Source organism: Vespula vulgaris, chromosome 1, assembly GCF_905475345.1.
Source record: "Vespula vulgaris chromosome 1, iyVesVulg1.1, whole genome shotgun sequence".
NCBI classification, from domain to species: Eukaryota; Metazoa; Arthropoda; class Insecta; order Hymenoptera; family Vespidae; genus Vespula; species Vespula vulgaris.
Genome location: NC_066586.1, coordinates 3,848,601 through 3,920,689, shown reverse-complemented (window position 1 = coordinate 3,920,689; position 72,089 = coordinate 3,848,601). Strand labels below are relative to the sequence as shown.

The 72,089-nt window shown below is 36.3% G+C and overlaps 1 long non-coding RNA gene across 1 annotated transcript; it reads right to left on the bottom strand.

Moving 5' to 3' along the window:
* Positions 1-18,601: 18,601 nt before the first annotated feature.
* Positions 18,602-25,388, bottom strand: LOC127071245 (uncharacterized). The gene is made up of 3 exons (XR_007784952.1): positions 24,755-25,388; positions 24,539-24,626; positions 18,602-20,547 (listed from the first exon to the last, which is right to left on the bottom strand). It is a non-coding gene; the product is annotated as an uncharacterized LOC127071245 (long non-coding RNA).
* Between the last annotated feature and the right edge of the window lie 46,701 nt (positions 25,389-72,089).

Genomic DNA, 72,089 nt, shown 5'->3' with positions numbered 1-72,089 from the left:
AAATTTGCGAAGAATAGCATGACGAGAACAACGACGACTATGACTACGACTACGACTACGACTACGAAGACGATGAGGGAATGGACGAAGAAAGATCGAGCGTCGATCGCTATTAAGTCGCATTGTTCTCTCTAGCGCGCAACCGTGCAACGGTGCATCCATAATCTTCCATGGTATCCAGAGGGATACAGTTATGGCTCGGAGGGATCGACGTAGGGTTTTTCCCTCCGTCCTCCAACGCGATGTAGGTATGTATTCTACGCCATTGATCATAGAGATGATCTCTACTTTTATGTGTCCGGGACAGTTCGTGCGACCGATACTCGCACGATTCTGAAAGATCTAGCAAAGGAGGCCGCGGGCTGTATCTGTAGGAGGAAGCTCCTACAGAGAGAATTTAAAGAAAAGTGAGATAAGGGTGGTTAGACAGGTACCTGTTCCTATAAAATTTTACGATCGAACCTTCCTGACAATAAGAAGAATATAACCATAAGAATATATGAAAAGTATCTCAAAACTTTCTCTTTTAAATATCATCATATAACATGATACATTAATTAATCTAAAGAAAATTATCCGTTCCCTTTTTATCATTTATCTTATTAATTATTTATGAAAGAAAAAAGATTTACGCGTATATCTATGTACATACACATATTTAATTAGACTCATTAATTAAAAATCATGAAAATTAAATTGCAATATTAATCACGTCTCTTAAGTTCGTCCTTTGTAATAAAAAGAAAAAGAAAAAAATAAATAAATAAATGAATGAATGAACGAACGAATAAAATAAAACGAAGAAAGAGAAAACGAAAAAGAAAAGAAAAAGAAACAGAGAAATTTATATTTGCAGAACCTTAGCCTACCACAATAAATTTCCTTACGTCCTTCTTCTCTCTCCACCGTTTCTGTCTCTTTCCCTTTCATTCTCGCGAGTCCACAGCATGGTGTTAATTTCCATGACCTTGAAGACAGGTCTCAGCGAGCATTTATAGTCTGTTCTTCCCGATGGATGAGTCGCACGAGTTCTCTCTGTCGGCGATATACGGACGGTAAAATTCAATAAAGCGAGGAAGAGTAGAAGGAAGATAAAATTTCCCAATGGATAAAAATAATAAAAGTCATAGGGGAGAAGGATAAGGTAGGGTGGAGTGGAGGTAAGGAGGGTGGAAGAGGGAGGGAGGGAGGTAGAAACGAACGGCAGGAGCAATTACGGCCGATCCTGAGGACTCGCGCACATGCCCCTCCCTTTTTCTCGGATAATTCCAGTTCCTCAGCGGACATTGAAGAATCATCGATTCGCGCGGGCATCATTAACCAAGAAACGGCTACCTATGGGCGCGCGCGAGCGCACGGACCCTCGACGAGGAGTCGGGTTATTGCCCAAGCATCTCTCTCTCTCTTTTCTTGTCCTTTCGTCGTTTCTCACTGTGCCATTCTAACGTAAGCAGGAACGCAAGCTAATGCGCGTACCTTTGTATCCGCATCCAACTAAAAATAGGGAATACGAAAAAATGAATTTTATTCGTTACGATTAAAAAGAAAACAAAGTTTCCCTTTGAAATTAATCTAGAAACGAACCTAATATTTCCGATCTGCATAAAACTTGGATTATGCGGTTGAAAAAAAAAGAAAGAAAAAAAGAAACAGAAAAAAGAAATAGAAGAGAAAAAGAAGGGTCAAAAATATAAAATTACTTGAATGAAATGATATTTTGTTCCTTCCAACGAAAAGGTACGTTTCTAACGTACTTTCGACGATACGAAAGATTTTAATGAACGATGCTTTTCAAGAGAGACGGGGATCAGTTTAGCTTCGATCATCTCGCGAAATAGAAACGAAAGGATGTGGCCCGCGAATCGAATGACGTCATTTAGAAGCGAGGCGCAGTCTCTCGCTCGTAGGCCGACACGTTCGAAGCATCGCGAAGAGGAAGAAGACGAAGGAGAGAGATGAGAAGAGGAGGAAGAGGAAGGAGGAAGAAGGGGAAGGAGGGATCGACGCAGAAGTGAATGAATGTGGCTGAGCGTGGGCGAGCAGTGACTCTCAATCCACTCTTTCTAACTCTTTCTCTCTCTTTCTCTTTCTCTCTCTGTCTCTGTCTCTTTCTCTTTCTCTCTGTCTCTTTCTTTCTTTCTCTTTCTCTCTCTCTCTCTCTCTCTCTCTTTCTCTCTCTCTGGCACCTAGGATTACTCCCGAGACGCAAGACAGGACCGCGATTAACGGCATCGCCAGAACGGACCGTGGCAGGCCGCGTGCTCGTCGCCTTCGGCGAGCCGACATCGCGATGCCGACATCGCTGTGCGTTCATTCATGAAAAACATCAGAGTTTATCCCAATTAACACGAGTCTCCGCTCAATTCACTTGAACTGATCATGGACTTGGTCATTAAATATACCTACCTTGTAATTTCTACGGTTCTATATTAAACGTGTCTTTCTTTCTCTTTTTTATTATACTACGTGTGTAAATATATCATAGAATGGATTGATATATACGTAACATACAATACTTTATTATTTGGTAGTACTATTTTTCTTGTCTTCTTTTTTTTTGTGAGAAAAATTCGTCGATAGAGAGCGTCAAGGATATGATCAAGGTGCGGGATGAAGCGAGAAGGGTTGGTTAAAGGGAAGAAGGAAGGTTCTTCTTCGGCTTTCTCTCTTGATCTATGTATCTATCTCTATCCGCACCAAGCGCCGACTTATTTCCGAGAGCTTGAACGCCATAAGACCGTATGTTATATCTCCTAGCTCTTGAACTCTAGAACGTTTCGAGAGAGAGAGAGAAAGAAACAAAAGGAGAGAGAGAGAGAGAGAGAGAGAGAGAGAGATCGCCAGGACATATAGCAAGGAGATAAGGACGTAAACCTCGTTCACAGGGAGAGTAGTCCCTTCTCCACCTTCGAGAACTTCGTTCTTATTTCTTTCTTTCTTTCTCTCTTTTTTCTTTCTTTCTTTCTTTCTTTCCTTCCTTCTTTCTTTCTTTCTTACTTTCTATCTCTATTCCTCTTTTCTTCTTCCACTTCCATCTTTCAACCCTTTTTTCCCATGGTAACGGATGGCTGATTTTTCCTTTCCCTCTTTCCTTCTGGCAGATCTCCTTTTTAATTCCAGGAATCGATCTGTCGACGGGCTGCCTGGCTGCCTACGCGAACGAACCGGTCCACTTGGAATAAATAGTCGCGGCGCGCCGTGGAGAGGACCGATAGAGAAACTCTCGAGGAATACGGGAGAAAGAGGAGAGAAAGAGAGGGGAAGAGTAAGAGTAAAAGAGAGAGAGAGAGAGAGAGAGAGAGAGAGAGGAAGAAACAGAAAGAGAGTAAGAGAGTAAAAGAGAGAAAGAGAAAGAAATAGAGAGAGAGAGAGAGAGAGAGAGAGAATGTACTTTTCAGCATGAGAATCTTACGTAGCTATGTGTTTCTATATACGCGAACGGACGTCCGCCGTACTCGAGGAAGAGAAGAAAGAAAGGAAGACAGAGCAAGAGTGAAAAAGACAGACAGACAGACGGACAGACAGACAGACAGAAAGACAGACAGACATAGAAAGAAAGAGAGAGAAAGAGAGATTCCTCGTTTCTCTCTATAGGCCTACCGCCAGTGTCAGCAGCCCTTCGTGTAGGAGAGTACGCACCGCGTGTATTTGTTACGTATGATCAAACATTTGCCTTTAATTGGCTGACGTTATAACGCATCGATCCAATTAGGAGCCGGATAGAATAAATCGTTTAATCAACGACAGTGATTTACATTCTTCTTATATCTCGATTGTCCGCACTTATGTGTATATATATATATGTATATATATATATATATATATATATATATATATATGTATGTATGTATATATGTATATATTTATGTATGTATGTATTTATACAGTTCTCTACCTTGCGTAACCTCTCCTCCCTCCCTATCCTAGAATTATCGCATGGAACTAATGTGAAAACGAGCGACCAAAAGGTATTCAATCTCGTTCTTCGCCGATTGAAAATGTTAATTCTCGCGAATTAATGTCATCGACAGATTCAAACGAAACCATTTGTTCTTTCTTGTTCTCTTACGTGTTTAAATATTGAAATACCTACTTCTCCTAGTAATTTCATTACACGTAGAAATAAACTTTCTCTAATATTTTTTAAAACGATCGCTGATGGATTCGTTGTAACAAAGTTTAATTTAAATTCCCCGGATGCTATTTCAAGAAAAGTTCAAATACTCGAATCGAACGATAGACTCGATGATCGATTCGAAATACGTGTCGAATATATAAATATATGTTAAAGAAGTGTTCGAGTTTCGGCAAACAAGGTAGAGAACGACAGGGTTTCTTTTAATTTCTTTTTCTTTTTTTACAATTTTCTCAAGTATTTGTATTCTCTCGCGACAAGAAAAAGAGAGAGACAGATAGACAGACAGAGAGAGAGAGAGAGAGAGAGAGAGAGAGAATACACGCTGTCGAGAAAGAGAATCTTCTTCGTGTTTCGTTGAGAGATAGGGATATTTATTTAACGGGTGACTAGTCGAGAAGGATGGGAGATCGGCGACTCTATGCCCATGGGAAAAGCGAGCTACGAACGATCACGGAGATAAAAATCATGGTAACGGCGGCGACTGCGACGGGGGCAAGAACGTTATGACTTTCAGTTTTCTAAGCACTCTCTTATATGCGCGTGAAAGTCCGTGTCATTGAACGTGTCTCGTGGAAAGCCATGCCATTTCCGGCGCGTCGTCGAACGAGCTCCTATACCTAGAACTATGACGATGATTATGATGATTGGTTAAAGTCATAGGACAGACAGCACCATCATTCGCTATCCGATAATGAAGTAAAATCTCAAAAGGACAACGTTATCTCTTTTTCTATTTTTTCCTTCTTTTTATTCCCTTTTATATTCTTTATCTTTTTTTAATATTTCTCATTTCTCTCAATAGATCGTACATTCGTTATTCGCTGAATGATCTAATTATATTACGTTAATTATGTCATTACTTTTATCAGAATAGTTACCATCTCGAAATTTTCATAGATCTTTAATAACTTTAGTAACGAACCTATTAACGATCAACTATATTTATGCAAACGACTTTATATTTTTTTTTCTTGGATTAAACGTCAAGAAGAATGAACGAACGAACGAACGAACGAAGGAACGTAGGAAAATAGACGAGAAAGAATGTTTTCCTTTTTCCACGACATATTCTCGAACGAGGCCACGCCCATTCTTGTCAGGTCGTATATTAGATGTCATTTTTCCTTGTTAAAAGGTTTTTAATGATACCTCGGGAAATTAGTTCGAAATAGAACCTAGACAACGATTTATTAAAATTCACGAGCCTTGTGAAACCTGCGAAATTCGATATTTCAAACTTTGGCATGTTGTAAACGTTACCCAAAGTATATATATACATATATATATATATAATAATTCTAAGTTTATATTTTTATTATCCCCCAGTTAGAAAAATTGTGTTTTACGAGACGATAATTATTTGCGGTTGTCACAGTCGAACGAGTTTTTTTCTATCGATCGGAGAAAACACGTTTAACGTCTGGTGAAAATATCGTCGATTTACATGCAAATTCTATTCTTCAAACGTCAAATAGCTATCTATCAACTCATAAAAACCCCTTTGAAGTAGCGATGACGTAAGATATTCGGTTTGGTTACTCGACCGCATTGCATCCTATCGATACGATAAAAGAAATGTTTCTTCGACTTCTCCTCTGAATAAACACGTACGTAAGAAATCGATTGTCCTCATAAAAAACTATATGGCGAAGAAAGATAAAAAGAAGGAGGAGAAAGAGGAGGAGATGGAGAAGACGAGAGAAATCTCGAGGTTTCGCGAAAGCGCCCGACAGAGAGACAATGAAGGCATCGTTCATAAATTTTCATTGCTTTCTTACCGAGACCACTTGAGAACGTTACGCAAGCGCATAAAAGAATATCGTATCGACAAACCTCTCTCTCTCTTTCTCTGTCTCTCTGTCTCCTCCATTTTTTTCCTTTCATCGTTTTTATACCTACATATCGTAAGGTTCTTTGTTCTTTCAACGAACACGATTGCTGCCAAAAACGTCTTCGGATAAGATTATTAACAAATATAAAATAATAACTGACGTATCCTGCGTTTAATAAAGAATGGAGGAGTTGAAAAAAGAAGGACAGGGAAAAAAGAAGAAGAAGAAGAAGAAGAAAGAAGACAAGAAAAAAGGAAAAACGAAGAAAAAGAAAGAAAAATTTATCTGGAGACGGTTGCAGCATAAGAATATCGTTTCTATCGTTACGTCGTAAAATCCACGTTCAACTTTCGCCGAGGGAAGCAATTTGTCAGCTTGATAGACGTTATCCTATGAACACGCAAAGTCTCGACGATGGAAGAGACTCGCGTATAGTTATACTCTACGCATAATGTGTATGCGAATTACGCGGTGCAGACTTCGACACGCATATATATGTACACATTTATATATATATATTTATATATATTGTATATTGTATATACATATATATGTATATATATGTGTGTGTGTGTGTGTATATATAGAAGTCTAGATCGCATTCGCCGAGAGCGAACATAATGGAATGCACATTAGTTCTGGGTAAGTGGGTTAATTGTAAACGGCTTTCGAGATGCACGTGTCACCGTGCGTTGGCCGTAGTTAAGCGCGTTTTCGTTAGCGTGTGTATGTATCCGAGTCGTCGACGAGCAACCACGAGAAACACGTGAAAAAAATCTATTTACGTCTCTTGGCTACCGAAAGGGAAAGGTGTTGTGCACGCACGCACGCGGCCGCAAATGCACCCGGAGAATGACCCGGTGCCGCGCTGTGCATTCTAAGCGCGCACGTCGCGCCGCTCCGAGCAAAATTAGTCCTTATCTCGAAGCACCTAATTAAGAACCTGTCTGACATGCGCAACATGAAACTGCTCGCGTATGTTCGCTCGAATACGTTCGCTTACTTCGGCGATGACGACGACGACGACGACGACGACGACGACGACGATGACGACGACGACGACGTTATCGATAAGCATATACGTTACATTCCTTACTCTCCTTTCTCTCTTTATTCTCTTTTTATTCTAACAATAAAATCCATGGATAAGTATTATGTACTTGAAAGTCTTCTCGAAGTATGTAATTTGTCGAAGATTTAAAATCTCTTTTATAGTTTTAATCAATATATTAATATACGTTATAAAATATCCATTATTATATAGACATTCATTAATATATTATTAACTGCAATTTGTGTCTTATATATTATTATTTATATATAATGTTATAATAAATAAATAAATAAATTAGAATATAGCGAATTCCATTAGATATTAATGCGTTTCTGTATTTATATATATATATATATATATATATATATATATATATATGTATATCTCAATAAGTAAAAGATATAAATTTCTTTTTTTTTGGAGTAATTTCGATCATTAATTTCATCGATACTTTCGAATATGTGATCATTAATGCGTTTCTATATTAGAGCATGTATCGGACGGATCGATCCATTCATGGTAGATCAGATAAACGTTGGAGAAACCTACAGCTACGAAATGAATATCCCGAAGGAAAGGATCGCGTGCCATTTGTAAAAAGATTTACAGTTAGTTTCGCGGGTTGAGCCGAATCAAAGGAAAGCCCACGCGTCCGATGAAAATCCACTTTAATATGATCTGCCAAAAGTAACTCCTTATCTAAATTGATCTTTTAACATTTCTCCGGGAGGTCTGTTCATCGGTTGCTGAAACTTTTGCGAGAGGCGTTCGTCGACCCACGTTCGTATCTACTTTCGATTCATTTGGATCATGCTGGATTTTCAACTTGACGTTCCATTATTTATTTATTTATTGGGGATGATCATTCTTATAAATTCGTTTCGACAGAAAGATCATTCTCATTTGTCTATTTCGTATGCAATGCGTGTGTGTATATGTATATATGCACACATAATGTGTGTATATTGTGTGTATATACATACGCATATATTATGTATACATATGTGTATGTACGTGTGTGTGTTGTGTATGACGTCTAACGATGCATTCAAGCGAATTTCTATTCTCTTCGGCATTACTTCGAAGTTCTAAAAGGTATGGACTGTTACGTAAGACCGGTTGAGAGACGACACGTAAAGGATACTAGGGTGGTCGAGAGCGAGAAGACTAGGTGGACTAGCTTCGAGTCCAATTAAGGTGAGACCAGGAAGAGAACGACGATGGTAAAGAAAAAAGAAAAGAAGAAGAAGGAGAAAAAGAAATAGAAGTAGAAGGATACGAAGCTGAAGTATTAGAAGTATAAGACGAGGAAAGGATGTTCACTGAAGTTGAAGACAGGAATTTAATAAGAAAATTATATATATCGATATATGGCCGATCAAAAATTATTTTCCTTCCCATCAAATTATTTCTATTCAATTATTTTCTCCTTCCTATAATATTATCGAGATATCCACATATTTTTATTTCCCATCAAATTATTCCTATTCAATTATTTAACCCTTCCTATAAGATTATTAACAAATCTATATATATATATATATTTTTTTTCTTTCAATAAAGTTATTAAGAAATTTACGTACTTGCATACAAACGCACGCATACTTTTTTGCTTGTTACAAGATCATTAACAAATCTACGTACAATGTCTATATAAAATCTTTTCCAATACAAATACTTTACATATATTAAATATAATTCCTTTTTCTTTATATATATATATATATATATATATAAATTTTAATATTATTTAAATAACTATAGTTTAGTCTAGATTTTTTAATTCGATCAAACGTAGGTTGATCGCCCACTATCATCAGAAATAGCAACACGAGCAACGAGCAATGAGCAACAAGTAAAAGCACCACCAGCAACGAGCATCACACTATACTCAAACATTGCCTTCCCACGCATCGCTCATTCACCGATACATACTTAGTCCTCTATCGGACTAGATTGCCTTAAGGTTGGGCTAAATCGCCACGAGGTCGGCTTGGCATTAAAACGCCACCAGTGCTGCGCGACTTTATTCGCGCATACCGCTAGAGCTCATGAGAGGGAGACGAGAGAAGAAGAAGAAGAAGAAGAAGAAGAAGAAGGAGAAGAAGAAGAGTAGAAGAAGCAGAAGAAGTAGAAGAAGAGAAGGAGAGAATACACAAGCGAATCGAAAAGCGGCGCTAACACGGCGGCAGGTTAACCCACACAGCATCGCGTCATCTTCTTATATCTTCGATGACGTCACGCTTCTTCCCTTACCTCCCCTATAAAAGGTCAAGGACCTCGAAAGATTCGATAGATAAGCTGAAGTTATCCATAACTAATTACGTAAAATTTATTAAATAAGTAAATAAAGGAAAGCATGTTTCTCTTTTTTTCTCTCTCTAATCTTTCACATTTTCATGATACTTTAACATTTTTTTTGGGAAGACAAAATTGAAATAAATATATATGAAGTAATATTTAGTAAGAAAAAATTGATAATGGGAAATCGATATGATTAAATAAAATTATCTGATTCTGCACATGGAAGATATATTTTTTAATGAATTTAAAGTTATTTATTTGATTCTGTTTTAAATGAAGGTGTCAGCTGTTTGGGTTACTAAATCAGCTGATACCGTTACCTCATTGTAAGTTAAACGTCTACCAGGAATTTAGTTCGGCGTTGGTGTTTAGTGCTGTTATACCTGGTCTTATATTAGGTATTCCTCCTTTGCCACTTTCGTCGTTTCGTCCTACGATATTCTTTTTTGGTGACTCGATGCCGGCGAAATAACTGGACCCCCCCATTCTTAAAACACGTACACACCTACGACGTGAAACACTATAACAGCACGTCGTATAAGTCGTAGCAGATTTCTAGCAAATTCGATAAATAAATACGATCAAATTTAGCAACAGTATCTACTATATCCAACAAAATAAATAATAACGATCCGACGAAGTAAAAATGTTACATTTTCAACTGAATCTGTTACACGTGTAATAATCATAATCGTAAAAAAATATCATGTACCTACATAATATGAATCATTTTCTAATCACGTAATTATAATTCATGATAAGAGATGCAACAACTGATTATTAGTGATCAACGATTTAGATCATTATTTCGACCAAATGGATTAATAAGACTTCTTCGCATAGAAAGATCGATTCTCGAATGTAAATCCGATCGTCGTCGTATCGATTCTAAGGTCTTTGACGTCGCATTGGCATAGTCGACGCCGTGTGTTATGATTATAAATTATCACTTAATAAAGTTATATCGCAGTAACATCGTAAAATTAATGCAGCCTAGAATTTTACGAGATCGAAAGAAGATACCACGGTGATACATCGTCCTCTGTGTAAACCATCTTTATCATGTTCCTTTTTAATGGAATGCGAGTTTCATTAAAGCTAAACTTCCCCGATAAATTCATCCCAAGGCTTCGTGATCTAGCTAGCTACCTAGCTCGCTAGCTAGCGATCCCTCGATCGTGCTTCTTTCATTAATAGTCGACGATTAATCGTCGACACTGTTAGCTAGATCGGTCTCGATTCGAACGATTTTATCCTTTCCATTCCATTGCATCGATCTTACAATAAACGGAAGTATCGAATCGAAGAGATTTCCCGAAGAAAAAGTTGACATAGAACATTTATACGAGTTGAAACTCGATCGAAGGTTCAATTCGATCGAGAAAGATTCTACTTGGCGATACAAGAAAGAAATACGGATCTATAATGACGATATAAAAAATCCAAATATAAAATTAATATGCCCTATTAATGTAATTATATGCGTTATCGATATAAATTTAATAACGGCAACATTAGATGAGACATAAATATCATGATAAATAATAAAATTATTGGCAAAAAACCGCGACATACCTATATTGCTTGGAAATGAAATTAAAAGGGAAAAAAATTTTCCAAGTAAAAAAATGTATAAAAAAAAAGGAGAAAAAAAGAGGAAGGAAACAAAAAGTAGAATAAATTTAAGAGGACTGGTCGATAGTAGCGGGGACTATTTTACGCCTACTACTAGATGGCCACCGAGAGCTTGGGAAATAATTAATACCCTTGACGGGACGATCGGTCATCATTGATAATTATTACGATTATGCGAGAGGGAAGATCGCGTGCGTTAATGCGACTCGCCGCCGCGCCATTTGATTGGTGCGACCGTCCGATTTAATTGCGCTAAGCTTCGAAACATCGATTAACGATCGCAATAACCGGGCGCCGCGACAAGCGCTTTAAATCAAAGACGAGCGAACAACGCCGGATGCGAAGGATGCTGCCGATATGATGGACCGTTACGATCTTCTCCGGCGCATCGGTAATCGCACTTCGTTCTATAGAGGGTGTCTCTTAAAATGGATCTCACCCAAACTTTAACACCTCACTGCATTTACCTGCTTCTTAAAAAATATCTTGAAAATACTGTCATCTGTCGAAAACCTGTCCACGAATCCACGTTTCAAAATTTTCATAATTTCTTTTTGTTCCTTTTCTTCCTTTCATTTTTTTATTTCTTTACTTCTTTTTTTTTTACAAGTGGATGACAAATCTGAAAAAAGAGATTGTTAAAAAGTTGTAGGACTGGTTTCGAATGGAATAAACTTCGGACTTATTTTTGATAATTAAATTTAATATTCTTTATGGTTCACATTTAATATCGAATTTTAATGCAATTATCGATAATGATCAATTAACATGATATGTTTGATGAGATCCTTTAATTTACTCCGATCAATATGGAGATGTTATATAAGATTGATTCAAATCTACAGATCAGTGATAAATTTTATTTTCTTTAAATCTTGGATTGATCGCATCGATTTTACGATTGGAACTATCGATCTAGAATCTATAGAAAAAAGATAAAGATATAGAAAAATAGAAAGATTCTTTTTCGAAGCTTTATAGATTCATAAATAAAGTAGAAGGATCTATTCTCTGGACACCCTGTATAACGCTTTTCTAGCACCCCGGACCGGTTCGCTTTTCTCGAAAGTCTTAGTCTTCTTGTCGGACGAGTATGCGATTCGAACAAACACGATTCTCTATCTTTCTCTTTCTCTCTCCGAGGCATAGGCATAAGTTTTCGAGCTACTACCTTCCTCTATCGCATCTCGCATCTTCGACGTTTCATCGATCTCCCGTTTAATTTCTTTTCTAATTTCAAATCTTTCTTCTAACCCTATCTATAACGTGCAAATTATCATACGTCCATCAAGCCTTCGATCAATTCGATATTGTATTATAATTATTGAAAATAAATACAAGTTCAAGTATCAATTATTTTTTATCGTTTTTATAATCACGTCGATAAAATATTTACATTTATATCGATTCTTTAAATATTTCTTTTTTCTTTTTCTTTTTTTAAACTATTTCAAAATCGTTTATAGTTTCGAACATTATTGGCTGATTATATCCAAATTAGTGTGATCAATGAGACATGGAAATAAACTGATTTTAAAATTCAATTTCAATAAGTTCTACATTGAACGAGACGAAATTTAAAAGAAGGTTAACAGCACATGCGTGGGATGGTATTTCTTTCAGAGTTCTTTCATGACTCAGATATGTATTCGCGTTTAATCAAGCTGACCCCCTTTCTCTCTACAAACCGATTCAGGAAGGCAAAGAGGATTCGACTTGCTCTCGATACAATTCTACTCGATTTTTGCATTCATTACTTTAAAACGAATCCAATTTAAAAAATAAAATCAAGGAAAAAAACATAATAATAATAAAAACAACGAATGATAATGAATAATAAAAACGTTCTCTTAGTAAACGAAATAGACGAAATTAGATTGGAGAAAAAAATAATTATATATATATATATATATATATATATATATATATACACGTAATATATTCTACGATATAAATGTACGTATCTAAACATATTCGAAGATACTAATGGCTCACAAGATAGCCGTTTAATAAGTGCCGACATTTCTATGCTAACGACGTACTTAGACGTCCACGCGTTGGCAAGTATCCTCCAATGAGATTCACGTCTTTCTATTAATTCTTGCTAACGTCTGACGGCCATTTTCTATGTCTCTCTTTCTTAATCTCAATACCTAGAAACGAAACATCTTTTGCAAACTTAAAAAAAATTTCTATGAATAGATAAATATAGCGCATTCGAAAGAAGAGAGAAAAAAAGAAAGAAGAAAGAAAAAACATATCTCATATCGAGCAAAAGTGTAAACAAGAGAGAATAAGAAAGAGATAGATCCCTTGTGATCTTTGCTCCGTGAAAAGACCAAGGTCATCGCGGATCACGAACGGCTGCGTGTTCTCTCACGTTTTATAAGTATTTCGACGTCTCTCGTGTTCCCTCGCTGCGTTTCGTGGCGACTATGCTAATTTCAAGTCCCAATAAGGTGGTAAATCAAGGCGCCAAAATTTGCGCACGACAGAGAAAGAGAAAAAGCAAGAGAGAGAGAGAGAGAGAGAGAGAGAGAAAGGATCACCTCGCACGAAAGAGCGAGATAAAATTTCCGAGAGAGCTAAAAGCGTATATACCTTTTTCTTTTTCTTATCTTTCTCTTTCTCTTTCTCTCTCTCTCTCTCTGTCTTTTTCTTTTTTTTCAACGACTCCTCGTAGATTCCTCGAATTGTGTTCACCAGGACCTTATGGGTTTTAAGAAACCAGTCGTTAGATATCGTCCAACTCTCGCGAATTTTAGGCTGAATACACACAGAACATCGAAGAAAAACATCGTGGTAATTTTGAAAATCTTTAAAATCCTTGCGAGTAATAAGATCGACGCTGCTACGATACAGAAAACACATTATTTTACATACAATAACGTAATATAAAGTAATATAACGATCGCTCTAATTTTCCTTGCTTGTTATTACGTGTATCTTTGTTCATAGCTTATATGTTTCATTGGCAATTTACAAAAGATACTTATCAACACTTTAATTTATTTTTTCATCATCTTTTTCCAATGTGGCAATAATAATCTCACAAAAGAGATAAGTCTCAGCTTAACGAAGTGTATAACATGTCCTTCTTTATGTCATCGTAAAGTGTTGTATCTTTTTCTACAAGTATATACTTCTTTCTATAAGTATGCTCCTGTCTAGCTTTCTAATTTAATTTATTTTCTCATCAATGTGGAGATAAGAATCACGTAATACACATCTCAATCTAACGAAATATATTATACATATTTTCTGTCGTCGTAAATAAGCAAAAATTTCACTATGAAAATAATATGTTTTTGTGAGATTTTCTGTGTGCGTTGGGCCTTAAACGATTGACGAAAAAAATAATTTCAAGAAAAGGAAGGAGAAGAAAAATGATTATAAAAAAGCGAGATAAACAAATAAACTAGAGAAGGTTTTTGGCCAATAATACAGGTTCTCGAATCGATTCTCTCTCTTTCTCTCTCCTTCTCTCCTTTCGAGTTTCATCCAAGCTTTCCTTCTTCCCTTCCCATTGCGGTTATCTTCTTGAACGATCCAAAGGTTCGCGATAAAGAGACAGAGAGAGAAAGAGAAAAATAGAGAGAAAGAGAGAGAGAGAGAGAGAGAGAGAGAGAGAAAGACTCGAGCAAGGAAAGCATCCTCTCTTATCCTCTTTCTCCTTCTCTTTCTTCTCCTTCCTTTTCTTCCGAGCGAAATGTCAAGAAGCAGGCGGTTAATTCTCAGCATTTGCCGAGGCAGGAGTCTGACCTAACTATTCATTAGACGGGAGTGCAGGTTGTGTTCCCGTGGCATCCTCTCCTCGGTGATAGGAAGGAAAGGCAAGAGACGAAGAGAGAGAGAGAGAGAGAGAGAAACGGTTGTGCAACTCGGCTCGATTCACTTACCACGTTCCAGTTGCGCTCAGAAACGAGACTTGGATCTGGAACGGTAAGACTGAACGATCTTCGCGATACTTCGACGTCACTTGTTACAGGAAAACTTATTTTTTCTATGGATCTTTCGTATATAACTTATTCATAGTATTATATATATCGTCGTATATATAGATAAAAAATTAACTAATTTAACAAAATGAATGAGCCTTTCTGGAAACTTTTTAAACTAATTTTTACTTTTCCACAATAAACATAGTAATCTTTTTTTTTAAGATCTGAAGGAAAGAAAGATCAAACTAAAAAGTCTCGAGAAATTTATTATATTATAATATTAAAATATTTTATACCGTAGTTTATGTCTTTTTATTTCGTTAATCGATTTTAAATATGCAAATGCTATCTATAAAACGAACTATAACTTGTTTTCTAAAATTTCTCTAAAAACGACTTAAACCAAACGAACGTTTCAAATGTGTATTTTAAACTGTCAGAGTTTTTCGATCCAGAAACGATTAACACTCTTTTAACATTACTATTTATGTATACTTCATTATACTTTCACTTCCTACTTCTTCTACTTTATTATAATAACTTCCGACAGTGACACGATCGTAGTCTATGACTAGATAAATACCTACCAATAATCACCTCCTTAAAATATAAAAAGAAAGAAAGGGGGAAAAGAAAACGTAAATAAAAAACGTACAAAAAAACGAATGATAATAGTCCTGGTGAACTAATAAATGCTAATAAAGAAGAAAAAGAAAATATACAGATAGTTATTCGTTCGAGTAAATTATTACTTAGAATAACCAAGATACCGGATAATGTAAGCGTAACACGCGTTCGAGAGCACGATCATTAATACCTTTTTTCGTTATTACGTGCTAGCAATCGTTGAGTAGTACTTTCACACAGAGCGTGCCAATGTTCGATCGACGACGACGACGACGACGACGATGATGACGACGATGATGACGACGACAAAGTAAAAGGGAAAGAAAAAGATCTAAGAAATTTCGGTCGATCTTTGGACAGGACGTAATTATCGTAATTCGTTCAACGCGAATGGAGGTCCACTTTTTCTTTCGCGAGAAGTAAGTACGTTCCGGGGTATTAAATCGATGGGAAAGAAGAAGAAACAGGAGAAGTGGGGTGGATATAAGGGTGGTGGTGGGGATAGGAAGGAAAAGAGAGGAGAGAGGAGAGGGAGAAAGGTACGAGTTGAGAAGGAAGATTAAAAAGAGATGGAAAGTGTCGAAGGAGGATGGCTAAGGTACTTTCACTTGGCGAGTCTCGAGAAGTAAGAGAAGTCGTCATCTCTTAACTCGCTGATAATCGTTTTAACCTTACGTAACTTCCGCCAGAGCCCCGCGGGTTCTCTTGCGAAATCGATATGAGACCTGGTATGTTAAAAGTAATTTTTTATCTTTATAAAATAGAAACGGAAGTACCTAAGCTGAATATTTATAAGTTTATTACATGAAATAAAGGAAAATATATATGTATGTCTGTATTAATCGAATATACATATTATGATTTTTATTATTTTAAACGTCGTTTTATTCCAAGTGTCGAAATTTATTATTTCGTTAATAATATCGATCGTATACGTAAAATCTAAATGCATGTATCCTTAATAAACATACGTACGTACGTATATATGAGAGATATTATTTGAATTTTTTAATCATACGATCGTATTATTTCGATCGATCTAATTAATTCGATGATCTAATTATTTCGTCATCGAAATAATACTTTCCCTCGTAAATTTCAACAGCTATTTCTATTCAATCAATAAAGGAAACGTAGGATTTATATTATCGTCGAGTGATCGTCGATCTTAACGAAAGAGATACGTGTCATTGGTACGTGCGGCTTGGCACATGAGTTTCTAAAGTCGAGATCCACGATCGGGGGAAACCATTACGAAAGTACACCGAAAGAAGAGCGATCCGATTTCGGTGAAACTCGGATCGCTTCGAGGGGAGTTGCCTCATTGGAGAAAGACGTGACAACAAGAGAAAGAAAGAGAAAGAAGGATAAAGTGAGACAGTCTTGAGAACGAGTCTGCTCTCTAAGTGCTTTTTTGCGTATGTACGTAAGTATGTGGCATAGTACGAACTTCCTGGAAACTCTGTCCATTGTCGTTCCAACTAAAGAGGATGTCCGCGAATAGATCGTACGACTTCTTTCGAAGGAGTTAAAATCGATAAGAATAAAATTCTCACGATGACGACGACAAAAAAAAACAGAAAAGAAAAGAAAAGATAGAAATCGTGATTCATCGCAACGTCATCCCCAATTTTCTCTCTCTCTCTCTCTCTTTCTTTCTCTCTCTTTGTCTGTCTCTGTCTCTCTTCTTACATCATCGTATCAAAACATTGCACTACCTCCATGAAAAGCATCGACAGACATTTTTATTCATTATTTCTCATTGTAACAGAAGCTCTTCGAATTCGCACGGTTGAGAAAAAAATGAGACAAAATAAAAAAAAAGAAAAGGAAAAGGAAAGACAGAAAGACAAAAATAAGGACAAAAAAGTAATAAAAAGAAAGAAAGAAAGAAAAAGGAAGAAAATAAATAAATGAAGAGAACGAAGTCTTACTTCTCTTCTTCTTTCATCTTCACCGTTTCGTTTGGATGTTCTCGAAGGCCTACAATTTTGGTAGCTCACGAAAGCGACAGATCTATAATCATTTCACGCTATCCATATCCGGCCGGGGCGGTTCCGGCTTCGAGGAAAGAAGAGAATAGACCCGTCGACTTTACTGGCTTTACTAATTAGACACCTACGCGTCGACGTAGAGAAAAAAGAAAAAAAATAGAGAAAACGAAGGAAAGAGATAGAGAAAAAAAAGAGATATATATGTATATGTATGTATATATATATAGATATTGAGAAAAAGAAAGAGATAAAAGACGCCTACGCTTATAGGATCGTTCGTTAACGTTTTTGGATCAACGTCTCTGGTATCTCAACGTTAATTTTTCCTTAATGACGTCCTCCCTGCGATTCTCGATCGAAGGAATCCGGCAACGTCATAAACATTTCTTGATATGATTCTCGAGCATAGAATTAATGATAGTTAATAAAAATCCCTCGGCTGCTTACCGCCTCTTTCGCTCCGTAATTATCCTACGCTCTTCCACGCTCATCTCGGTCTCCACGCACGTCAAAAAACTATAGAAACAGGGACAGAGAGAAAGAGAGAGAGAAAGAGAGAGAGAGAGAGAGAGAGAGAGAGAGAAAGAGAGAGGGAGAGAAAGACAGAAAGAAAAAGAAAAAGATAGAGAGGATTGGGAACGTCTATGCAACGTACAAAACTGTTCGGCGACGTTGGAATGTTAATGGCACACACCGGTGGTCCAGCTTTACTTTCTTTCCAATATCACTACCAAGCTCTCTCTCTCTCTCTCTCTCTCTCTCTCTCTCTCTCTCTTTCTCTCTATCTATCTATCTATCTATCTATCTATCTATCTATCTCTTTCTTTCTATCTCTCTTTTTTTCTTTTTCTCTCTTTATCTCCGTCTACTACATGCGCACGAAAGATCGAAAGGCTCGTAAAATTAAAGCACCTTCGGCCGAGAGATCGCAAATAAATCAAACAGATTTACAGACAAGCTGGACCGATATTACTTTTTCCTATACATAAAAGGAAAAAAGAGAAAAATGAAAAGGAACAGAAGATAAAAGAAAAGTGAAAAGAATCGAATAGGAGAGAGAAAATATCGAGTAAGAGAAAAATAATTAATATATAGATATTGTATATAAATAGGTATTTATTTACGTTGGTATATGTATATGTATGTATGAATGTATAAGAACGATGTGCTACCGCCTACTATATCGTGAGCTAACTATTATTTCGAATGATCGATATTATCCTATAAAGAACGATTGAAATAGCAAGTCGAAACGATCGATCGATCGATCTAGAAGGATGAATATGTACACCTATATAGATATACATATATACACATCCCATAGAAATCATATTTTTGCTATGCGTTTAACGATGCCTCGTAATCGCATCGTATCATTGAATTTATACAACATAGGTATGTGCTAAGAGTCTCATGGTGAAATTTGCCACCGGCGAGCCACGTGAAAGACCACCGCCGTAAAACTATGACAAAGTTCGAAAATTCTAATTCTTTCTCTTTCTCTCTCTCTTTCTCTTCCTCGCTCGTTCGTTCGCTCGCTCGCTCTTGATGGTCCTCGTGTAACATATCGAATAAAAGGAAATTTATGAATGAACCTCAGGAAGCAGCTGTTCTACCCTTTTGCTTGAGAGAAAATTAATCACCGCTATAACTCGCCCACGGGGTGCAAGCAAAGCGTGTTTTCGTGCCTCTTGACCCTCCGAACGTGTCTCTCTCTCTCTCTCTCTCTTTTTCTTTCATATACACACGCGACTAGCGTCGGCTATTTCACAAGCCGACAGAAAAGTGCGCGCGCGTAAGTCTCTCTCTTCGTTGCAAGGAGAACCGACACGCAACGAACCGGCCAACGAGCTCGCGACATTGAGCCAAGGCCATCGTAGGAGAACGCCAAACGTTTATATACACACGCATACACACAATTATATATAGGTATAGCTGTGTGTAAGTATACATGTATATGCTCTCTTGCTGTGCTGTGATCTCGCCTACCGATGCTCCTCGCACCGATAATGGTCGTCGGTGGTGGCGATGGTACGCGACATGCCAAGAAAGAGCCACAGGAATCCTCTTTGAACGAGGGGAAGAACGAGTAAAGCAGGTGAATCCGTGCTGCAACTCGACTATCCGCCGTCCTCGAGATTTCCTTTCGAAAATAAATGACCATCGGCGATTATTATTAATGAGTCGAAGCCAACCAAGTACTTTCCTTATCGTTCGACGTACCATCGCTTGGAAAACTGCTACGAAGTCCAACTCCAATCGTGCTCCACTCTTGCTTCGAAATACACAGAGCAAAGATAAGATTCGAGTTTGCGAAACCTCGATATAGGATTTATTCTGCATGCTTTTCTATAAATAAATATCCCCATACCGGTATAAAGGGTGTTACAATTTTCGTGGATTTTTCTTTTCTTTTTTCTCTATCCTTTTTTCTTTCTCTCTTCTTTCATATTTTCTCTTTTTTTTTCTTTTTTTCTTCTTTTGTAATTTTCGTCAAGCAACGCGAATTAAAAGGATATTTAGCCAAATCTCACTGTTTTTCGTTCGTGATTTTGATTTTTTTTTATTCGTATCTATAAAGATAACCTGGAGAATCGACTGTCTCTTGATATCTATGTAATTGAATCGATAGATCCTTGAAAATAATTTTGTTTGTTCCTCGTTTAAACCTATGGAAGATAAAACGACACCTTTGTACCAAGTTGGACACCCTATAGATATATTTTTAAGAATCATTAGGTGGAGTAGTGAAACTTGTTCGGTATTGCATTTCCTGCAATAGTTAATCAATATTCATAAACATTACGATTTCTTTTATTTAATATAATTTACATAGAGCTGAGAGTTTCTTTTCAAAGAGGAAAAACTGGTTTAGACTCTTCGTATTTTCTCTTGGCAAAGGAAGGAACGTTCTTGGTATCAGGTGTCGCGTAAAGCGTCGTTGTCTTTCAAGTGTTCTCTCAATAGGTGTGCCTAGGTATTGTTCTCGAATACCCTCTCGTTAGATCCTAATTAACGCCTTCTAAAGATGAGTTACACGTTAGTGATGTTCCACGATCGTACAGTTAGATAAAATAATAGTATCCGACGGTAATACTTCTTATCTTACAGCAATCAGTATCAAATATCATATAATAACGTAATACAAACTTTAAATTCAAGCGGACTAAACATTTTAAATTTTCACATGATTTATAATACAACTAGCTAAATTTGATCTTTAATGTAACAAGTCTAAAATCAAAAGATACAAAATCGAAGGAACGATAATATAATTTTTTTCCTTACACCCTATACACTCATCGGCATCGGGTCAATACCTTCAACTCGAATATCGATGATCGAACTTAAAATATAGATCGAGTCTGATTCCTTTGTCTGCCAATACCGAAAAGAGTTTATTTCGCTTTTTATCCTCCTTCCAAACGCTACTTAGTATTCCTTGCTTTTGGTGGACCTTCTTACCCACTAGACGATCCACCAGTTTTACCCTTTCGTGGAAGCAAGAACAGTGTTCCTAATTGGTCAGTGTATAGTGATCTATAGCTTTGTTCAGATTCATAGTATCTGCCAGAATCATCTACCTTTCTCTCTCTCTCTCTCTCTTTCTCTCTCTTTGTTACCTCTTTTAAACTTTTCTTTTCTCGTTCCGAATATTTAACGAGCCCCACGCGCGCGTTAGCTAATTTAAAAGAAGCTCTAGTCCATTCTGAACGTTTTGCCGATTTATCGTCGGGCTAGTCGATATTGTGCTCCTCTTCCATTATACGTATCCGTACCTAATTCTTCTCCTCTTTCTCGGCCAAATGAGATACGTCGCTTTTCAAAACGAAAGATATACTGGGTGTGTCACGTTACAAGACACTAATATACAACAAACCATTTTAGATATGATTCATATGGTGGAACGAATGTCCCGCATAAATCAATATTTTACGTATTAAATATCATCCTAAATTTCGTTTGGGTCAATTTTTGACACATTTATAATAATCTCAATTCATCCTATAAGTAGGTGTTGACTAAAAGTGAAAAATTGATAAGAGTGATTCGATCGTTGGTGATTATAAAGAAATTTATTTGATCGAGTTTGGATTAGTACACATCTACCAAATTATGGTCTACTAAAAATAACAAGAAGATCTAACGCTATAACGTTTCCACATAAAATAAGATAAAGAAAAGAAAAAAAAAATAGAAAAGTAAATCGCATTCATAAACATACGTGATCTCTATTTGATACCGACCTGTCTTCGAATTCAACGCGACGTATTGAAAAGAAAAGGTAAGAGAGAAACAAAAAAAAAAGAAAGAAAAAGAAAGGGAAAAAAAGGATAAAAAAGAAACGAAAGACACACGCGTATTGAAATGATTTATAAAGAGTTCCTTCTACGAAACGTTCCCATGACAGTTTTATTGCGTCACGCATTTTACGTAGAAACGATATAAATTTACTTTTTAACACCTCCATCCAACCATCCAACCGTACCATCTGGAGCTTCTGAAGGATAAAAAAACGAAATGAGTATAAAAGTAAAAATAAAAAGAGAAATAAAAATGAAAAACAAAAAAGAAAAGAACGACCTAAGGAAGTAAGAAGGAAGACAGGAGAAGGGAAAAAAAGATCATGTAGCAATGCGGGTTTGCACGTTGGGGGATCCATGATGTACATAAATTCAACAAGAACGAGGTAATCTCGTATACGGCCGGTCGCATGTAAATAATTTGCATATTTCACCTTTCGACGAGTCGATGGAGTCGATGGTTTAGCCATAATCATCATCGTCGTCGTCACGAGACCCTTTGGGTTCACCGACGCCGGTGGAATCTCGCGATCGACAATCGAATGAATCGATCGTTTTGCGAGAGTCGAGAAGAACGAAGGAGGAGGAGAGTAAGAAAGAAAAAGGAAGATGAAGAAGAAGGGGAGGAGGAAGAAGAAGAAGAAGAAGAAGAAAAGGAGGAAAAAGAAAAGCAAAAACAAAAAGAAATAAAAAGAAAGAGTTATATACGAAGGAGAACGGAATTCGAGAGCGTTCTCCTGGAATTCACGAAGAAAACTAGAGTAGCCCGAAGGGCCAGACGCAAGGGCCCCTATTATATACACCTCTATGCCGCCACTTAAACTCTTGGGATCTTGGGTTCCCTCCAAAGGGGGGAATACAAGGGCTGAAACTAACTCTCTTGGCGAACATTCGGAGCTGCCGTTCCTATGCTCTTATACAACCTTTTTTGTCTAGGGTATATATGTATGTATGCGTGTATATGTAACGTTCGGTCGAAACGTTTTTCGGTTCCCTCGTTAGCTCGCATAACGAACGAGTAGTAACTACCAATACATACATACATGCATAAATATGTAGACACGCACATACGCACACATATATATGTGTATATATATGGGGTGAGTTTAAAAATGAAAGTGGAAAAATTCTGAAACGGTAATTATTTCAAACGAGAACATTTTAGATCATAGTGACGAGACTTATAATCCATTTTTGACTTATCTACTAGGCCTAAGAATTATTTGAAAAAATGATATATTTTTTTTTATTTCCCCTTTCTAACTGATTCATCATCCATCCCTTAGAAATCACTTTCAATCTGTTCAACTCGATCCGAGAACTTCGATACACTGTTACCGCACGGTCATAGTCAAGGTCTCGATGATCAATGTTGATCGTTTGATTGTTTAGTAGATTATAGCCTACGATATCGTGAGTCAGCTTCCCTGGAGGGATCTAGGGCTCGTTAGGCCAACCATTGAGCTAGCGCCCTAAACGCAATCATCAATCACCATTAACTTTAGGGATCCGATCGTCTTAATCATTTTCTAAGATCCTAAGCGCGGAGTCGTAAATCGAAAGGGAGACCGATTAAAGCTGTTTTATGGTCCTATACCCAGAGCGAGAGTAGCTTTTAAGAATCCATCAAAAAGAGAGAGAGAGAGAAAGAGAGAGAAATAACCATTTATAGATGCCATTCGATGGGTTAACATATACTAAAATGTTCATTGTAACTATTGCTTCTACTGTAGCAATTGCTGACCTATAAAATTAGGGCGAAATATGCATTATTATTGTCCTTCCTTTTTTCAATATATTTATATATAAAAATAACCAAGTTATATATCACGACATCAACGAAATTATTTATCATTAATATTAATTATAGTTCTAACTGTCATAATTAAATGTTGTTGTAACTCTTTATCTCTAATCCCGTAAATTTCTATATTGTAAAATCAATTTTTCTCTGTTCCTATACTTCTATTAATTAATTAATTTATTTTTTTTTTTTTTCAATTCAGAAAGAATTTCTGTCGGACTTAAGAAGGAGGAAAAAAAGAAGAAGCAAAAGAAAAAAATAAGAAAAACTCAAGAAACATTCTCTATGATTAGTAGAAATAAAATTCTTTGGCACGAAATGCACGATTCGCGGAAATGCATCATCAACCTTGAAAGGAAAAACGCGAACGTGTACGACAACGTAAAGTGTAATAGGTTGCTCGGTTAGGTCGTCGTTGCACCTAGAATTACGCTTCTCACTCGCTCGTTCGCACGCGTGCCTCTTAACCTTGAATACGAGGTCACGCGTTCTCGTTAAGAAGATCGTTTCTCTCTCGCTTATTGCATCGACCACCATCGACCTAGCTGCTAATCGCTTTTCGCTCGGAAGATTTAAATTGAAGTCAGTCGCTATCGAGAGAGAATTTTTTGTTGTAAAGGAACAGGATAATCCTTGTTATGGCGTACTAGATTTTTTTAACATGAGACGCGAGGTCTATTAAGGTTAATGACGATAGTTAAATTATCAATTATGTACGTCGCATCGAAAGATTTGTTGTAATTGAATTTTTTTTAATTGGATTTAATCGAAGGAAGGAGACACATTTGAATGTTTCATTATTTTTCATAATCGCAAAGAATTTGTTCTCTCTACTAAACTAATATAAATTCATCACGATTTCATTAACAATTTAAGATCGATAATTAAAACAATAGTATACTCACGAATTTTTATCTCGAAACTATTGTCTTGAATCCGTTAACACTGAATTACAGTATTCCATTCTTTTTTTTTGGAGCTTACCTCTTAATCCTGCAAAAAAAAAGAAACAGAATGAAGTTGTTTCGTTAATGATTAATGATTAAAGAAGGTCACTTTCTTCTTTAATAATTAAAATATTCTTATGATAACTTCCATTATTTCTACTTAACTATACTTACGTGGACAACGTCGTAGAAAGGTCATTTTACGATTGATTGTCTCTGTTAGTAACATTAACGCTCGTTCAAAAGGTGATATAACTCAGCAAATTATCGACCGCAAATTATTCGATAATGACCAGATGGTGCTCTTATAAAAATGCATGCCTCGTGTGTCAAGTTTATACGCAGGTATAAATCTTCCACAAATTTCTTTACGATAAACATCTTACGTAAATCTATCGATTTAACGTTGCGTGACTAAGCAATAACCGACTCGAAAAAAAATTGCAGATTCACATTTTTGTACACGTGTGTAAACTCCTGACCTTTAGAATTACTCTGATATGTAATGTAAATTGGATAAATGAATGACAACATGATCTTGAACAAATTAAATAACGCAGTTCCATTAACGAAAATTTTACATTCTTAATTATTTGCATAACATAATTAATTATATCATACGTATACGTATGTACAAGAAGATTATTATTATGATAATACGTATGATTGATACTTCATTGATCTTATTATCGTAAAGAGTAGATAAAAATCAATTTCGAGATCTTTTTCGAGACTTTTGACATATAGTTAGACATATAATAGTTTAGCAATGCGGAAAGAAAATCAGCCAAAAAGTTCTTACAAAAGATTAATTGATTTTTAAAATCATTTAAGAACTTTTGACCCACTTCAAAGTTCTTGTGATCCATTCTATACACATTAATAAAATATATATTAAAAATTTCCTCATATATATTAATAGTATTTTATGTATCACAAATCCGAATGAATGACATTAAAATTACGATGAAATTATAACGTGATAAATTAGCTCATCGTTAACGACACTAAAACATTTCAAACTGATCGAAGTTAATTCGTCTTCCTTCAACAAAACGATTAAATTTGCCAAGGAAAAAAAAAATGATAATAAACGGTACGTTACACAATCGAAATAGGCATTCTCGTGCAAACGGTACGGTTTCTCGTGCGAACCGTGATATTCCTACGATCTACCGAAAGAAAGGAAGCCGAGGGAAGATATTAGTCTTCGCCACGAACGCGTCCATAACCCAATTCCCGCGGTACGAGCACCCGCTTCCTTTTCGTTCGTGCGACTGAACTTATAATTCTCAAAATCTAGAAATCATTGTATTCCGAATTCAAGTTGACTTTAAGAAAAAAAAATATTCATAAATATGAGATTCATAATGTGGCAGATTTAATTAAAGAATATGTGTGTGTGTGTGTGTGCGTGTATAAAACATGAAAGAAGAAAACACTTAAATATTTAATGAAGAGAAAAATTTAATTAAAATATATTATTAAATAAATAAATAAATATGTGTAAGAAATAATTAAATAAAAATATATATGTATAAACGCTTGAACGCCTGTGTGTGTATTTTTATAAATTAATAAATTAATAAATTAATAAATTAATTGATGGTATATATCGAGAAGAATAAGAAGAATGATGAAAAGAAAAAAAGAGAGAAAGAAAGAAGGAAAGAGAAAGAGAGAGAGAGAGAGAGAGAGAGAGAGACAGAGAAAGAATTGTTGAGCATGATCGTCAAGTTACGTGCTCATGATCATTGAGAAAATGTGTAGGAGTTGGAAAGGACGTCGTGACTATTTAAAGTCGTCCTCGTCGAAGGTGCGGATACAGAAAAGGCGACGACAATGGCGAGCGTTCGAGTCTCGTGCGATCGCGTTACGTTATCCTTCGCGTCAAGTGCCGGCTCTCTTTTATGTGGGAGAATACAGAGAGAGAAAGAGAGAAAGAGAGAAAGAAAGAAAGAGAGAAAGAGAGAGAGGGAAAAGAGGACGGACGTGCTCACGCATTCTCCTGTATACTTGGAGAAAGAGAAAGAAGGAAAGAGAAAAAGAAAGAAAGAGAGAGACAACGATTGGAACGTAAGTATCTCGAGCACAGGAAAAGTAGGTGAAGGGTTTCTTCAACGAACAGGACGATTAAGCAACGCGTTAACGAGGCTCAGGTGCGTCCAGACCGATTATTGCCGATTATGTGCACCTTCAGAAGCAATAAATTGTCTTCCATTATTATGATTATACATATTATGGAATATATTGATTCTTCCAAAATAACTTAGACAAGAAAAAAGAATTATAATTTTTATGTAAAAACGAGGAAAAAGAATATCTTTAAGATTTAGAATTTTATACGGTGCCTTAAATTACTTGTGATTATACGTATTATGGAATATTGATTCTTTCGAAATAATTTGAAAAATAAAGAAAGAGTTCTAATTTTTGTATAAGAGTAAAGAGAAAAATGATATACTTGACGTTAGATTAAAATTTTATACTTGAGTGTTAATGACTGATGAATATCAGAAAATTATAGTAACGCGTAGATTAAATTGTTTTAAAATAAAAAATAAAAAAAAGATACAAACATTAATCGTCTAAAAGAATTGCTCTATTTATAATAAATCAAAAGAAAAAGAAAAAAAAAGAAAAGAAAGAACAAATAACACAAACCTTTCTTCAATTGATCACAACAAAAAATTTGTTCCGAGTAATCACCGATTATTATTTAAAAATGTAAAACATTGTCATAATTTTCTATATACCTGTACGTAGAGTGTCAATTCGAAGGAAAATAGTCTTGTCTCGTGTAGTACGTATGGCATTGGAAAAAAGAGGTGTAAAGGTATACCGAGACGTGTAAGAAAGGAAGAGTAGTAAGAGGGTACAGGGTGGTTAATATAACTGTATCGTTTATCAACGACAAGCGCAAATACGCCGAATGAAATACGGTCGCGGTAATAGCCGTCATAAAAAGGCCCGGATGGCCCGAAGGCTCGATCGATAACGCCTACGCATATACACACATAAACACACATGCACAAATAAATACATAAACATATACTCAGGAATACACCGGAGCACCTTCTCCTTCGTCCTTTAAGTCTTTTCTCTGCAAATCGACATGAATACTTCTCTCTCTTTCACTCTCTCTCTCTTTCTCTCTCTCATGATTTCGATAAGAAAAAAAAGCTTTCCTCGTAATTAATCATTTAACGTTCTGCCTGTCCAACTTGATCAAAGAACATCCGCTTGGATCTCGAACGATCAAATCGTTTATATACTCGATCATAAGCCTTCAAATTCGTCCGTCATTCTCTGCACATATCTACTTGTGTATTTGTATAAGTACAGTCATCTCTTTTGTCAAGATAACCGGACTGTCATCCGAAATTCATTGAAATTCGGTACGGCAAAAGAAAAGTAAAAAAGAAAAACAACTTGATAATGACGGCTTACATCTTCATTAACGCTCAAAACGATGTCGATTTGTCGAGGTGCAGCCTCCAAAATAAAGAATGACCGAAAGAGACAGATAGACAGATAGACAGACAGACAGAAAGAGAGAGAGAGAGAGACATTGCAATTGAACTAACAAGGCTATCAAATTTAATGTCATTTTGTGTTACGTCACTTCCTGTGTAATCTCTGCGCGAGGACAGTACATTTATACGCACAATGACAAAATAAATGAGGGAAATTATATAAGCACGCTTGCTCTTTTCAAAAAATTATATTTATCTCGACTTTTGTCTTCTTTTTTTCTTTTTTTTTTTTCTCTTCATATGCGTACGAAAAAGATTTTATGTATATATCTTATATATATATATATATATATATATATATATATATATATATATGTGTGTATGTATGTATATATGTATAATGTGTGCGTGTAAGAAAAAGTGAATTTCGAGAATTCGATTAAAAATTCGACAGAATATCCTTCTCTTCTCTCTCAGAAAAGAAGAGAAGAATTTCTCCTTCTTTTCGACGAGTAGAACGCCAAACATAGCACTTGTGGCACGTCATTGGAATCCCATGGAATACAAAGTATCTTATTTCCATCTGGTTTCAAGCGTATCCTCGTAGTACGTATTCTCTTATGGAAGAGAAACGATACTCACGAAGAACGACTTCCCTTTCTTCGTGGTATTTTAGTCGAGCAACACTTTAACACACCTTCAGCTGCCATACTAAAATTTCTAATACATATTTATCGATGCGTTCTTGTCGGATAATTTTTCTTTTTTACATCTCCTTTGTTTTTATCTTTTCGTCTTTTTCCTTTTTTTTTTTTTTATAGAAAGAATCTAATACCAACTAGGATCGTCGTTAACGAGGACAAACAAAAAAGATATTTCATCTCTTTTACCAAGAATCGATCGATCGAATGAAAGAATCATTTCCTGTTGGATCTATGTCTTTCTAATCAACGTCTTTAACGGATCATCAAGATTTCTAATTTCCTTTCTAGATCTAATACTGGTGAGACAATTTCTACAAAAGAAAAAAAAAAAGAAAAAAGGGAGAAAAAATAGATGAAAAAAAAAAGAAAAGAAAGAGATCACGAATACGAATGTTCCTGAGAGAGTTTAAATGGCTATTTCAACTTTTGTTCTCCTTTTAATTGCTTCACGTGGTAAAATGCAAACCTACGAGAGAGAAGCGGAATGAGTCGTAAGAGTTTTACGACTTGGCGTTAGAGGATTCGGTCGTGTCCGACTTTCCCGCGCGATTCTCCAGCGGTACCGTTTTAATTCGTGCTGCCGGAAGTGAAGACGTTGACTGTGACGAGACGAGAAGAGACGAGAAGAGAATAGAGAGAAAGAGAGACCAACAAACGGACAAACGGACAGACAGACAGACAGACAGAGAGTGAGGGAGAGAAAGAGAAAGAGAGAAAGATACGAAGTTATTCGATGTTTTTGAATAGCTCGTCACCAAATAACGGACGAGTCGTATAATTTCGTGTAATGACATAATATTCACGTTCTTTCTTCCTCATCTTCTTCTTACCGACGAGAATGACGTTTTTATTCGATCATTATGACTAAACTCGTTACCATTTTCGTATCAATTATTCCTTCAATTTTATTCCAACCACTTATTTTTAAATCTTTACCAAACCTATGAAGATATCGATAAAATCCAATATTACTTCTTCTTCTTTTTCGTTCACTTGACAAAACAAATCGGTAGAAAACTGTTTTATATAAAATTTCATTCCCAAGTGATACGTCTGTTCGAAAAAAAAAATAATCATATATAGAAGAAGTAAAACAGACGAATAAAAACATTAAAAACAAAAAGAGAAGAAAAAATTGTTTAATTCTATCTTTCCTTGTCCTACCGAACGATCAATTCTGTAAAACATATACATACACACACAGATATATATATATATATATATATATATATATATATATAACATATATAAATATAATTTACTATTGATAAGTAACGTTAGAAGCGGAACCTGGAAGCAAAATCGAAAAAGAAAGCAAAGTTCTCACGTTACTTGCACGTGTTGTCTGTTCGCCGATGGAAAATCTTTTCTCTGTCTCTTTCTCTCTCACACATGCACACGTATACATACTTACATACATAGAAGGACATTTAAAAGTCGCTGGATGACCGTATGAAACTCGCTCGTCCTTTTCATACAGCGGCTCGATACTTGTCTGTAATCTGCACGTTCCCAGCAGGTAACGTAACGCAATCGGTATACGTTTTTCCGCGACTCTCAATTGCGCAACTTGGCTCCGACTAGTCTCCTTTTCCTCACACGCGTACCTCAAGTATTTCTTATACGACACGACGACACGTATTTGATATACCATCTAACGTGTATATATCTCGTACATATATATATATATATATATATATATATATATACATATGTACTACATAAGTCATTGGACGAATACACCTAATCTTATCGCCTATACTTATACAGACTTTTGTCGGTTTCATAATATTATTCTAATACTATCATAATATTAAGTTTCCTTCCAATATCATACGAGTATTATGTTTCGATGAAGCATTTTGCATTTTCCTTTTTTTCCTTTTCTTTTTTCCTCTTTTTTCTATTCCTTTTTGTTTCTTTTCCTTTTAAATTCAAATAGAATATACGTGCATACAAAGCAATTATATTCTTTCTCTTCAGAACCAACACGAAATCCTATACTTTCAACGCTTCTAATCCGAGTTTACTCGTAGAGTAAAATTAGTTTTGATACCGATGATGTTGCGTTTTTAAGTGACTTTTTTTATTCGATAAAAAGAGATAAGTGCATACGGAGAATAACAAAGAGAAAACAGGGAGAGACAGAGAGACAGATAGAAAGAGAGAGAGGAAGAGGAAAAAAATACGTATCGAGTTAACCAGGAGAGAAAAAGATCGATCATAACAAGTTCTTCCTTATTGCATAGAAAGCTGTCGGTGAAGGAACACATGGAATAGAATTTGCATAGGAGCGATAAGAGATCGCTCGAGATCGTTGGGTGTAGCAAGGGCGTAGGCACTTTGAAGGTATTACGAGAAGAACGTGCCTCGCGTTTTCGTCGAGAATTTTCAAACTCCTCTATGGCCGATGATGATGCCTTTTCTTACATCGTACATACGAACAAACTAGAAAAGGAACACATGCACCTTGCATTTATCGTGTTCGAGGAACGCATAACAGTCGGACATTACGATGCAAACGCTTCGGAATATTATCCTTGGCCGTTTAGTACTGTACGTATAATTGTATCGCGATAAACATATCCTACTTGTGTTATATATTCTCAAACATAATATAAAAGGAAATCTATTTATTAATTTCCAACTAAATTTTCACCTAGAATATAACAAGTATCCCCTTAAAATTAAGAGTCGACTACATTACGATAAGTATTTATATGAATGGCATTAAGTATTTACATAAGGATAACGTATACATTATCGTGAAAAAAAAAACGAAAGAGAAAAAACAAATAAAGAAAAAAAGAAAGATATGAAAATGTTATAACTAATATGAATGATATTATAGAACGTCATTTTCAAGATACGATGGTGATTTCAGGCGACGTGAAATTGTACGAAGTTAAAGAATAATTAATTTCAAATTATTAGAGATAATAGATTGATTCCAAGCAACGAACGAATCTCTCTGATCTCCTGAAATTAATTTCATTCGAGAAAAATAACTATCTTTATCTTTAGACACACGTCTGAACTATTTGAAACTACGACGAGTTGATACAGTTATGTTGGGATCTTCTTTCGTTCTCGGCGAATGTCTCTTGCCGTGAAGATTAAGCGATAATTAAATCATACGACGAAAGTAGGTCAAAACTAGATCAACGACGTGGAATTTTATAAAAACTTGCTTTTCATAATACGTGAATCTTTTTTATTAAAAATATTTTAAACCAATCTCGTCTTTATCGAGTTTTACACATTCACGTTCTCGTTTTATACGGATTAGCAAAATCGGGTTATCGAGGATAAATGTTCGTACGCTCGAGTAAAATCAGTAATCTGATTTTGTTTTTTTTTTTTATACGAAAAAGAGATATTAAAATCTACGTCTTTTTATTATCATGATATATGACAAGCCACGTGCGAAAGAACGATTAAATCGTACGACGTTAGCGAAATTAACTACACGTGGATGAACGTGTCAACTGACAATACATATACAAACACGAATACACACTCATGTCATGTATTTACTACCGATGTATATAACTACAAGTATATGTAATACGTATTTTATTGACGTATCCGAGAAACGTGGAACGTAAACTCCATGAAAACGTTCGCCATTGGCATTTACTCGCTCTCTACCGACATTCGTATCTGACATTATCCAAAGTGATCGTCGTCACCGTCGAGTTTCGTCCTAGCACACGGTCGAGAAGAGGATGAGTCACGTTAATGCGAAAAGCGAGACTCATTTCCAGTAAAATATCATTCGTGACTCCCCTTTCTCCTGGGCTTTCTCCCACTCGTAAAAGTTTAAACCGATTAAACTCGAGACTCGAGCTAGAATGAAGCTTGTCAAAACGTTAATGTCAAAGAACTGAAGCTTCCGATTATTAGTATATAAAATTTCAAAAAAATTCTATGCCTACGAACCATGTTATTATATCATCTCGGATAATCAAGTATACGTCAACAACAATTTCAGCTAAAGTGAAACACAAATATAATATAATTAATTATTGTGTCAAGTTATCGCTTATGACGGGTAACCTAAATAACATCTTACAAATGTTACGATCGTGGGAACGGATACGATTTTATAGATTTTTCACTTAGACCATTTTCATAATTACTTTTCATAATCTCCCAATAATAACACAATATAATATAGAATAATATATACTACATATATCCTAAAAAATATATATTAGTAACAACGAAAATATATGAATTTCTCCAAAATTGTTTATAAAACATACGAAACGACGTGCATTAAAACATATGGAAAAGTTTGTCAAATTCGTAGAAAGACCCTTTTCCCATAAGTATAGTCCAGATCTACCGAATCAAAGTTCCATTATTTCGAAGATAGAAATTTAAATTTTAAGATTTAAAAGAAAGGAGACTAGTACTGTGATAAAGGTAAAGTACGTCGGCACGATGCGGTGTCGCGTGACGTGTACGGTCTGTACCGCACGTACGCGTGCGGTACGTGTGGTACGGACCCTATGCGGTACGTACGAGTTCTCGTGCCTCCAGTAGTAATACCTCCTTGCCGATGCATTTCCGGTTTGGCAGGCGCGTGCTGCACACTCTCTCCTCCACCTCCTCCTCCTCCTCCTCTTCCTCCTCCACCACCTCCTCCTCTACCTCCTCCACCTCCTGCTCCTGCTCCTGCTCCACCACAACCTCCTCTTTCTTCTCTCTTCCCTTACTAGCTAACCACCGTCGTTGCATTTAACCGCTGGTGGTGGTGCTGCTGCTGCTGCAACTACTCGTGCAATGCGTCGCATTGCGTCCCAACGAACCGAACAACGAATTTATAAGTTTTACGTCCATCTAATCTCTATCCACATCGATCTCTCTTAACCTTTCTGGTCTTTCTTATTTATTCTGTTTCTTTGTTTTAATTGGATAGTGCGTGATCGCTGCAATCGCATTCTTTCCTGTTTTTTGTTCAATCTAAAAACGTTGATTACAAGGATTTGATTAGAATTGATATTGGTCAATAAGTAGCATCTTTGTTGGTTTAAGAAAAAACAAGATTGAAATTTTCAATAGAAACTCTATTGAATATCGCATTTTTGTAATATTTCATATATAATTTGTATAACAATTGATATCTAAATATAAAAAAAGAATACTATTATAGACAGTAAGACTGCAGTATTTTACTGAAAATAAAAGAAAAAATATTGAAATGCAGTATAATATTTTTAATATAAAATAATTAAAATTAGATACGGCGTTACACTGAATGCAATAATTTTTAATATTATTTCCAAAATTTTAATATCTAAAATGATAAAAGATATACTCGCAAATTATTAGTTATGCTTAAGTACTAAACAATTATACAGGCTTTTAAAAATCTATATAAGGATGATATATGTACTACGATCTATGATAGATCATTTTTTGATATAGGAACGGAAAAAAGAAAATGATAGGAAGGAAGAAAGTAAGAAAGGTCACGAGGACAAGGTAACGGATCGATCGCCGTGAGAATCGGCAAAGGGATAAAGCTCGATGATGAACTATCGAAGATCCGCGACGCGGGAAACGTTGCGCCTCGTCTATCAAATCGATCCAAAGGGGATAAGCGAGTTCCGCTCCCTTTATCGATCCCTAATCGCGACTGAGCGTAAATCGAGCCGAGGCGTGTCCGTCCGCACTCTCTACAATGTCTGACCTATGGAAAAGAGGTTTCCTGTTATAAATCATTGCGTTCGCGATTCGGACCTTTGGCTGAAGCCGCTTAGAAAATCGTTTCTCTACGATTGGACATTAAAATTCTAATAATATTTCAAATCATTTAATAAAAGATCAATTAAAAATGTCACTTATCTAAAGTAACACATATTAAATATCATTAAATATTTCTAAAGTAAAATTCATTACGACAATATCTATATTAATAATACCAATTTTATCTCTTACACATAGTTTCATCCTTAATCACTTTTTATTCTCTAAAAATCTCGACAATGAATAATATCTAAATTGAGATAAAATAAAATGTCAAATGAAAATAAATGGATTTTTTTTTCTTGGATCCTTTTGTCATTATAATATATTTAAACAGGTAGCATTGAGAAATAATTTCGTAACGTGGGACTACAAAATTTGGAAATTTTCGGTACCTCATCCTAATTCGTGTCTCAATCGAATGACTCATACAGCGAAGGTCGGCCTTCCAATGAGGTCATTTCCGAAAGAAGTTTCGAATCTGGCGTGGCACCCACGCGTGTCCCTCTCGTGTTCGAGGAAGATCGAATGCCATCGAGAATATAGTGTATGTATATACGTATACGTATATGTACATATGTATGTGTGAGAGAGAAATGCTCTCTCTCTCTCTCTCTCAGAAGCAATAGATCGCTTCGACGATCGCGCCTCCTGCGTAGCGCACGGGCTACCTGTAACAAGGTGAGCGATTAACCTGCGGGAGATCGGGATCTTAAAGAGCGATAGATCGTCGATCGTCTTGTCTTCACTTCGCCTTTCTGAGCGATTCTCTCCATACTCGATCTAAAGAAAGATTTCTCATTGATACGAAATCCGTTCTCAACTTGTTGATTATGATCGCAATGAAAAAGTCATAAGTATTATTCGCATAAATTGTAACTCTGCGTTACAATTATTTTCTTCTAATTTTATTCTTCTTTCTTCTTTTTTTTCTAATATCTCATCTATAAATATAGATACATAAGCATACACTTCGAAACTAATTCTTCGATCAAACTATTTCCTATTGATTTTAGTTTTATAAATTAAATAAAAAAATATATGTATAAAGATAATTCAACAAAGAGAAAAGAAAAAAAGAGAGCCTAACATTTACCATGCGAATAGAACCAACGCGAGTTTTTCTTTCCTTTCCCTAAACACTTTCAACGAGCAAAGATAAATTTCGAAGATCCAACACGAAGATGTATCCTATACAGATCATGAAATTTCTCGAGCGAGGAAGCGAACACATTCTCCTTCGTGATCATACCGAAGTAAGTATATCGCGAACGGATGTCGATTATTTACAAGGCGGGTTCGTCGCGTGTGGAAAGTCGTTCTCGAAGCGGCCGCTTATGATCGAGCTTTGCTTTCGATCCTCTTTCCGACACCGCTTCACGCAAAAACATATACATATTTACTTACATATCTATATACATATATACAAAAAACATACACTTTATGCACATGCATACATACATACATACATACATATATATATGTGTGTGTGTTATGTATATTATGATAATATTAATGTACATATAAATATATACATATAAATATATATATAATATATATATGTATGTATATATAGACGACACAACCGTAAAATAAAAGGAAAGGGTGATAGAGAAGGGGTAGTGAAGGGATGCCAGAAGAGAAGGGATCGAGAGATTCACTCCCGGCAATATAGTCGATCGTCTGAAAGGATAACCAGACGGCGGCGTACATACGGGCGCACGAACAAATTGCTTCCTCATTTTTCTCATTAGATCTAATCGCTTCTGTTCTCCGTGACGACGATGCAAATAATTAACAGGTTTACTCAGCGACCAACTAGCTGGCTCCCTCATAAACGCGAATCACGAAAGCGACGTTTTAACGGACTCTTATGATATTCTCATGGATAATCGCCGTGACGCGATTACCTTTACGAGACGAGAACTATAATCGCTTCTTAGGATCGTTCCTATTATCGACACGACACGATAAAATTCTTACTTATTATTACGATTTATCTCAATGTTCTCATATTTATTTTTTTATTACTTTTTACTGATTAGCGCGATATCAATCGTCGATTTTTATCTCTCTTAATGAAATATGAAATCGCGACAGAAAGTTTTCTAACAAAAATTATTGATTAATATAATAGAAAATTCGGAGAAACAATAGATATTCGATCGACCGATAAGTAATTTCGAAATTTTCATTAAAAATATTCAATAAAATATTATTAAAATACGTATATGATATATTGAATTAGCTGATAAATGAAGTTAACATTGATAATAAAAAATATTAACACACTAGAGATTGATTATTTCGATATGCAACACTACAACTTTCGACATTACTTATCGATCAATTAAATAAATTTACCAAAGTAAATATAACACAATCATTCGATTAGTATAGAATTATAATACAACTCTAATTAAGATCATCTTTTTCATCGGATAAAAATCAATGTGTTTGTCGTGTTTAAAGAAATTTGAAAAAAAAACGAAAGAAAGGATCGAGAGAATAAAATAATATATCATTTCAATCGGGACGTTTATTTTAGGTGCCAACAGACGCAAACGTTTTCATTCTTTGGAAGACATGACGTAGCTGACGGTTATTTGCCAATTAGGAAGCAAAAAACGTTTGACCGGCCAATCGGTCAACTGATTGTGCCGTTAAACGTCTCGAACGTCAACGACTCGTCAATGACGAAGAAGAGACTATCTATGGTAATGGTGAGGAGAAGGAAGAAGAGAGGGAAGTGATATCTTTAGCGTCAAATTTCGATTAACGGATCGAATGCCTTGTGGATCATCGATGACCGAATCTTCGATTCAGATCATCATTATTATTTTATATAAAATGAAACACGATCGTAAAATGCTTCATAATATTATCATCAGTTGATATATATTCACATATCAGCAGCATAATTATCATATATAATGCAATTATTACTTGGTCGGCCATTTTTAATTCACAAGAGAAGGCATTACTATTATCTTTTTTACCAAGTTATTAATTTATCAATTGTGTTCTCTTCATTACACTCGTTCGTTTCTTATTGCAATACATGATTCTTTCATACGAGATATACATGAATAACAAATAAGGAGAATAAAAAAAATGATATCAATAAGTTATCTAATTATCACGCGAACCGAACGTAGTAGAGTCGCGTGAAAATAGCACCGGCATCTCGAACGTGTTAAACGATCGATTCAAAGTGTCGAAGGATTGATTTGCATCGGACAACCTGAATTGAGAGCTTTGCTCGCGTCAAGAGGAGTGTAAGAAAGATGAATTACCAGGCCCACCGAGGTATATAGTATAACGAATGATAGCTATGAACGAACACCCAACGAGCCTTATTTATCCGAATGACAACTATATGTTTATCGAAGAATGTCATTCATTGATTTCACCAAACAAGTAAATATATCGTGCATATGAATGTATCAGTTTAAATATCTATACGAAAAGTATATACTTACGTATATACCCAGTAAATTATGTAAAATATACGTTTATAATAAACCATATGAAAAAAATGAAAACAGAAAAAAAGAAAAAGGAAACGAAAAAAGGAACAGGAAGGAAATATGACAGGTTTATTTTCAATGATTCTCGAAGAACATAAAAAGAAAAGGAAAAAATCAACATTTTGTGATCGAAACGATGTCGTCGAGAGTCACCTAGGTATCTATAAACTAGGTCTCGCCTTCTCTCGTGATGTTCAATACGCGTTGTACAAGCATGTATATACATATGTATGTGAACAGGTAGTTACGTATGTATGATAGTAGCCGGTCGGTGTCGTGACGATAATGAACTCGACTCGCGTGTAACGCAAGAGGCCACTCTTTCTCGTTATATAATTGCACGCGGCCTAGCAACAAATTATAACAGTCGATCGACTGTGAATAAAGAGCGGGAGAAGCCGAGAAGGAGAGGAATTCTTGCAAACTCGTGCAATTTGCTGTCCTAGCGACCTGTTCCGTGCCGCGTTCTCTTCTATCTAATGGCAAAAACAACAATTATTGTCGAGCATCGACTTGATTACCGCTTTTTATGATTCGCTGCATCGTGTGTGTGTGTGTGTGTGTGTGTGTCTTTATGTGTTTTTTGTTTTGTTTCGTTGTATTTTTCTTTTTCTTTTTCGTATGTTTTTGTTTTATTTTGTTTTCTTTTCTTTTTTATTTCTTTTTCTTCTATTTCTCTCTCACTCTCCGCATTCTGCATTCTTATCGAATGCTAAAGCCATTCGTCACACTCTCACCCGTGTAACTCCTTGCAATTTCGTTCGGATCAAAGAGGAAGAAGATTCTCTACCGATACTACCGTAGCCTGATTTTTATCGTTACTCCTCTCCATCGATTGATCCTGATCAATAAAATCATGAAGTAAAGATTATTTTTATTCCTACGATGATTTACTGCCACAAAGGTTTTTTCCTTTTTTTTCTTCTTTTCTTTTCTTTTCGGATAGATCATCGCTAAATTGATGGACGCGAGAGCGTATCAGACCAGCGTTTCTCAACCTATCGGCTACGAAATATATATCTTCGATCTCATGCAAAGAAAAATAATTAATTCCTATAAAATTTTGAAAGTGTTCCCCGTGAAATGTTCTTGCACGTTCGTAAGAATAACGCAGTAATATCCTTATCTTTAAAATAATTTACAACCACTACTCCACTGTTTATCGAATTCTCAAAAGTTTTATATCACAAGATTGTATTGCACAGAAAGATTGAAAAACGCTGCAGACGGATAAAGTATCGCGTGAATGAAACAGCAAACGTTAACGTGATATTTTTATTATACGTAATATATAAAGATTAATTCGATATCTTACTCTATCTTACTTTTCTATTAACATTTCAATATGAATTATGACGCGTTATTTCAATAAAGATATATCTCTCATAATTTATATCTATTTATCCGTTCTTCGATTAATTCGAGAAATCTTTGAATCTTCTCTAAATTTAAAATCTTTGAAGAAAAACAGGTGCTTGCGTACTTTCATATACATACATATATACGTCACAAATCACTTCCAACATATTATCTCATAGTATCATCAAATACGTATCATATTACATTTCATTGGATAAGAAGAAAACGAATGAGTACTTCGTCTAAATGATAATAAATTTCAAAGGTGCTACGAAACTATCAGCGCGTATTCTCGATGAAATTTAAACGGCAATTCCGCGTATCTCGATTATCCGCATCCTCGCGCCATTCGTACGTTCCTTTAACTCCGCTTAACGGCTGTTTAACGTCTCCTCGCGCGTTAACTCGAAAATTCACGCGTGCGCATCTTGGACAAACTCTTATGGTTGCTTTCACGCCGCGAATATTCTCGTTCACGTCTACCTTTCCTTTTTTTTTCTCCTTCGTAGACCTCGGCGGCGTTTACTCCTCGTTTAAGAAGAAATTGAAATCCTCGCTTAACCGATTAAAGATCCGGTCTACGAGATGCAGGAACGGTGTTGCACCTGCGCTTAAACGAAACTCTTTACCTTTATCTTCGATACGATACACCGACATTAACCTACCTCTAACTCGCCTCCATTACGACAAGATACAATCCTTACTAAAGTGTACTAAGTCCACCGTATTCGAAACTCTTATCGATTTACTTTATCTTATTCTTTATTCAAACTAATTTGTACATTTCTTTTTTTAATTTATGTCAAATGAAAATTTATTTTCTTAGTCAAAGATTACATCTCATTTGTCTTACTGTAATTATATCTTGTATAAAATTATACCTTATATAATATAATTGTATAACTTTGTTTCCTTAATTGCAATGATATCAAAGAATTTTACTTAATATAAAATAACTAGTTATCAAAAAAATGTAGTAATACATGTGTCCACGTAAGTGGTTGAAGTGAAATCGTTAAAAAAATTCACTTGCTCGTTGCAATCACTTGATATCTTCTTCTGATATCTTCTTTTATCTTTTTATTTTTATAACATTCTTTTTTTAGTATAACGATATGAAAAAATTTAATATTACATGTCTATACATTTATCTGAAATGTAATCATTAGATAAATTACAATGAAATTATTTGATACCTTTTATAATTTTTTCTTTTTTTTTTCTATACGTAGAATACGAAAACATATATATATATATATATATATATATATATATATATAAGTATTCAAAATGAGATCATTAAATAAGACATAAGATCATAAAGATAAATATCACTTAAAGTCGACACGTAATACCTATGTATGTATAACATTTTCGACGTTATTAGAGGATCATTAATTTGACTCGGACGAAGAAAAATAATGCGAAACGTACGAGTTCATAGAAAAGTAGGAGGAGTCGGTAAAGAAAATATAAAGGTGTGGTTTTCTTTAACGAACGTTGACTGATGACGCATAAAGAGAAGACTAGCTCTCGCGGAACGCAACAACGTCGTAAAATATGACGGAAGGGTGATGTAGGAAGCTTCTACGTAGTTCTGAACAACTTGCTCGTTAAACTTTCTTTACCGTGACCCGAATTATGACGTTGTTTGCTCACCGTTTGCATGATTTATCTAACGTTTTTGATCTAACTCTTAACAAAAGTAAAATTTATATAAATACAATTGATAACGCATTACTTGATATTAATAGGATCTAATCAGAAATAAGAATTTTTGAACGAATTCACATTGAATACCCAGTAATGAAAATTAATAAAATAAATGAAAATCATGTAATACAGGAAATGTATTTCATGCAAAAATTCATTACATCGAAGTGACAATACAAATTTATTATAAACAATATTATCGTATCTTCAATTATCCCCGTAAGAAAAAATCTATTTCACTGTGAAACTTTCTCATCACTTACTAATATAATATATTACGCAATCGATTAATCGATCGAAATTGTATCGTAAACATTCTTGAAATATTCCTCGTTAAGTTTTACGTTCGTCGCAAAGAGAGTTAAGATATTATTACCTTGCTTTTCTACGTGGTAATAAAAAGAAAATGGAAGGATTACGATTAAAGAAGGAAAGGGAAAAGAAGAGAGAGGGACAGGCACTGTGCAATATGCGAGTAACACGAACGGCAATCTTTACTTCCGAGCATAGAGAGAGGACAAGTAGGATTGGCCTTGGTCCAATGACCTCGGGAGATTGACCGAAGAAGAAGAAGAAGAACCAGGAGTTCTCTTTACCATAGCACTCGCACTATGAACACCAGCATTCTCTCGTCAGAAACATAAAGGTCATCGAACTCTTTCTTTCTCTCTCTTTCTCTCTCTCTCTCTGTCTCTCTCTTTCTCTCTTTCTCTCTAGTAATCTCAACAGTTTCTTGAATCGTACCACTCGAATAATTTCAAGTGGCATTTAAAGCCACACAGCTATACGGTCTAGTATAATAATCGAAAAGGCTAGTCATTCTGCGAGCTTAACACCAGGGGTCCTATTCACACAGGTGTATTTCTCTCTCTCTCTCTCTCCCTCTCTCTCTCTCTCTCTCTCTCTTTCTTTCTTTCTTTTACTATTTCAGTGAAGTGTTAAACTTATCTGCTATGGCAAATGATTTTTTCTTAGCACGAACTCGAATTAACCGGCGAGCTAATGCTATTCATTAAAAGAATTTTAATGACCAGGAATCGTCGTATACCAAAATTCTTTCGCATAATGCAATCGTTCCTTCTAAATCGTTGACTCTTCATTATCAACGAGAGTACCGTTGTAAGATACCAACCTTATACCAAATTCGTTCGATTATACATTGATGATCACATCGTAGATTTTTTTCTTGTCCTCGAGGTCGTTCATCCATTCATAAAAACGTAAATTTTAAATACTAAAGATAAAATTGATATGTGAATGCGAAAATCGTATTGATCGGTACAGAATGAATCGAAAGTTTCTAGCTGATTTTAAAAATCAATTACTTTTTTTCAGGAACTTTTAGCACTTTACGTTTTTTACAGGTCGTAAAATTACGAGGTAATAAATTTTTAAACCGTGTTATATATTTAAATGCACATACGTACGCAAATCTATAATTTAATTATTTTATATTTATATATAACAAATAATTATGATAACTGATTAAAATTATTTGATTTTAATAAGAATTGAAATTTTTTAATTAAGATCACGTATTATGTATTTACTCTGAAAAATTTTCATTCATATGCATTCGAACATACGTAACACTTAGACCAAAGACATCAGCTTTATATGAATTCTACGATCATTGATACATTTATGGAAATTGAATTAAATAGCTTAAAGCACCTAACTGCTCCTTATCTCGATCACACATTACCCATTAGTACTTCCTTCCGACTACTTTCTTCGCCAATCTCCTTCAATATTCTGATCGTATCATAAACTTTTAATTCAATTCTAATCGTTAAAAAAGAAAATGAAAAAAGTTGTAGAGTTAATTAAACGATATCGAGATTATTAATTTCGAATCCTGTGTGATTATATGTTTTGAAAATTGAAATGGATGAACGAATTAATTATTAAATTTTAAATTTTAAAAATCAAAAAATTATCTCTGTCATATTATATATAATATATAAACGTTTATATGTATATCTACATTTTGTATAATTAGATTATAGATTAAATTCTATATAAATGTAATAAAATATTATATATATATACGTGTGTGATATAATAAAGTTGCTCATATTCAAAGTTCGTTCATACCCATCACTAGAGGAAAATCGTTTAAGCAAAAGAATGACGGAAACTAGCTAGAACTTATGACGTCTCTATCAGCGAGTTGCTTATAGTCAGTGCAGAAATACCTACATTTAGCTTTGCTCTTTACATATATATATATATATATATATATATATATACATTCGTGCATCCACCGAGAGTGATGTTTCCATATTCATGCGTCCATGTATCGCCGCAAACGTAAATTAATACACAGAGAAGTCGACCCACGCTCGTCCTGGTTTCGTCACGCGACACAAGCGATCGCTACGGTAACTGTCAAGAGTCCTAAGCTCTAAAGACAGGACCATAGAAAATAGGAAAATGCTATGAATAAACTAGGATATAATGCAGTCCGGGTTACTCTAAACATATATATTTTAGTCTTACTACGTTCGTACCTCCTATGTCTTTCATATATAAATTTCATGTATAGATAATTACTTACAAAATATAAATTATTAAAATTCAAGAAATATATACCATTATGTTATACGATTATTTTATATATTTGTTGAATATTTAAAAAATACATAATTGCTACGTACTAAGACTGTATTACAATGAATATTCTATCAACTATATTTAAATTAATCCGATCGAACGATTGTACTCATTATAATAAACGATCTTAAAAATATATATTTTCTAAATCATTTTTCGACATACATATCCTCCCATTGGAACTTAGAAATCTCATTATATTTATCGGAAGCTCGATACCGGATACGTTCTTTCGCTTGTTTTCATTCCTTTCCACCCACGTAATATGTACCAACCATATGTCCTATCTTTGAAACGTCTTTCTTGGAGAACTACGCAACGCCAAGTGTCGAGGTTATTCCCATATTGCGGAAACCGCACCCATTAAGGTCATACTCGGAACTATTTGTAGAAACGAAGGATGCTGTCATTCAGTTCAAACGACAACAAAGGACAATTCGCGTCGAACGTTTTATATACGTATATGTATATATATATTTATGTACATATATATATATACCTTATGAAAAAATATTACTAACGGCTTGAATAGAAAAAAGACTTCGATATATACGTATTTTACTAACATCCGTCGTATAGTGACACGCGAACAATTCGCACGACGTCCTTCCTCATTGACGATCTGTCGTAAAATGAAACGATCGCATATTATTTACGATTAATTATACAAAGATGGAAGTATATACGAATGTGTACGACCTTTTCGATCAATGTTCAATGTTATCGGTACAAAACATATTCTACGTGTAAACTTGATTATTTCCTTTATCCTATTTATCACAATAGTTACTGCGATTCAGTACACAATATACGATATATAAATGAAAACATTATGGAAATGTATAACATATAAAATATATTTGTAATACAAGTTTCATTTTAAGATGAAGAATTCTATGAGTTTTTAAATTTATTTCTAAAAAGTAAATCAGATCTTAATTATAATCGTAAATTCATTATTCACAAATACATATTCGACGTGTAAAATTGATTACTTTTTAAACATTGTTTTATCTGTATATTATATGTCTCACAATAAGATTCTTGACCATATAATATAAATTATCGGATAATAAAAATAATATGAAAATGAATAATACATGAGATACTTGTAATACAAGTGGCCATTCTAAGATGAAATATTCTATGAATTTCTAAATCTTCTAGGAAGTAGATCAGTCCTTAACCATAAATCACCATTCGTTATTCGCAAATATTCTACGTGTAAAATCGATTACTTTTTTAACATTGTCTTATCGCATGTTTCACAATAGTACACTTCTGACAATAATATAAACTGTCGAACAATAAAAATAACATGAAAATGAATAATACATGAAATACTTGTAATAGAATACCATTTTAAGTATGAAAAATTCCAGGCGTTTCTAAATCTTCTAGGAAATAGATCAGATCTTGACCGTAAATCACTATTCTCATTATTATTATTATTATTATTATTATAGTTTCGCGAAATAGAAATTCCGCGTTATACACTTTCCGTATTTGTAAAATTGTTAAGATTCCAAGCTCGCGATGATCAATCGATAAACCGATCGATCGATCGTTGCTCAAGATTAACGAATGAATGCGGAATAAGATCGTAAGAAAGAAAGTTGGATCTTCTAATGGACGAAGATTTCTAGACCTGAAACGGGTCCCGCGTGTCGATAGATTACATAAGGATTTCTTCCTCGAAGGTGCGACCACTCTAAAGAGAAACCGATACTCCTTCGATCTCTCGAAACTATCGTCTTTCGAGAGCTCATTACATTTATACATAACGCACTTAGAATCATATATAATGTCAATACATACGATCGATCGAAAGTCGACTGTAGTTAAAAATTTATTTATGGACTTTGACAATTTTTTCTCTTTTACATATTATTTATCAAGTAGTCCATAAGCTAATTTTTTGTGTACTTCCTTATATATCGTATTTTAATTTCAAATTATTTAAACTCGATGATTGTATAAAAGGTGTGTCGAAATTTATGAAAATATATGAATGCTCCAAGCCATCACGAATCATTGTTACTAATTATGGATATACTATCGTCTTTTTATCGCGATGACACGTCATTAAAGATCGTTATGCAAACGATCGTCGTTACCTTCGGTAAATGAAAGAATGGCCGGATATTTCGCATCGAACATCCTCGTCGCGATGGAGACTTACTTGGCTGTAATAAGAAGAAACACGAATGAACTTTCGAGCTCGTAAATGGCAGAAGTCAGTGTCCAGTGCTTTCCGTCTTTGATACATCGAAATATCAGACCTTTTTTTATTTTATTTCCTTTCTTCATATCATCGGTCTCTACGATTTATTTCATCGATCGTCTCGAATAACGGCTCGTTGATCAATCGAAAAGCAAGCTTATGTTCCCGCGAAATGGCAACTTTCTCTCTTGACGTATTGACTCATTAATGTGAAACGATATAATAACGCCAATATTATTCACGATATTATTATCGATATTCGTTTTATGTTGTCTGTTCGGAAGTCCTTGTAAAATAAAAATGAAAAAATGAAGAAAATGAAAAGAAAGGAAAAAAAGAAGGAAAAATTGAAAAAAAAAACGATAATCGATACTTTCCCTTGCGTTAAATCGATCGTTTCACCGTTTAATATATTGCACCTCGATATATAATACGCTTCAACGTGGCAATAAAAAGGTTCGTTAATCTTGTCAATTAACATATTTCTCGATTCTACGGGAATAATCGACGTTTCGTTTTTCGTCATACGAAATCATTCGAAATAGCGTTCGAGATAGGTGGAATTACGTAAAACTTTCCTTTCACTTCTAGTCTCCCAAAAAAAAAAACACTCTGTCAAATTGATACCATAGAATATGCGGATAATAACTTCGAATGAACGACCTTTCTGATATTATAGGTACTAATCATCTTGATTTAATGTACGTCAATATAGAACGAGTATACAGATATATCGAACTTGTATTTTATGCGATAATGTTGAAACACACGAAGTCGTAAACAACATAAAACACGTCCTTCATTTTCTATCTTCCACGTTTCTATCTTTTCAATGAAGAAATACGTATGTTACATTTTTCTGTTCAATCCAGGATGAGCCAATACAAAAAGTAGCTCTTAGTGTAAAAAATGGATTTACAAAACTTTTTAAATATTAATTAACAAATATGATCGAAGATTTATCGGATTATTAATCAGATGTGATTTTATATTTTATTTTAAAAATCAATTACACTTATTCGAGATCTCTTAGACTAGCTTTCTTTTTTCAGACTGTAAAACTACAACCCAAGAAACTTTTTTAATCAAACCCTATATATATACGTAACACCCTATCCTGTACATATATATATATATATATATATATATATATATATATGCACACATAACACCCCCTATTGTTCGCACAGATATATAAATAACACCATTCTTTATACATACGTAAATACGTACACAACACAATACTTAACATATATAATAGATATCTACATAACATATTACTCCATATATAAAACATATTATATCTATAGATATATCCTTTAGTCACGAGTGCGTCGGCACTAAAAGGAAGTGTAAGAAATTCTTTTCCGGGGCCGTGGTCCCGGAAACACCGTGTGCGAGCTCGTACGCGAGGCGTGGTCGTTAATTCCCGCGAATCTCAGTATAAGTAAGATTAAAAGGGAAGTTCTTCGAGGATAGTAATAGAAGGAATAAAGAGAGGAGATGAGAAGAGACGAGAGGAGAAGAGAGAAGAGAAGAGAAGAGAAGAGAAGAGAAGAGAAGAGAAGAGAAGAGAAGAGAAGAGGAGAGGAGAGGAGAGGAGAGGTAAGAAATAAAGTAAAGCAGAGAGGTAGGTAGAGCAAAAGCTAGGACTCCTCTCTCGATCCTCTATTTTCTTCCTTTGCTAAATAACTCGCCGATACATCTCCGCGGTATTCCGAACACGATCCAGATGTCCGTACGGCTCGCTATTAATTGCGGCGAAGCGAGCGTTCGCGTTCTCGTGGTCGCCTTTTAAATTATACCTATATCGTGACCGTCTTTTATACAATACTCTCGCGGCGTTTACAAGACGCGCCGCGACCAATACCAGAGAGAAAGAGCGAAAGAGCTAAAGAGAGAGAGGGGGAGAGAGAGAGAGAGAGAAAGAAAAATAGAGAGAATACTAAGACTATCTATCTCCTATCGCGGATTTTCCCAAGCTTCGTTTCTTCCGCTTTGTCCCTTAAGACGTAATATCGACGTTCGAGATATTACGTATCTATTTGGTTCAGCCTCGACGAAATATTCATTAAAACGTATTTGTCCTTGACGACTATTCTCCTTACGATATTATGTTTTCGAATGAATGAATGAATGAATGAATGAATATCTTATATTTTATTACCGCGAGTTCAGTTATTTCTGTTGTATATATATCTCTCTCTCTCTCTCTCTCTCTCTCTCTCTCTTTCTTTCTCTCTTTATTTCTCTATCTATCTATCTATCTTTATTTGGAATATAAAAATACCGGAAAGAGACAAGAGGGTTTGCTTTATTACTTAACTCAGAAAGGATCGTTAATGGTGATTACGTTCCTTCCTTTCAAAGTTGGTACGTACCATGAAAGATTAAAGGGACAGAAGTACCACGGAATCGGACGTACTTAAACGAAGAGAAAAAGAGAGAAAAAAGAGAAAAGAGGATGAGAAAAAAAAGGAAAATAAAGAAAGAGGAAAGAAAAAGGAAGGGGAAAAAAAGGAGCTCGTACGAAAGAGGTTCGTTAATAGCTAGGTAGCTGGGCCGCAATTAAGCGAACGTGCCACGGGTCTGGATATAGCACTTAATTAATTAGGCACCTCGCGGTCAATTAACGGGGAAACGTTTAACTAGAGTCGTATATGTGTAAGTAACGTACCTACATACAACATTGGTGAGCACGCGCGCTCGGTAATGACATTCCGTAGATGCACGCGAACGCCTCGCGCGTCTAAACGTGACTGTCCTTCTTCTTCTATGACGAGTGAAATGGACGAAGGTACTCGAAGGAACGAAGAGAATGTCTCAGTCTTATTCCGAGTAACAATTTCCACACAATGAACTTCCTTGCACCTGCTCTTTCGTCGGCCAAAGTTTACCGATCCTTCGTTAATGTCTACATCGTTACTAAACACATATAAATATTGTATGTCCATCCTGTAATATAATTTAAAAATTCTAAATGACATTCGACGATTTCGACAAGAATAATTTTGTAACACTTCGAACGAATCACTTTGCATTTGTTGTTCATCGTATTTATGTATAATACGAACTCTCTGCAACAACTATTTATATACATGTATCTATTGTAAATTAATATCATTGATTAGACTATATCTAAATTTCATTCCCCCGAGTTAAGAAATGTTAAGAAGAGTTAAACGTATAAATTATAATAAATTGTATTGTTTTGACTTAACGCAATGTTATTTGCGATTGTGGTGAAAAAGAAAAAATTTCTAACTTTCGTCTATAATATGGAATGATAATACATACATATTGTTAATTAAATTCCTCTCCCTCTCTCTATCTATCTCTCTTACTAATTGTTAAAATAAATAGTAACATCTACGGTAAAATTACACTCGTGATAACATTAAAAAAAAAAGAAATAAATAAAGAAATAAAAAGAACCGTGCCGTTAAAGACTACACAGGCACTCTTCAATTCGATAGAAATAAAAATCGGAGTCCAACAATAATAAGGTCTTGATCGATCGAAATGGAATGTACGGAAGAGTCGGTGCATGCTTTCGATGAAATATCGTTGAACGAAACGCAAAGTCTCTTCCTAGTCTTAGCGAGAAAGGCAAATGGCTTGACGAGGATGCATCGTAAGTGCATGGTAAGAAGGAGTGAGCGAGAAAGAGAAAGAGAGAGAAAAAGAGAGAAAGATAAAGAGAAAGAGAGAAAGAGAGAGAAAGAAGAAAAGAGAAAGAAAGGAGAAGAGAAGGTGCATCTTCGGTCTATTATGTCGCGTTCTTACAGCGAATCGTACGATCCGAACCGCAAGAGAGAAACGGCAGTGCGGGCTAAACTTTCACCCTTGAGCTCGTGGTAGTCGTGTCTTTGGCGTGTGTACACACCACAATGGTTAACCTATGACTTGGTACCGCAGGCTCTTCCTTTCTCCTTCCTACTCTTAACCTCTCTCTCTCTCTCTCTCTCTCTCTCTCTCTTTCTCTCTTTCTCTTTCCCTCTTTCTTTCTTTCTCTCCCTCTCTATCTATCTCTCACTCACTATTTCTCTTGAAACTCATGCGGGTACGCGAGAACGACACGCGTATGGCGACCTATCAATCATTTACCCACGGCATTTCCCTCTGCGAGGCTGTAAGTAGGCGTTGCTTACAAGCCAAGGCGAACCTTCGACCCATCGAAGAAAGCCGGCTGCCGTTTTCGATTCACCGAGGATGAGGAGGAAGGATGCTGATCTAACTATATAAGTTTGCTTGCTTGCCTTCCCCGCAATGGGGACTTGCTCTGACGACCTTCCATACTCTTCCAGAGAAATCTTAGGATGGTATGTGTCTGTGCCTGCGATCGCGCGACCGCGCACGTCTGACTGTGTGTTTTTATTTGTACGTTGTTCGCGTCTACGTGTATGTGGATATGTATGTGTATGCGTCAGCGTTAACCTGCCGCAAAGTTACCACCGCTTGTTCCGCCTCGTTACGACCAGTCGTATTCGTCAACCCCACGATAACGACGTTTCTGACGCCGTAAATGTCGTCCTTCCCTTTCTTCTTCTCTTCGTTTCTCTCTTTCTTTCTTTCTCTTTTTTTCTCTTTCTCTTTCTTTCTCTCTATCATTCTCTCTACGTTCTGAACGTTTCTGCTTCCGCTTCGTCGGACTGTCTTTAATACAGTGGTTTTCAATACCTACGACGTTCTCTCGTTCTTTCTCTCTCTCTCTCTCTCTCTCTCTTTGTTTTTCTGTTTCCCTCTAACAATAACAAAAATATTACCTTATATAATGGTTGTTTAGATATATTCATTAAAAAGAAAAAAACTCGGTCACCTTCGATTATTGTTTCCACGTATATCTAGCGTTAAAATTCACGACTCAAAAAGAGAGTAAATACTATGTAAGTTCCGTGATTTATAGACATTCCCGTTAATCGAAGATAGGCTTGACACTCGAAGAAATAAATTTTTACTCGGTATGGAAATACATATATCTTCTTTCATTGATGACGATGTATGTACACTGGTAAAGAATTTTTTTCTCAAAGATATTTATATTCTCAATACTATTTTACTGTACGAATACGAGTAATCGATAATACGCAGATTATCTATAAAGACGTATCGAACACTAATAATAATAAAATTAACAGTTTATCAAGTAGTCATTAATTTTCTCTCGAAATAAAATACGTACAACTTATAAAATACACATTAAAATTCTTAGTACACACACACACACACAATTTTATATCGTTATACGATAATAAACAAAGACGAGTAAGATCAACAATGTTCGTATTTTATCATTCCCCTTTTGTATCGAATTCCCATCGTATTTGTCACGATTAAAAGAAACTTTTTCTTCTTTCCTTTCTAAATTATAGGAAGTCACTTAAACGTAGTTTAAAGTAACCACAGCTACCGAAATATTTATAGTCAATGTCGACGCGTTATAGCAACTACGACGATAACACGAAGCCATACCGTTGTACATAGGACATACCTACATAGAAACGAAAAATTTCCAAAGACCAAGACCCATGGAAAAGCATAAGGAAAGGAAGAGAAGAGACGACGTTGGTTATTCGAGGTTGGTCGTGTCGTAAAATAATGAATAATCCCTGCTTAGGTACCCTCTAGCTGGCACGCATGCGAATCCATATACGATGATCGACCGATCTACAGCATGATTCAGGATCGTCCTTTTGCCTGGTTCTACGCGAACGAATAAATAAAAAATATTAGATAGTAAAACGTTATTTAAACGTTTATACGATTTATTATCTATCTTTTCTTTATGAAACATAACAACGATACTAATCATGTAATTAATATCGCAAATGATCTACTTAATAAAAATCTACATTTCACGAATTAAGACATATATCGGATATAAGTTCGAGTACAGTAATTAACAAAGAAACATATTTCTGACGAAATTATACGAATTATCTCTTTCTTCGATCTACGAAAAAGAAATATAAAGATGTTGAGATACGATAGTTCGTTTAATATACCTCGATCTCCTTCCTTAGTCGCTAGTACCTTGTAATATAAAATCGATTAGAAAGATAATAATATTCTACGAACGTCTTTATCGATCCAACTATATCTCAACGTAATAAAATATAAATCATCCGATTTCTATTATGAAAAATCTTTATAATAGGTAGTTACATATGAATCAGCCTGTACGTGTATACGCGTCTACGAAGAATGCCCATGTATAGTGTACGAGCACGTAAATACAGCTCGCAAGTATTTTCTTACGTCAGTCGTAAAACGAGCTCGCGACGATCGTAGGAAATGGGTAACGAGTTAGTATATGGCCTCATTTTTCTTCGACTAGATCTAAGCTCTCCTCTTCTCTTCTCTTCTCTTCTCTTCTCTTCTCTCTCTTTCTCGTTTTCTTCCATCCGTGTAGTACACGACAAGTATCGTGAATATACGCGACGAACGTAAGATCGCGTTCTATGCGTAAAACGCACGACGGTGGTCCGGTTACGCAACGTTGAAGCTTCTGCCATCCACGGAGCAAACAAACGAACTGATCCTTTACCACAGCCTTCGCACGTTCGACTAAATAAAGGACGAAGCTATACGTGGGTATATGAATATTTACGAGAAAGGTCGAATGGATGTGTACGTGAACCTACCTATATAGATACTAGCATACGCACGTATATATCGGCTCGCAAGTACGTACACGTTTTGTTTGTTTACATTCTCATAAGAAATTCAAATACGTTGCTTCGTCACGAAAGACTCTCACTGTTAAATTAAATCACTCATAAACGGATTTATAAGAACGTAATACTTACGAGTTATTATAACGTTCTAAAAATATTCTATCTCTGCTCTTACTTCTCTTCTTTCTTTTTCTTTCTTTCCTCTTCTTTGTTTCTTTTTTATAAATATTTGTAAAGGTATAAAATATTACTTATGTGCTATAATAAAAGAATAAAACGTTGAAATTATATTGTAAAGATTTATGGAACTTGCGCAATATTGCGAACATATGTATGTATGTATATATATGTAGGAGAATTACCTATCGATAATTTTTATTAATTTTCTTGGATAATAAAGTATATCGTTGAATAGACTACGTATCCGCGTAGTGTCGCATAAACGTACGAATCGAATCGTCGAAACGATCTCGAACAATAAGGATCTGTAACGCTTTGTTGGCAATCTCCTGATATCTTAACGCGTATACTCGTTTGAAAGTCGTAGATCCAAGTATTGTAAGAAAATAAAGAGAAGGAAAGAGATAGAAGTAGTATAACGTTGGAAAGTTCTCGGTTACTCGTCGAATACGATTCTCGTGAGAAGAGAGGATTCTCCGGTCCATGAAAAAGGATGAGAGACATTGCAAGACGAGAACGAAGCAACGACGACGTAGGGGAAAGCGTAACGGCCGAGCTACGCGCCATTATAAAACATCTTCTCCATGTGGGAAGGTGTGCAAGGACATCGTTATGGAATAAAATCGCAGTACAGGACGCAGCCGGACACGGAATAACGTAAACGCGTTCTACGAGGAAAGGATCGAGCTAAGATCGTTGTCGTCGCTCGACTCTTTTAAGTCGGTCTCTCTTTTAAGTAGCTTAAATGCGAGATATCAAACGTCCTCTCACGATCTCTTCGACGAGAAAACAAGATAGATAGATAGATAGATAGATAGATATAGATAAAGAAATAATTGAAAATCTTCCTTTACTTTTCTCCGATTTATCTTTACTGTTTTATCCTAAATATCTATTAAGAATATTACATTTAATATTCTTATTAGATATTTATTACTTTATATTACTACGAACATTCACATTCGTTCTTATCAAATATTATTTTTCATAAACATTTTTAAGTCCGTTTAAAAATACGGAATTATACGTTTTATCGTTTATTTCTTTCTCGTTTCTTCTCGTTTCCTTTTTATTTTCTTTTTTGTACGCTAACTTATTCGCTCTTAAACTTTTGTAGGTACAATAAAACTTGTCTCTTTCTATCTCTCTCTCTCTCTCTCTCTCTCTCTCTCTCTCTCTCTCTTTCTTTTTCTCTTTCTCCCTTGATCGTACATATCCGCAATAGCGACACGAAGAACGCGAGAGACCCACGCGCATCCACCACTTGCGAAAACGCGCCGTCGAAGGTTAACCGGCTCGATTTTGCAGGTAGATACCGACACGCGTTCGTCTCGCGCGCCTCTTTTCTCCTCTTTCTCTCTCTCTCTCTCTCTCTCTCTTTTTCTTTATCTTTCTCTCTTTCCTTCTTACTATTTCTCTCTCGCTCTCTCTCTTTCTTTCTCACGCACACTCGTTGAGAAACGTAATTGAGAGATCCTCGGGCTTCTTCGATCGTCCAATCGCTCCCGCCAACTGGAATCCGCCTTACCGTAAGAAAGCCGACTTATCGTCGGATTGTTAAAATACTTGTAAATACGAGTACCGATTTACGAGCTGTTTCAATATTCCAAATGAGAATCACACATTCGATTCGTGAACAATCGTTTCGAAAGTCGTTATCATTTTCTTTTTTTTTTTTTTCATTCTTTTCCACTCGGATACCTCGATAAATATACAATTTCGCTCGATAATAAAATCTTATTCTCAGATCTTCTGCTTCCTGAATTATATAAAATGTCATTTCGTACACGTATTATTTAATATACAAAAGTGACATAATGAAATGTTTCAAACGTACTTATATGATATGCCTATAAATTACGATATGATATATCCATACTTGTACCAATAATATTCTTACAAATTAACAGATGATATATGCGTATAATGAATAAATAAATAAATAAACATATATGTGTATAAAGATGCGTATAAAATTGTAGAAATCTATGTGGCTAGAGCTCGATATCGAAGAGCTAACGAATCGACAAAACATAGAGACTGTCTTGAAGCTTGGAGAAGCAAAGACGTCTTTAAAGAAGTCCTCGTTAGATAGCTTTTATCGATCGTACGCGAGCTTACAAGCAGGAAGTTCCGACAGGAGCGATCACTTATGAATGACTTCTCTGAACGGAGCGATCGAAATCACGAGGCAAGCCTCGCTCTCTTCTCTACGTGGGACGGAGATACTATAAGGAGAGAAAGGAAGAAAGAAAGAAAGAAAGAAAGAAAGAAAAAAAGAAAGAAAGAAGGAGATAGAGATATAGAGAGATAGAGAAAGAGAGAGAGTGAGATGAATGGAGAGCGAGTACAGCGCTCCGAGAGATCGGAGAGAACGCGGAATTGAGACGAATGCCGTACAAGGAAGATTGATACCCTTCATTAAGCCAGAGACCATGCGGATAATTAAACGCGCATTATAATCGGAAAATAAAGCTATGCGAAGAAACGAAAAATCGATAAGAGAGACGAAGAAAGATAGAGAAATACAGAGAAGAAAGGTTCATTGGAATCGTACCGATTCAATTCTCTTAATAGGTGAATCGCACGTATGACATAATTGTGTACAATGAAACTATAAAAATTTCGTTCGAAAGATACTAGATCCGAGTTAAGAGTAATTGTTTCAATGTACGAAGCTCCAATAAAATTTATCGAGATAAATATATCATCTTGAAACATTGTACCGATTAACCGTCACATCGAAAAAATTTGTCGAACTTTGGTGACGACTAGATCGCCGACTACGACGCATTAAAAACACGTTATCCACCTCGCTCACGACTCGCTACGTTTCTTCCTATTTCTCCACCTCCCACTCATCCTCCCTCTTTCTCTTCTGGGAAAATATAGCCTGATTGTGCGTAGCTCCGAGGGCTCTTTTCACCGTGCGCGCCATCATTGGCGGACGACGATAATTGGAAGGTTCCGACGCCAATCAGCGTAAGTCAGTCAAATTGAAAAATGAGATATCGAAGAGTTTGTAAAAAGTGACGTAGACAAATTAAAAGCCGTATACTCTGCGGCGATGCGGCTCGTTAATCATCGCCGGAAACGTAGAAACACAAGGCGTTTACTTTCGCGCACTCTCGCACGCTTCTCTTTCTCGTTTCCTCCATCGATCGATCTATCGATCCATCGATCGATCGATCGATCGATCGATCCGAACGACCGACCATCCGACCAACCGACCGACCGACCGACCAACCGACCGACCGACCATCCAACCGACCGTTCAATCGATTCCTAGAGATGAATGCTGTCTTTCGAACAAGCACGGCTGCCGTTCATACGTCGGATTACAATTTCTAAGTGGGATCGCTCGTAAAGTAATACCACCATATCGTGGGATTCGCAATTCAAAGTCGATTCATCATCGATGGAAAATTCGTGAGAGATATAACTTGATTCACCGTCTATCGAACCATTCCCACAGATCGATACTGTCTATAACACGATATTAAACGTTACGTATGTGGCTAGAAATTCCCTTTAAAATAATTTATTGAAATTTGGAAAACATCTATATCGAAGTAGTAGTGTAAGGAGGATTTAGAAAAAAAGAAGTGGAAGAAGAAGAAGAAAAGGAATTAATCGATCTTCCTGATCTAAATTGATCTTTCGATACGATTAAATACGAATCGAAAACTATGAAGGTACTAATTACTAGCGACGTCGAGAATCATTCGATAAAATGACTACTATACTATAACGAACTTCCTTCGAGGTTTAATATCGAGCTTTAATATCGATCTTACTCTAAGGTCACGTTCTTCATCTCGCTCCACGGTAAACGTTGCCGGGTGGTCCCATTGTGGAGAGACGCGATGGTAGCTAAAGTGGATTTTAAACGTTCGTTGAGCATAAAAAAGTAGAAGAAATTTACGTTTATCGTTGGTGCGGAAAGAATGTCGTGATGATATACCAGTTTCGTAAAGCTTACTCTGTATGTCTGCTAGTCACTCTCTTGGAATCCTTCGAGATGCCTCGCTGGCATTAGCGTTTCTTTCGTACAATTTTTTCGCATACGTCGATTCGAGAGAAAGAGACTTTTTTTCTAAGACAGAGAAAAAGAGAGAGAGAGAGAGAGAGATAAGAAAGATTGTCTTCGCCGCAATGTGATTATCGTGCGAAAAGGAGCGAAACGACACGATCGTCTCACGATCAACATCCTTTCGCCGATACTCGGAAACATTACTAATAACTTCCGTTGAATTGCTCGCCTAATGACAAATTTTATATCCCAATATAAAATACATATTTATTATAAATACATACGCACATACTCGTATCCACGTACGTAAATAAAACTGAAAATAATCCAATAATACATTGAAGCTTAAATATTCGAATAATTAATTAGCCCAAGTTATTCCATTTTATCGATAAAATTTGTAGATCCTAATCGTGATAATCTTGTACGTATAAGTTAACTACATATTTACGATCTACGAATGATGTCGTTTCTCGAAATTATTAACTTCTTAGATAATACCAAGGAAGATTATGCGGAAAAAGATAGAGATAGAGAAAGAGAGAGAGAGAGGGAGAGAAGGAAGGAGAGAGATAAAGAGAAAGAGAGAATGAGAGTGAGAGTGAGGTGTAAATTCGTTACGGGTAGATGAAAAAGGGGAGCGCAAAGCAATCGTGACCACACCGATCGTCGGCATTCGCGTATGCAGCAACTTTTTGCTCAGCTTCGACGCCTTTCTTTCCTCTCCTCTCAACCCCCTTTTTTCTCCTCACCGCTTACTCTTCTTCCTTTCTCTCTCTTTCTCTCTACTAGCTAGCGATCGATTGTACACACCTTCTTCTTCTTCTTCTTCTTCTTCTTCTCCTTCTTCGTCTTCTTCTTCTTCTTCTTCTTCTTCTTCTTTGTCTTCTTCGTCCTCTTCTTCTTCTTCTTCTTCTTCTTCGAGACTAAGAAAGAAAGAGAAAGGAAGAGAAAGAGACAGAAAGAGAGAGAAAGATGCAAGGCCGACTCTCTCGAAGCGGCTTAGCAGCTTCTTACAACGCGTTTACACGTCGTCGGCCCTTTCTCGGCAACGCCGGATGAAAAGGGAATATACCAAGAAGAAGATGACCGCCGCCTTAGTCTTGTAAGACGCAAGAAAGAATCCCAAGAAAATGCCCCGTAGAAAGTAGCTCCCTTGTGTGCATCTTTCTCACCCTCTTACTCTCTCCTTCCTTACTGTTCCTAATAAAAATGGATTTACCTTTCCATCTCGCACTTTCTTTAAATATCTTATCACAAACGATTCTTTATTAATAGGTCGATTTTAAGTAGAAACGGGTTTCTACTAATCCACCTTTCTATGTATTATTTACATAATCTAGAAACGAGCATGAGAAAATTATTGACTTGCGTACATCCTTTCCGATTACTCTTACTCTCTTCGCTCTTCACCCTTCCTCTCTTTCTCGCACGTTCTTTTTTATACTTTGAAAAAATTTTATCACGAATGATTCACTATTAACCGATTGATTTTCGTGACGAATTTCTGTAAATCCGCATATGTATGTTTGATGAAATAAAGAAATGAAAAGATTTATAAACGTTTCGTTTCTCTTACCCTTAACACTACGCAATTTAAACGAATTGGATTTTAATCATAACTTTCTTTAAAATTGTTAACGATCGATGAGTAAATAAAACAAAGAAAAAAACTCAATGGTTCGTCTTATTTACATACCGATACCACAAAATAATAGAGACTTCGTGGATTCTATCGACGGTGAAAGGTGTGCGTGACGAATTCCCAAACGATTACCTTATTTTCGTTGGAAACAAACGAAAGAGAAACGTTTCGCTCACGCGAGAAGCCGCAAATTCGATCACTTCCATCTTTCTCTCTCTCTCTCTCTCTCTCTCTCTCTCTCTCTCTCTCTCTCTCCCTTTCTCTGTTTTCTCTTCTTTTCTCTGTTTCTTTCTCTCTCGGTCTTTGAGCCTCGGCAATTTTCTTTCCTCGTAGCACGTTACAAGCAAAGCGATGACGTCTGGTGCGTGCCAGGAGGACGTAACCACTGGCTGATAGTTATTTCTTAATCCAAGCATAGACACGTTCCCGATGTTTATTGTTATGAGATATATACACCGATTTCCTCTTCTCTTTTTCTTTCACTTTCTCTTCTCTCTCTCTCTCTCTCTCTCTCTCTCTCTCTCTCTCTCTCTCTCTCTCTCTCTCTCTCTCTCTCTCTCTCTCTCTCTCTAATCATCTGTGTATTTGTTTTCCTTTTTCGCAGCAAACGGCCGTGACATTTCGGACCAGACATATGTAAGTCTCATAAGTTTCTAGAGTCAATGGCCAAACGATGATAATCGTTGACGATCGAATGCTAATGTAAATGTATAAAGCATGTTACACGTCATATGTACGATTATTAGTGACTGAATCAACATCGAACATAACTGCTAACAATATACACACATATATATATATATGTATATATATAGAAATATTCATGAGTACTTATTAAACCACTCCTATCGTACTAATTGTAAATATCCGTTACAATCTCATTGGTAAAGTTTTTATCGTTCGAAAAGAAAAATCGCTTATCTTATCGTAGAAATAAAAGAGAAAAAAAGTGACAGAGAAAAAGAGAGAAATACACACACATACACCTATACACGTACAAAGAGAGAATGCGAATAGAAACGAGGAACGAAATAAACAACGATCGCTTCCGTGTCCCCATAGTAACGTTGCGATTCGATCGGTCATTGTGAAGAAAGAGAAGCTGCCGGCGCTCGCGCGTAAAACCAATTAGGTTGCCGCAAGGCGATTGGCTCGACGATACATAATTGCTGGCCGATCCGAAGGTGCATGCAAAATCATGAGCCTGCGGCGAATCGGGCTGCTACTCGGTGGTAGCATCCTTCGTATGCTGAGAATAGAGGGGTGCTAGAGGTAAAGCTAATGGAGAGGGCTGAGAAAAAGGGGTAAGGGGATCCACTTCTCTTCTGACGAGGGCATCACCGGACAACACAAAGAAAGACTTCGATCGATCCCAACGAAATCGAGCGTGACCACAAAGTTACACCACCGATATCGACGCAGTGGTTTTGGCAAAAAATCCAACCGCGATGCAAAGTCGAAAGAGGGGAGGAGTGAGTGAGAAAGAGAAAGAGAGAGAGAGAGAGAGAGAGAGAGAGAGAGAGAGAGAGATGGTTTTTTGTCGGTGGATCGATTTCGCTGAACAGAAATCTACCGATCGTTATTACGTTCTTCCCGATATCCTCGTTTTCCTCATTCGTTCGACTTTATCAAAAAGTAGCCATTAATAACGCACGAACTGTCTAATTCGATAATTCGAAAACCATGATTTATCTTAGCAACGAGTTTCATTCGAATCGAGAAACTTGTCATATATTAATCGCTTGGAAAATATCTAAATATACATATATGTATATATATGTTTGTGCGTGTATGTATATACATTCTATATACAATGATCTACTTTTTCCAAGTTCCCAACATTGCAACAGAAACTGCATTTGGCGAACGTCGAAGATTTTTCGTAGCAACATTGGCACGCGGTATAAAAAGCAGTAGAGATCCTTCGACGACCGTGTTTCTCAATTTTCTACGGAAGCAAAAATGGAAGAGAGACCAAAGGAAGGACAGAAGGACGAGTCGGCGGATGATTCGTGCTTTTTGATTCAGCATATAACATTGTTGGGAGCGGCGAGCGGCGATCGGCGATGCAATTAGAGGAGAAAAAGAGAGGCGAGAAAAATGGAGCGTTGAGCGTCACGTATCGCGTTTTCTTAAGAGACCACCTTCCTCTTTCTGAGAAGCATTGGAATTGCCTGTTCACGGTGTTCGTTGCGGTTACACCCACACCGAAAAAACGATACCGACCACACAAATTAGCGATGGCGCTCGCGTTTTACCAATACCACGTTAATATTCTTCATCGTCCATTCATTTATAATAAACCTTTGGACCGAGTTCACTTTCTTCAAAAAATCCATTCAACGATTATAAATGTTCAACGATAGTTCCTATACATAGTACGCATATGTATATTATAAACATTATATATATGTAACATTAAGAATGCTATAAAAATATTTCCTACGCAAATATTTCCACTCGACGTGATTATCTATAACCCCTGTAATTGACTTCTTCAGATTGTAGACGTCTACACATCGAGATATCGACAAAAACTGCAATGTTTCTTTAATGGTAAGAAGGATCTTACGTTTCCTTCTTTTACGTATTTCTTACCACCGAAGGAAACGCGTTCTTGTTGGTAATTGGTTGTTTCTAAGTACCGGTGTTCATCTGGGTCAACCCTTCCCACTAAATTAATGTCGATTAACGTCAACGTTCAGAGATACTCTGTGATAACTATATATATACATATACATACACACACACACACACTCACGTACGCACACACATACGAAAATTTCGAAAGGGAAGACACGTCCTTCTTAAGAAATTTTTTCCTTTCTATCAATATTAAGCCCAGCACGCGTTTCTTAAAATTCAGGATCCTCTACTATGAAATAAAAAAAAGAAAAAAGAAAAGAAAAAGAAAGAAAAAAAGCAACAACAAGGAAAAAAGAAATGATAAAATAAAAAGAAGGGACCACGCCTCGTATACGAACCAACGTTGCTTATCCGAGAGTGGCATGCGAAATTTGGCCATTGTCGCGGCGACGCGCGTGTGTCCCATATTTTATAAACCACGTTCCTCGCCATTGCGCCGCGGCGGTTTAGCTTACACACAGTCGAATTCACGATTCATGGGGCCTGTTCTCTAAATCACCGTTCCAAGGCACGCGAACGTATTACAAAAGAAACCTGTCTTTCGAAGAAGGACGAGAGAAAGAGAAGAGATACTTTTTAAGAGAACGCGTAAACATGATATAAAAGAGACACGTTAAATAGATATTAGTGGATATCTAAAGTTTAAAAATGTTCATTAACGATCAAACGCTACGACGATCTCATCGTTACGATGATTTTCTTCGATGTTATCGTAAGAAAACATGAAAAATATATTACGATAGATTTTAACCGATAAGCGGTACGAAGTTAAAATACCTGCACTATAAAAAAAAAATGAAAAAAAAAGTGAAAGGAAAAGGAAAAAAGAAAGGAAGAATGAAATTTCGTATACGCCAAAAAGTCGTCTAGGTCGGGCCCTTTGCTCGTCCACTCGGCTACATCATTAGACTAATAGGTAGGAGGAGAATTTGTGGCTGGCTACGAAATTAAAAGCGGCACATATTTGCACTGGATCGACGTGCGAACAAAGAGTCGAGCGGTGAGTCTTTTATAAGAGGAGACGTAACAAAAAAAAAGAAAAAAAAAGGACAGAAAAGAAAAGGAAATAGAAAAAGAATAAAGATAAAAAAGAGATAAATAAAAAAAGATGCGCGAGCACTCGCATACGCACATGCACATGCACATGCACAAACACAAACACAGAGAGACAAAAGGAATGGAACGAAAAAAAAAAGGAAAAATAAGGATCATAGAAGGGATGCAAGAGAGGCGAGTCTGCCGTCGCGAGAATCACCACTAATAGCCGCTTAAACGTAAAAGTAGTAAAGGCACAAGTGGGCCGGTGCTCTCCATGGCAGAAACGTTATCGCTTAGGTTCGCCCTAAGCGGCCAACCCTTCTATTCAGACCTCCTATTCCTAAGCTGCAAGGCTCCTGAGAGAAGGAAAGAGAGAAAGAAAGAGAAAGAGAGAAGAGGGAGAAGGAGAAAATGGAAGTAGTCGTAAAAATTCCTGAAGAACGCGGCAAAGACCGGCTAGCCATGTTTCTCTCTCTCTCTCTCTCTCTCTCTCTCTCTCTCTTTCTCTCTCTCTCTCTCTCTCTCTCTCTTTCTCTCTCTTTCTCTCTTTCTCTTTCTCATTCACTCACTCTCACTCTTTCTGTTTCTTTCTCTCTCTGTCTATCTATCTATCTACCTATCTCTTTCTCTCTTTCCTTCCTTCTTTTCTTCTTCTCGTCCACGAAAGATTTTCTACGGCGGCTTTTCTTCTTCGTTCTTCCCCCATTCGTCTTTTTCCTTCTCCTCATCCTCCTCTTCCTCGATCCAGCACGACTTCCCCGAGCGAAGTATCCCAAGCTCGGCAGAGTAAACGTACGTAACGCGACGTAACGAACGTAATTACGTGTCTCGCTCCCTCTATCTCACTCTCTCTTTCTCTTTTTCTTTTTCTTTATCTCTCTCTGTCTCTCTCTAACTCGGCCTGCAACCTGTTAATCCTTACCCTCTTTCGTCTCTTCGTTCGTGCCAATCCACTACGTGTATCCTCGTTCTCCAACGTAGCAAGTATGTATGTATGTATGTATGTATGTATGTACGTATGTATATCTGTATGTATGTATGTATGTACGTATGCATGTACGCGGGCACCCAGTTTTCCTACGTAAAGCCGCTCCAAGAGCATCCTTTTCAAGGTGGTACCTTCCGTCAGGTTGTAAAATCAGGATAACACGACGGTAAATTACGAGTTTAAATTCCACGCTCGGCACGTTGCTGAGGAGTCTATCCCGACGGAAGATCTTCAACATCCTCGTGGATCGAATATTCGATTTTATCTGAGGGGATTCGTCGGATCGAATGACTAACTTATTCGTACTATTGAAAAATTCATGGTTTTAATGCAGATATACGAAACGAATTAATAAATTTACTTTTACAAAATGTATGATACAATATTATATTTTTTTAATTATAATTTTTTAATTATATTTTTTTTAGTATATTTTTTAATTATAATTTAAATAAAAATCGATCGAATTATAAGATTGCGTAATAATAATATCCTAAACGTAAAAATCTAAATGAAATATAATTTCTAGTTATTCGAGCATAGTTCGGAGGATCGTTGAAAATTGTTAGATATTTAACGCTTAAACCACTCGACGTGCATCGCGAATCGCAGAGATTCGAGAGATACTACTACTATGTTTGTGGTACGCGCGACAGGTCGGACGCATGAAATATTAAATATCATGCCTCGTGCCGACACCGCCGTCCTATGGAATATACGGCAGCATTGATTCGGACGCGAATTGTAAAATATGAAACGATCTTTCTGGTACATATATACTCTTCCCCGTGGTCGGGGACCGTCCACGACGGGCGTCGTTCGACGTATACGTGACCGTTCTATACAGGGTGAACCTTTTTAAACGTAACCCATTGAAAATAGCTTCTATACAAAATTCTTAAGGTCTGATATATGATATAAAAAAATTGTTTATATCCTATTCCATGTAATTCACAAACATAAGCTAACAATCGATATTTGATATCTATGGGTATCTATATTCGTATATTTATATATTCTTTTCCTTTTTCTCTTTCTTTTTTTTCAAAAATAAAATTACTAAAATTTTTTCACAAGTTTAAACTTTCACAAGTTATACGGTTCACCCTGTATACGTAAATGTATCCCAAGCTTATCTCCTTGCCGGATCGTATAAGGCCAGATCTCCTTCGTATATATGTATGTATATACATATACATACCTCCGCGCATCACCCACGCCTATGCCTACACCTATTGTTCGGCGTAGGACGGCCGTTTCGAGCGAACAGGTTCGCATTAAGCCGGAGGAATCCGATGTTTCCTGGAAACCACTTGACGATGTGACGGGATTTTCAGATCGTGATGCTCACGCCAGTCGGCGAAACAGCCGTCTTCGAGATCGGAGATTAACTTTATCGGATTCCAGTTCTCCTTTCTCAGATAATCACCACACCGCCCCCGCCACGAATCTAGTTAACTTTGATGCTCAAATCGTATTATAGATTTTACTCTTTATCATGAAAGGCCAAGGTAGAAAATGGAATTTCATTCGCTTTCTTTCCTTTTTCTTTTCCTTTCTCTCCCCCTTTTTGTCATCTCTTTTATCATCTTTTTTTATTTATACCATCGAAATACTCCTATAGAAGATTTTCCTAATCGAATAATATATTCGCAAATATAAAATTGTTCATTAATAAAAATAACGATCGTATTGATGATTTCGGAATAATCAGTGTCACCATTATTTCAGTAATCCGATTGATTAAACGAAAAATATCGTCTTGTATAAAAATTTTAATAAAATTATATGCGATCGAGCGTAATGATTTTTCTCCGTTTTCAACGTACACGTTACAGTTTCGTTAAACTCGAGTTGAAATATGACGGATAAGAATGACGTAACATTCGAGAGGAGCAACATTCGCAGCAAGAATGTCGAGCAATTAGAACGCGTCATTGCTTTTTGCGAGAATACTAAAGCATTAGCGGCTGTGTAACGACCACGGTCAACGGCGAGCCCTGTAGCGCAACTTTGTCGGTACGTTTGCTCGCTCGACCGAGAAAGCTCCTCGCGATTCTTCGTTGTCATCCTCGTCTTTCGCGGACGAAGGCACGCTATCGCGATCGTTACTCGCTCCTCTCGGTTTCTCGTCGAAAGCGAGAGTAACTTTGCTCTTCTTGGAATGTTTCTTCTCCTACGAACAGGATCCTAAAAGAATGAATTTTTCTACAAATTTTAACTAAAGTTTATTTATATAACTTAAAGATCCATAGTTTTAAAAGAACGATTAAAAGTTAATTAACCCATCGACCAGTCGTTATTTTTCATTATTTTAATATCAACTTAACAATTTAAGATAAATTTTGTTCTTTTTGGAACGTTTCATCCTACGAACACGATCCTAGAAGAACGAATTTTTCTACAAAATTTTAATCAAAGTTTATTTATATTCACGAAAGTAACTTAAAGATTCGTAGTTTTAGGAGAATGATTAAAAGTTAATTAACCCATCGACCGATCGATATTTCTCATTATTTTAATATCGACTTCACAGTTTGACATAAATTTGTTTTTTTTTGTTTTTGTTATTTTTCATCGAGAGAAGCCGTTAAAGTATATCGTCGATGTTCCATCGCTGGAATACGGAAAGATTAGAAAATACGATTAGAACGGACGAACTAGTTTCCCTTAACGTGGTATTGCTACGAAACCAGTAGAGCTGGTTCAACGACTAAACACTCTACGTGTCACAACGCAACGGTTTTTCGAAGCTTCGATTCCTAGGTCATTCCCGTTCGTCGTCTTCTTTGTGCACGGACCGATCGACGATCGTCGAGAACAATCCGATCGTACGATCGCGAAACGTCTGCGTATTCTTTCTTCATCTAACTATTTTCAAAAAATATTGATTCTAGACCTGACTGTTGCAAAATAGTCGATTAATAAATAAATTTTTGTTCGATCGAATATTTACTAATGACGATGGTACAATACAAACTCATTAGCTGCTTATTTGTTATTATAAAAAAGAAATAAAAGATATTTTTCTGCTAAACACACTATTCCAAATTATTTATCCAAATTATTTTTGTATTAAATTAAATCGTTTTTATCCAATCGTCGAATTAACGAACGTACAACTTCAATGATCTAAATTTTAAAGACGTTTTCTATAATTCTGTAAAAGCTGACTAGTTACGGGAACTATAAAAGCGTCATCGTGCCAACAGAAGAGAAATAAATTACTTGGCTATTTATTTAAACGTAAGACTTAATATCGCAATTATCGTATTCACCGTGACACTAGTTCACCGAGATGACAAGCGCGAAGCGATCCATTATCCTGGTTAATTACCGTCCGTTTCATCACTGTCTCTTGCAGATACCTAAGTATGTAAACAGAATGTAATAAAGAGAATGTGTTATTTCTAATATCATTCCTTCAAAAATTCACGAAACATTGTGATTGTCAAAGGTGATTCCTCTCGAAAGACTGTTACACTTTATTTCATCTTCATGATACAAAAGGGAAATAATTTTACGGTAATTTCTTTTAAGTAAAAATTTTATTGGAAGTAACATTAAAATATGTATAATTAGATATCCCTCTTCGATAATTTTGTAAAGTTTTCAGTGTAGAAAAATAATTTCTATTGTTCTTTGTGTTACATTTTATATCAGAGATATAATATAAACGTGTACTCGTAAAATAAGAATAAGGAATATTAAAAGAAAATAATATATAATAATGGGTAAAGAATTATAAAATAAAATATACGACAGGCATAACTAAGTTAGAAAAATAGATAAGAATATAAGAAAATGGATGATGGAGGTTGGAACGAAGCAGCACGAAACGACCTGCCACAAAGTGATGCATCGCGTGCTAAACGAAGAAGGATTAGCGAAGCTGCACCTGTGCTTGCCGGAGTCTTATTCGCATAATCGCAAGTTAAATGTCTCTAATCCTATAAATAATAGACTGACAAATTGTCGGTCTTCGTTGGCTCGAACGCACCCACACATTCGCACGTAGGCGCGCGTTCTTACGTTGACGTCACGCTGAGAGAAAGAGAGAGTAAAATTTTAATGTCAACCGCAGCTCCGTCATCATCGAGAAACTTGACGCGATTTATGATCTCTATCGTAACATTTTTTTTAAACGAACTAACCATCGGATTTACCAATCGTCGGTATTGTATTATTATATCCAAATAAACAACGATAATATCTTTTATCGAAAATTTCGACATTATTTAACTATGTTAGATCTCTCCGCTCATACGAATTAGTTACGTTCATAAATAAATGATTACGATCGATCGGCTAAATAATATTTGTCACTTAACGAAACGTATAGAAAAAAATGTTCCAACGAATCGCCTTAATTATTCGTTAGTTTTCTTTTACTATTAATTATGAAATAAAATTAATAATAATATTAATATAAATAATACGTTTGTAATAATCGATCTAAATAGAGAAAGGCTATAGCAAAAGAGCAGGTGAAGGAGCACGTACTGGTCATTAACACCAATCGATTTACACAATCGATCGAAGAAATCCTTCGATCGTACTATACAATTAAATATTCGTTCGATCGTAAGTAATCAGCAAACCGTAGGTGCCTATGCATAAGTAAGAAGCGTCGTTGTCCTTGACTAAACGTAATGAATACATTGTGTCCGTACAGATAGCGTACGTACAAGAACGCGAAGCTATGAAAAATGGACCTACCTTATTACGGCTCCGGTTCAGACGGTTCAGCCTTGACCGACAGGTAGGAGCGGAGAGAACGAAGAAAGGTAGATAGGTAGGTAGATGTGTAGGTAGTAATATAGGAGCAATAATAGTAGTAGTAGTAGTAGCAATACTAGTAGCAGTTAGTAGTAGTAGCAACTTCCTCACCACTTGACACTTCCTCACTGATAATTTTCGGCGATCTCACTGTCACTATCGCGAGTCTAGTTCCACTTTAGACGACGACGATATGTATGTATGTATGTATGTATATATCCTGTATGTATGTATTAATACGTGTACGTATATATGTAATATTCCTGCGCTCGAGTCTTTTCTGTGAAAGTTCGAAGGTTCGTGAAAAAAGAAAGAAAAATAGAAAAGAAAGAGAGACAGAGAGAGAGAGAGAGAGAGAGAGAAAAGAACAAAAAAGAGAACGAACAACAACAACAGCAGCAGCAGCAGCAACAATAACAAAAAAAAAGAAAAAAAGAACTAATTGTCCCCGCACACCGCCCACTCACGCGACTCGAATGACGAGCGGGCGTTTCGTTTAAAGAAGGAAGAAGAGGAAGAAGGAACGAGGAGAAGGAGGACGAGGGAGGAGGAAGAGGAGGAGGAGGATAAGGATGAGGATAAGGATGAGGATAAGGATGAGGATGAGGATGAGGATGAGGAGGTGGAGGAGGAGGAAAGAGGAGACGAAGCGAGGACGAGACACAGTGGTGTGTCTTGACGAGCCGCTTTGCTACGGATCGCCAAGAAGAGGTGATATCGTCAGCAGAGGGAGATCTCGCGATGGCTCGAGCCTATGGTCTCGGGAGAACTGACAGCGGCCTCCGCTCACCGGAGTAAGGTACACCCTACTGCTATACTACTACTACACAACTAATACTATTACCACTACTAGAGAAACCTCTGTACTATCACCGACACACCGGGAGGAGACTTGCTACCAATACGATTCCATCCGATCACTCTCTCCGTCTTTCCAACTCTCTCTCTCTCTCTCTCTCTCTCTCTCTCTCTCTCTCTCACTCTCACTCTCTCACTCTCTCACTCTCTCACTCGTCCTTTTCCCATGCCGCGTACCTTTCTCCCTCTCTCCGACTACCACCTCCCCCTATCTCTCTTTCTCTTTCTCTTTCTCTCTTCCCCCCCTCTCTCTCTCTCTCTCTTTCTCTTTCTCTCTTTCTCTTACTCGTACGGTCTCTGAAAGCGCGCCGATCTACCGTCGTTTTCTCTCCTCGCCTCCTTGCGGAATGGCTCGAGCGAGCGAACGTCCTTACCACACGTGAAAGGCGCACCCACATCGAAAGAACCCCGCTCGGCATCCTTGCTAAACTTCTATGTGTTTCTGTGTACGTCCGTACGTACACGTTTTCCACCTTCCAATAATAACGACAAAGACGAAGTGACGATTGGAAGGGAGAGACGGACGGAGGGATGCTACGTAAGATCGACGATTATTTCGTCCCCGTACCGATCTTACGCGAAAACTTACGACCTATTGCACGATCTCGACATCTCTTGCCGTTTGTTTATTTTTCTTTGCCTCGTTTTTATTTTGGTACTTTCCTTTTCTTTTCTTTTCTTTTCTTTTCTTTTCTTTTCTTTCCTTCTTATCTTTCGTACGTCTCTTCTTCGAAGTATCGAAGCTTTTTTCATTTAGTTTCTTGTCGATAGATTCATGATTCTAAGAAAAACGAAACAACAAGGAATTTTTTTAATATTCGCTCGAATTTCGTTCGTATGACTAAGTCTCTTATTATCGTCATTAAAATTTCAAGAATATGCATGTACGTGAGAAAATAATATTGTCATTCATAATATTATTACGAATCGAATCGTATCGAATTGGATCGTAATTATCTTCGAAATTATCGATTCGATAAAAAATTTGTCAGTGATAAGAAGCGACGATATATAGTAAATACATTTATAGCTATGGAATATCAATCGATGATCCGAGAACTTGTGCACGATGACAAGGACGAAGGTGTGGAGTGCACGACTTTGTAACATTCACTACAGACGACTAAATGACACGCCCAACCATCGAAAGAGTATCAGGGTGTGACGGTATGAGCGGTAATCGACTTGCTACCATCTATTTCGACCAGCAATTATTTCTAACTTGTCTCTGGGCAACCGGTTTCGGAACATGCACTGAACCATTAAAATACATTGTCACCAGAGTTACGCTTCAGGTTAACCGAAAGACCGAAGAAAATTGTCGTCCTTATAAAACGATCGGCCGTTCAAAGGAGACAGAAATAGGGACAGAAAAAGAGAGAGTAAAAAAGAAAGTAAAAGAAAAAAAAAAGAAACTTAACGACCTTCCTCGATATCATTTTATGAGACTCGATACTATCTTTCTTTCTCTTTCTTTCTTCCTTTCTTTCTTTATTTTTTTCTTTCTTTTACATGTAGAGAGAGAGAGAGAGAGAGAGAGAGAGAGAGAGAGAAGCTGCGTTACGCTGCAGGGACTCCACGATTACTCTCACTATCGTCGTCGTCGTCGTGACGACGTAACGAGGGTAATCTCTTTCGACGTCGTGGCTCTATTAAACCCGATTGCGCGATTTCCATGACACTATACCGTACGAGGAAATTAGACTAAATTTTACGTCATGAAAATTTATAATACTTTCCATGGGACACCTGAAAAATCTCTTAAGAAAAAGCTGCCTTTAAAAAATAACTCGAAACGCCGAATTAGAAAAACCTAGTCGAACCTGACATAGGATTCGTTTTTTCATTCATTATTCATGCTACCTGTTGCACTTATTCATCAATCACATTCCTTTTTCTTTTTCTTCTTCCTCTTCTTCTTCTCCTTCTCCTTCTTTTTAATCTTACTTTTAGATCTATTTAAAGTAGATACTTGGAAGTATTGATAAAACAAAACGAAAGAACACGAACCAAATAGTATATTTTTTTGTAGATCGTAGATTTACGTGCATCGCTTTTTTATTATTCTGATAATATGCTCTCTTGTACATACATACATAAGTACATCTGCAATCGATAATAAATTCCTCGTAAATTAAATTCAATATATGCATGTTAACTCAAACTTTCCTTTATGCTTTTATAGAACTCTACCGACCGTGAATATTATAAGAATAAAAAATAACAAGAAGATCTAGAATATCTGAGTTACATACGATCGAGACGACAGTTCAACGAAACAAAAGTAATAAAACTCAAAAAATTCTGTAGTTAACTTGGAAATCCCGCAGCGAAAAGAGACTTATGTATTTTTAAGTTTTTGCGAATGATCAAGACTACGCTATAGCTACTCTCTCTCTCTCTCTCTCTCTCTCTCTCTCTCTCTCTCTCTCTCTCTCTCTCTCTCTCTCTCTTCCTCTATCTTTCTCTCTTTCTCTCTCTCGGTCGCGTTTTAGATTTAGGTAAACCTTGCAAATGAGCTTCCACCGTTGCACTTGCCATTTTGTTTCCTGGGTCATAAATACGATTAAACCAAAGGAGCGTTATGTACCGTGAGGTGGATGAAACGAAGAAGAGGAAGAGGAGAAGGAGGACAAGGATGAGATGAAGCAGAAGGAGGAGGTAAAAAAGGAGGAGAAGGGAATCGGCCGAAGGAACGATACAGCGTCGTATTTTCTGCCCGTTCATGCGGAATCGGCATGTCGTAGATATCGTTCGCGACCTTCCTGTCTCTCTCTCTCTTTCTCTTTCTCCTTCTCCTTCTCTCTCTCTCTCTCTCTCTCTCTCTCTCTCTCTCTCTCTTGTCTTTTTCCTTTTCCCTCCATTCTCCATGACGTTGGGTTGGGTTAACGGTGTAACGAGGGAACCGTGGCAATGTTGTTTCTTCGTTTGTCCACGCAAGAAGTAAGGATTCAACGGACCTTTTACGGCACAAGGGGTAAATCGTCAGAATGTGTACCAATCGGATAGCAGAAGGAGCCGAGGCCCTGTTAAACGCCGTAAGGGAAGACGATGAAATGCTGATTACCATGCGAGATGCACCCGCGTAACCAGTCCCGACTCTATGCGAAACACTTTCGACTACCACACTCGAGCCATTGTCGTGTCGAACTCGGTACGTGTTTAACTTCTTCCTTAAAAACTTTGTTGGGCCAAGAGTCAACCATCCTAGCGACATCTTCGACGATCCAAAGTTATGGCTTTTCTAAGTATAAGAACATTCGTTTTCTTACAAACAAGTATGAGA